This window comes from Muntiacus reevesi, chromosome 12 (assembly GCF_963930625.1).
Source record: "Muntiacus reevesi chromosome 12, mMunRee1.1, whole genome shotgun sequence".
NCBI lineage: Eukaryota > Metazoa > Chordata > Mammalia > Artiodactyla > Cervidae > Muntiacus > Muntiacus reevesi.
In genome coordinates, this window is record NC_089260.1 from 2,652,277 (window position 1) to 2,724,365 (window position 72,089).

A 72,089-nucleotide genomic window follows, 5' to 3' on the forward strand; every position below is an offset into this window, starting at 1 on the left:
CTAACAGAAATATTTTTGTTTCAATTCATATTTGATTTAATTACACTCTCAAAATGTGATTTTCTCAGATGAAACATAAGCTGAAATCATTTTCAGTCCAAATGAGTAACAGTGAGTAAAGCAGGTTTTTCTGGCTTTTGCTTTTTGAAGAGAGAGATGGTCGCTGCTTTGTTTCAAATAGAAGGCTAAAAGGATGATTTTTTTAATGACTGAATGCTCCAAGAAAGTTGAGTAATTTTGCATTACTAAAGCTAAAAACAATCTAGAAAATTATTACCACTAATATACTTACAATTCTGTTTTTCTATACAAACAATATTTGCTATAATATTAATGTGATAGTATTTTACATAAATCCTTGTTTTTCTATCACCACAAGATAGTTATCATGAAATAAAAAAGCATGACGTGTAATAAAATCCTGTCATGCAGAATTCATTAACTATAGATTCATTTTTAAAATCTAAACAAATTTGAAACAGAGATTTAAAATTTCTTAATAATGCAGAATTATAGAAAATATTGAATAAGAAGGGGTCTATATATCTTCAGCCAAAAATAACTTTTTATATAATTTGTAAAAATATTGAATGTTTTGAAAAGACAAAAACAAGAATTATTCTTAAGGATATATTGAATGTCCTCTTTCAGTTGAGAGTTAGCTCTATTACTTAATCTAGAGCTTATTCTGCTTCTTATATACACATATCCTTATTTATATACATAAGTATATGCATGTACATATGTGATGGCATCTCAGGTTTGAGCATATCAAGCATGAGAAAAATAGAACGAGAAACCACAGATTTGGGTAAAAGTCATGAATCTAATAATGAACAATTACAATACAGTATGTATTGATAAATTTTATACAGTTGGAAAGTATGGATCCTTCTGAAGACTGAGGAAAGACAAGCTTTCCTCATCATAAAATAAACAAGAAGCATAAACATAACATCATAAAATAAATAAGAAACGCTGCTTGGAAAAGACATAGAGACAGATAAGATTAGCTATATAAACAGAGGTGAGTCATTCTACTTTGAGCAGCAGAAAATGGTGAAGCTCAAAGCTGAAAAAGAGTGGGAACTGTAGGTGAAGAGGTTCCCACTCTGTAGGTGAAGAGGTCCTTGGGCTTCAAGTATTTACCACTTAGAGTTTGACAAGAATGTATTTTTGAGCAAACCAAAATTCCCAGATGAAAACCTCTTCTTGTGGTAGACACTGTAGATTAGTTCTCTCTGTTGCTGGAATTCACATAAATGAAATCATAATGCATATACCTTTTAGTATCTGCATACTTTTAGTTTGGAATTTATCCATGATGTTGTATGTAACATTGCTAATTTATATTGCCGTATAGTATTCTATTGGGTGTACACACTAGTTTATTTATCTGTTCTAATGTTGATAGACAGTTGGTTTATTTTCATATTTGAGCAAATATAAATAACGGTGATATAATCATTCCTGTATATTTACAGTGAGAACATGTTGCAGCTTTTTAAAGAAGATTTACATTGTCAGGTATAAAATAAGGAAAGTGCCTGAAGCTAATTGTGGTTTTATATTATGACCCTGGTGAACCACACCTACTTTGTGAACCTACTGTCAAAAACCTTTTTTCTCAGTGAGTGATATTGAGACTTCAAGCATGGCACACAATTTATTTCATAACACTCAAGTTGTAAGTTCTAATCTAGTGAATATGACTTAGGCACTAAACTAAGTGGGAAGATTTTCAAAACAAGAGAATAGATGAAAATAAGATCAAAATCATAAAGACCTCTGTTCACTGCATGAAGGGTTTGGGCTACACCATCAGTGACTTGTGGCATATCTTTGAACAGTGCGATACACAACTATGCTTTTTAAAACTATTGTTCAATGGGTTTATCAATGGGAAGATAAATTGAAGAATATCCAGTGAAGGACATTAGGAAATGTGTCAATGACTCTGGAGAGAACTGAGTGAAGACTGGTGGAGAAGCGGATAGCTGTCAGTGGTTCAGAGAATTTGTAGATTTCTGAATAATTTGAACATTTGATGACACAATAAACTCTCATCCAGGAACCTAATCATAGCGATACAGATACATTGTACATAATGTCAAGGGGATCATATATGTTAGGATGTTCACCAGCAAACCCTAGATTCAGAACCTCTGGATTGTGCCAGTATAAATTAATGTTAGTTGTACTTACAGGGAAGTCGGAGAGTGGGGAGCGTCAATACGCTGTTTGGTTTTTTAGCAACAATAGTTACTCACACATCTTTCTCTTCTCTGGGTTTAAAACTAATAGAGAAGGAAAACAAGAAGCATTGAAATGCCAAATATTGAAATGTCAAGCATTTGCAAATAAACCTGTTTGGAAAATGAAGCCTCGATAAGAGGTCACACTTAGACCCAATACTGTCATTACATTAAGCTTAACTACTTGGTCACAGACATTCTAAGGATAGATGACACAATTTTATGTCATTCTGCAATAAAGAAATTCATATGCCTTAATAACAATTACCTCTAGAAAAATTCCATTTTTAGAACGAACTCAGCTGAAAAATGCTTAGTTGTTCCTTTTGAAGTTGAAAATCAGGAATCTCCTTGGGGCTATGGTGATGCTATTCTTCCTAGTACTCAGACAAGAAGGATACTTTTGATTTATATGCCCAGGTAAAAAATCACTATTAGAAAAATAATGCACCCTGTCAAAAGCCTCCATCAGTTTCCCTAAAGAGGCTACTGGGAAAGGACAGTCAAAAGAAGAATCACTTCTGAGAAAAATGGTAAAGAAAAAATAAGTCTAATTTTAAGTTTAGTTTTAATTAAAGTTGCTAGATTTAACATATAAAAATCCATGATACCCAATCAAATTTTCAGTTCAAACAACAAAGCAGTTATTTACTGCAAGCATATTGTAAGCAACATTTGGTACATATCTATTGAAAAAGTAGATTTTTTTTTAAATTCAGGTTTAATTCACATACTTTTTTATCTGGCAAACCTAGTTTAAGAGGTAGATAGTTATAGAAAAACTGGCCACTTGACAGAAAACAACATGATGTTTTATTGGCATCAGACTGAATGCTTAATTTGACCTAAAGCCCTCTGCGACGGGTAGATTTTCTATTTTGGACCATTCTTCAGAATAGCATGTCTGCTTGCCAGGCGCATCTATCAAGAGGGCCTTGCCTGCAAACCTTAAAGCTTAGCTTCTAGGGAGTCGCCTGTCCTTAGAAAAGGAAGCATAAGCACTCCCAGCATAGGTCCACATAGAAGCTTAAAGGTAGTACATCGACTCTAATGAAAAAGAGTTTCAGTATAGTGCCTGTGGCTAGAGTGGATAACATCTAAAATCTTCTTTCATTCCCAGTTCTATGATGCAAAATTAGAGATAATTCCACCAAACTGTTCACTTTAGAATGGTTAATTTCATCTTATGTGACTATCTCCTCAACAAGTTATTAAATAGAGAAATTGAAAGCCTTTTTCAGTCTTCATTGTGTGAGTGTGACCACTATGAAATTTTCCTCAAATCCCCTTTCCCCAAGGATATCCAAAATATTTTATTTTTTTTTTTAACTTTATGATTTTTTAATTTAATCTTTATTACCATGTGCTTCTATTTCTATTCCTTATGTCTTGGGGTTTCCTATTATTCATCCTTAGGATGTTCAGTCCCTCATTTTTATGTTCTGTGCTTGGGAAATATTTGTTCATTCTATTTGAATTTTTTTAAATTTATTTTATGAAAATATTGAACCTGAAATAATTTAACTCGGTATGCAATTACTTATAAAATATTTTTCTTTTTTATTAGAGGATAATTGCTTTAGAGTGCTGTAGTTGTCTCTGCCACAATTAAGCTCAGTTCAGTTGCTCAGTCATGTCTGACTCTGTGTGACCCCATGGACTGCAGCACTCCAGGCCTCTCTGTCCATCACCAGCTCCCTGAGTTTACTCAAACCCATGTCCATTGAGTCGGTGATGCCACCTAACCATCTCATCCTCTGTCATCCCCTTTTCCTACCGCCTTCAATCTTTCCCAGCATCAGGGTCTTTTCAAAAGAGTCAGTTCTTCACATCAGGTAGCCAAAGTATTGGAGTTTCAGCTTCAGCATCAGTCCTTCCAATGAACAACCAGGACTGATTTCCTTTAGGATGGCCTGGTTGGATCTCCTTGCAGTCCAAGGGACTCTCAAGAGTCTTCTCCAACACCACAGTTCAAAACATCAATTCTTTAGCGCTCAGTTTTCTTTACAGTTCAAATTTCACATCCATACATGACCACTGGAAAAAACATAGCCTTGACTAGAGGGACTTTGTTGGCAAAGTAATGTCTTTGCTTTTTAATATGCTGTCTAGGTGGGTCATAACTTTTCTTCCAAAGAACAAGCATCTTTTAATTTCATGGCTTCAGTCACCATCTGCAGTATTTTTGTAGCCCAAGAAAATAAAGTCTGTCACTGTCTCTTCCATACATCTACACAAATCAGCCATAATTATGTGTGTGTGTGTGTGTGTGTGTGTGTGTGTGTGTGTGTGTGTACCCTCCGTCTTGAGACTCCCCCCCTCATCCCACCCATCTAAATCTTTACAGAATGCCTAGGGCTCCCTGTGTTTTACACTAGCTTCCTGCTAGTTCTCTATTTTACACATGATAGCATATATATATGTTAATCCTGCTTTCTCAATTTGTTCTACTCTCAGACCACCTGACCTGCCTCTTGAGGAACCTATATGCAGATCAGGAAGCAACAGTTAGAACTGGACATGGAACAACAGACTGGTTCCAAATAGGAAAAGGAGTACATCAAGGCTGTGTATTGTCACCCGGCTTATTTAACTTGTATGCAGAGTACACCATGAGAAACACTGGGCTGGAAGAAGCACAAGCTGGAATCAAGATTGCTCGGGGAAATATCAAGAACCTCAGATATGCAGATGACACCAACCTTATGGCAGAAATTGAAGAGGAACTAAAAAGCCTCTTGATGAAAGTGAAAGAGGAGAGTGAAAATGTTGGCTTAAAGCTCAACATTCAGAAAACTAAGATCATGGCATCCAGTCCCATCACTTCATGGGAAATAGATGGGGAAACATTGGAAACAGTGACTGACTTTATTTTTCTGGTCTCCAAATCACTGCAGATGGTGATTGCAGCCATGAAATTAAAAGACACTTGCTCCTTGGAACGAAGGTCGTGGCCAACCTATATAGCATATTGAAGAGCAGAGATATACTTTGCCAACAAAGGTCCATCTAGTCAAGGCTATGGTTTTTCCAGTGGTCATGTATGGATGTGAGAGTTGTACTCTGAAGAAAGCTGAGCGCCGAAGAATTGATGCTTTTGAACTGCGGTGTTGGAGAAGACTCTTGAGAGTCCCTTGGACTGCAAGGAGATTCAACCAGTCCATCCTAAAGGAGATCAGTCCTGGGAGTTCATTGGAAGGACTGATGCTGAAGCTGACAGTCCAATACTTTGGCCACCAGATGCAAAGAGCTGATTCACTGGAAAAGACCCTGATGCTGGGAGGGATTGGGGGCAGGAGGAGAAGGGGACGACAGAGGATGAGATGACTGGATGGCATCACTGACTCAATGGACAATAGTTTGAGTAAACTCCAGAAGTTGGTGATGGACAGGGAGGCCTGAAGTGCTGTGATTCGTTGGGTCACAAAGAGTTGGACATGACTGAGCGACTGAACTGAACTGAACTAATAAATGTGTCGTGGTAATTATCAGCTCTCTTAAGAAGATAAGAAAAAGGAAGCAGTGTCAGCCTGTGTACGGAGTTTTGTGGAAATCTCTATGTAATCAACTGATAGTTATGTTGATTATATTAACACAGAGGCACTGAATATATTTTGATTTGAAAATATTTCATTCAGAGTTAACTCTTACAGTAATGTCTAGCTATAATTGCTTTAAAACAAAACATTTGCACACTTTGTTTTCACAATGCTTTAAAACAAAATATTTGTAGACTTCATTTTCATAATTATAATATAGCATTTGTGACAATATTATAGTACAGCAGTTTGGTCTTAAAACAGTAAAAACTATGCTCTCTATTTCTGTTGGAATAACTTGGAGGAAAAGGGCCAGTGGAACTGAGGCATTGTGATAAATGTAACACTGACCTGGAAGGACCATAGGCAATGTTGCAGTAGGAATATCACACTCATCCTAATTTCATAATGCACTGAGAGACTCAAAAGTACTCTTCAAGCTCTCCTGGAAAATAAAGTTGAAAGCATTTTCAGTGATTCACAGCAATCATTAATACTGTGTAGGGCATCAATCATTAACATCCAGGTAGAAAGAATGTCAACTTCTAGGGTTGAGGTGAATGGATAGGGTGATTTGCATCACTTTCCTTTTTGTCTGCAGATCGCCAACAGTACCTTTTTACATGTTCTTGGTGATAAATGCTTGGTTTCTTTAAAATATTGTGACTGTGTGAATATTAAAATCTCCCTTTCTCCAAAAATTCTGCTCTTTAAATTGGAAGACATTTCTGAACAGGCTCACAGCCATTTGTCCTAAGGTTTTCTTTCCAGGTATATCTTGTTTTTACTCATAAACATTGAACCCTAGGCAAACTGTTCTGTTTTATTCTTTAGGGGAAAACCTCTCCAGCTTTGGCTGTCAGCACCCCTTCCTCTCCTGTTCCAATTTCAACCCTTCCTTAAGACTCTTCAATGCTCTTCATTCAGGTAACCGAATTCAGAGAACCCTAGTCTGCAGTGATCTTTTTTGGTCAGAAACTCTATAAGAATACAGCAGATACATTTCTGAGATACTTCATCATAAGCTTCAATGTGGTCGTTCTTTGGAAATTTTCTTGAGAAAAGTGTTTATTTGCGTCTGCCTTTAAATGGGGAAAGAAGATTTTGGTGTCACGATGTTGAGACTGCTTTGCACCAAGCTTTTATACGATGGATATTATTTTTAGTGGTTGCCAAGGCTGATTACAAAAGGCGTTTGAAATTCTGCTCAAATACTTCCCGCTGTGTCACAGGTTAAAGTATCTGAAGTGGTAGTGAGGATGTCTCAGGCTCTGCCTGCTCCTTGTCCTCGTTTCCTTGACCGTTCCTGCATCAGGAGGCTTCCTCATCATACTTGTTTCTTTCTGACTATTTCCATCTTGATCCAAGCATCTGTTCAGAGACAAACTCTCTGACCACTTTTAAGTAGTTTCTCAATCGCCTTGATCGCCTGGCGTCATCTTCTCCACAGAGTTTACCCTCCCCTCCCTCCCTTCCTTTTCCATCTGCCCCCCTCTCTTTCCTTCTTTTCTGGTTTACATCCATGGACGGGGAGCACGCTGCACATGGGACTCTATCCTAGTCATCATTTTACCCTCAGCTTCTAGAACAGTGTCTAGTGCCTGATCAATGTTTTTAAAGTATTAAGTGGATTGTTGGTAGAGTGACTGACTGGCTACGTGATTCAGAGGTAAAAATCAGACATTGAGAAGCAAAATTGTTTCCTGATAAAATGGTTTTGGGAAGAACATTCCGGTGAAGCACAAGCCTTTCTTTGTAGATTTGTTCAGGGAAGGAATTGAAGTCTGGCAGCCCTGTAATAGGACTGAGGCAGAAGTGTCATGGGAAAGAAATGCATCGCAGAATATATTATCTGTAGAGGTGATACTTTGAAAATTAACCCCTTTGACTCTTCCTATGGTGTATACTTTAGGCTTGCCAGGAGCATATACCACAAAATAGACAGGATCCAAGTGTTCACCACTAATAATGCTCAAGCTACTTTATAGGCAAATGAATCCCCTTTGATTTGCATTTTGTCTTCATACATGTGTGTGTTTATGATGTTTTAGGACTCTAAAAGTAACTAGCAACTTGGATACATATAAAAACAGGCTACAAATTAGATTAAGCACAAGAGTCATACTCTGTTGACCTCTAATCTAGCGGTTTCAGTTTTTGAAATGGGACTATTTCATTGATACCTGATTCTAATTTGAGTTTATGAACTCTCTGGTACACCAATATACTTTGGATTACTCATTCTGTTTTTGTTTTTTTTTTAATTCTAGAATTTTTTTCTGTTCAACAACTTGCCTCTTTCTTTTATTATTTTCTCATTCTCTGTGTTTTAGAAAATAAATATTAAAAGTTGAAAGAGTGAACAGTGTTTCTCAAAATTCAAAGCCTTGTTGACAACCTTTTCTAAGATTCTGCTACCTACAGAAATATTCTGAATCCCAATGACTGGGCATTAATCAGCAATGAGGGCATGTTGATTATCCATGCTAGACCCAAGAGAAACCTGTGTTTGTACTAAACTTACTCTTTACTTACTTATGATTTTGCTACCATATCCTGGCTCCCAAACTTGACTTCTTTCAAATACATGTCAATGAATCTGTCACGTCATTCTTGCTTTCTCACTGTTGGTGGGTTTAGTTCCAGATAGTGTTTCCTTATTGTCTAACCATCTCATTTTATCCCACAGTGTCTTGACATATAATTCTTATTTTATTTTTTTTTTACTTTTAATAGAATGATCTCTTTTCGTTTCCAAGGGAATCCATTCAATATCACAGTAATCCAAGTCTATGCCCCAACCTCTAATGCTGAAGAAGCTGAAATTGAACGGTTCTATGAAGACCTTTAAGACCTTCCAGAAGTAACAACAAAAAAGAAGTCTTTTTCATCACAGGGGACTGAAATGCATAAGTAGGATGTCAAGAAATACCCTGATTAACAAGCAAGTTTGCCCTCGGAGTACAAAATGAAGCAGAGAAAAGGCTAACAGAGTTTTGCCAAGAGAGAGCGCTGGTCATAGCAAACACCCTCTTCCAACAACACAAGACATAACTACACATGACATCACCAGAGGGTCAACACCAAAGTCAGATTGACTATATTCTTTGCAGCTGAAGATGGAGAAGCCCTATACAGTCAGCAAAAACAAGACCAGGAGCTCACTGTGGCTCAGATCATGAACTCCTTATTGCCAAATTCAGCCTTAAATTGAAGAAAGTAGGGAACACCACTAGACCATTCAGGTATGACCTGAATCAAATCCCTTACAATTACACAGTGGAAGTGACAAATAGATTGAAGGGATTAGATTTGATAGAGTGCCTGAAGGACTATGGATGGAGGTTCATAATGTTCTACAGGAGACAGTGATCAAAACCATCCCAAGAAAAAGAAGTGTAAAAAGGCAAAATGGTTGTCTGAGGAGGTCTTACAAATAGCTAAGAAAAGAATAGAAGTGAAAGGCAAAGGAGAAAAGGACATATAAACCCATCTGAATGAAGAGTTCCAAACAACAGAAAGGAGTGATAAGAAAGCCTTCCTCAGTGATCAATGCAAAGAAATAGAGGAAAACAATAGAATGGGAGAGAGTAGAGATCTTTTTCAAGAAAATCAGAGATACCAAAGGAACGTTTCCCAGTAATCAGTATGGATGTGAGACTTGGAACCATAAAGAAGGCTGAGTGCCCAAGAATTGATGCTTTTGAACTGTGGTGTTGGAGAAGATTCCTGAGAGTCCTTTGGACAGCAAGGAGATCAAACCAATCAATCCAAGGTAAATCCACCCTGGATTCTCATTGGAAGGACTGAAGCTGAATCTCCAAGTATGTTGGCTACCTGATGCAAAGACCTGACTCATTAGAAAAGTCCCTGATGCTGGGAAAGATTGAAGACAGAAGGAGAAGAAGATGACAGAGGACAAAATGGTTGGATAACATCATCAACTCAATGGACGCGAGTTTTAGCAAGCTCTGGGACATGGTGATGGACAGCCTGGTGTGCTGTAGTCCATGGTGTTACAAAGAGTTGGACACAACTGAGCGACTGAACATCAACACTGATATGCTCTTGACCTGGAACTGTATTCCTTCCTTGACTTTAAATTTATTTTCTCCTGTCTTTATTCTCATGACTATGACCTTTCCTTTCATTTCTTTTTACAAAATTAGTCAGGGTCTTCTTTATTCAAATGAAATAATATTTCTTCCCTTTACAAAGCTATGCCCTCAAGTTCCCAATAATTATCTTTCATGTCTATCCAAAGTTGTCAATATTATTGATGAGTTCAAGTTAATTTCTGCCCTTCCATTCTATTCAGTGATTCATTAACTTTGTCAAAATAAAAATTGCATGCTATCTCTCATCCTACATAGCCCTCTCCAAAACAAACAAACAAACAAACAAAAATTTAAATAATAAAATGCTCTTTGGAATTTCCAAATTATTAGATACTGATCAAATTATTTAGATATTGTCATTAAAATATTTTCAAGAGCTTAAAATCATATCCATAATATATTTACAACAATATTCAAAAACAAACCATGTTTTGTTATCAAACATATTTGCGATATAGACTATTTTCTTTTAATGAAAGCATATATATATACACTCAAAAGTTTCTGCCAAAAGACTTATAGATAGCATTCTCTAAATGTTTTGTTAAATCTTGTGTGATACACAATTCCATTCAGTTAACAAATATTAACCTAATACTACCATGTTATAAAAGCATATTATATGCATATGGACTCTTACACTACTAACATATGCTAATCTTAAATATCTATACAAAAAGTGATGAACATACTGATTTTTCCTTGGTGGCAATCCTTCCCAAGCAATATTTTAATTGATTTGAATTATTTTTGGATGCCCAAATGTGTTTATAAAATATTTTCATGCTACATTGCATTTTAGTTTAACATTTTATGATGATGAATGAAAATGAAAGACAATAAGCTCTATAAATCTCATTATATTTGAAAAATTAAGACAGTGGTGGGTCATCCTATGTGCCAAAAATCAGTGAAGATTTTAGACCCAAGCAGATGGTCATTTGGCCAGTATTATTTCCTTGTGTTCTATTTTGTGATAAAATGAAATTATTTAGTACCATGTCCAAAATTTTGTAAATATACTATTGAATATTTTTAACACTTCTTCTCTGTGTGTGTTTTATTATTTTTATAAATTAATGTATCCATTTTAATTGGAGGCTAATTAATTTACAATATTGTAGTAGTTTTTGCCATATGTTGACATGAATCAGCCATGGGTATACAAGTGCCCCCATCCTGAAATCCTTTTCCACCTCCCTCCCCATAAAATGTGAAAATGGAGTATGAAGATCAGTGTTACAAATTTTATAAAATGTCACTTTTAACTTGTTGTATAAGAAAGTATGTCTGAACTTTCAATATTATATTCATAATTAATAAGTTACTGTATACCACATTAGCACTTTTCTTTAAAATAGATTACTTTTGTTTTCTAACAAACATGCTTCATGCAAGTGAAAATCAAATTGCTCTAGTACACATTTTATAATAATTTTATAAAGCAAGTTATTTGGAATTATTATATAACATAATCAGAAATATTTGAATATAAGGATTGATCTAGTGGTAAAGAACCTGCCTGCCAATGCAGGAAAACTAAGAGATTCTGGTTTGATCTCAGGGTTGGGAAGATCCCCTGGAGGAGAAAATGGCAACCCATTCCAGTTCTCTTGCCTGGAAAACCCCGTGGACAGAGGAGCCTGGTGGGTTATAGCCCATGGAGGTCACAAAGGGTTGGACACGACTAAAGTGACTTAGCGCAGCGCGGCACAGCATTGGTGTTTACTATTCTTCTAATAAGGAAATGAAATTGATTTTGTTTTATACCTCAAGATTTAATACACAGCAATTTTAACTTAATTAGCAACTACCTTGTTTTGATGATTGACAACTTCAGGATAAATAGTTTTAATGAACTCACATTGAAAAATTGCCATATTTTTGGAGATACAGGGAAGAATTTATTCTCCCTCAATTTCTTGAAATTCTAGTTTGGATTATCTCAAAACATAATCTGAAACTAATCAAGACGTTGTAAGATTTTACCAATAAATTCCTAAAGTGGGAAGAAATTATATCAATGTGGATATTTCATCAAATGTTCTTTTGTTTGCAAAAGAATCAGATCCACAAGTAGGGATAGAACCTAAATATCAGATTATCTTTATAGATTTATAGACTAAGAATGAAATTTTCAAGTAATACATATTGATTATACATATGTACAGATCAAACTTATTCACATACAAAACAGAACAGAAAAGAGTGATTTTATATTTGCACAGATTTTTTGAGAAACATAAATGAAGCAATATTTGAGAAGTTGCTTTGTAAAATATATGATGTAGTAAGTAAAAAAACATTATTAGTAAACTGTGGGAATAAATACATACAGCAGGATTCCTAGAAAGACTTTTCTTATAACTGAAAATTGTATAAAAGGCATTTAACTATTATTATACTAATTTACTTTTAAAATTTTAACATGTTATGATTTAAAATCTGTGTCTTCTAAACAATTTGGTATCATGCCATTAATGGTAAAAATCTACATATATATAACTACATATAGACAACATTAGAAAATATATATTATGAACTCTTTTTGAAGAAAATTATTTAAAAGATAAAATCTAAGTCACAGAACTTTTCATTCAAATCTCTTTTAGTTTATATGGCAATAGTTTTTTGTGCAAATTCTACTTGCACATATAAAAATATGCAGAAATGCCTTTACTTAACTGAAGTCTATGTAAAAGTAGCTATTTATACCTTCATAGTTAAGGTTAAGTATCTAATTACATTTAAAAATATCTCACTATTCAGCCAAGTAAGACATATCTATACAGTAGAGTCTAATCACAATTTATAATTTTATGATAAAACACAGCTACCATTGTTATTAATAAGGAGGAAAGCATGAGTTGGGTTTAGGTTTCATGATAATATAATTAAAAGAAATATGCTCACTTATTGCTTGGTATTTATACTGATCTTTTAGAGCTTCAGGCTATTTACCATATTTTTTTTCATAATTTTCAAAGATTAATTCTCATAGCAAATTATACATTAAAGCAAAGTTATAACCTCAAGTCTAATAGCACCAAAATTAACTTTGAATTCCCTGAATCGCCACACTTTCTTACTGTAAAATGTTTTTACACAAACACACACCCACACAAAACACACAAATCAGTGAGAGATTTAAAGTACAATAACTTCTTTGTATTTAAAAAAAAAACCAAAACACTTTTTAAATTTGTTCCCCTTCTTATAAACTATACCAACATATTGTCTATTTAATTACATCTTGTTTTCTTATAATAAATATACAATTTGTGATTCACTGATTATTAAAACTCTCTAGTAACACAAAAACATTTGGTAATATCTAACCAAGCTGTGTAAGCACTGAATCTTTGACCTACTAACCCTATTCTGATGAATTTGCCCTGAAAGTATAGCTTTCGTTGTTCAGTTGCTAAACTGGGGTCATCTCTTTCCAACCCTGGGACCGAGGCACACCAGGCTGCCCCGCCCTTCAGCGTCTCCCAGGGTTTGCCCAAATTGATGCTGAGTCAGTGATGCTGTCTAACCGTCTTGTCCTCTGCCGACCCCTTTTGCCTTCAATTTTTCCCAGGATTAGGGTCTTTTGCAATGAGTCAGCTCCTTGCATCAGGTGGTCAAAATATTGGAAAGACCCTGGTGCTGGGAAAGATTGAAGGCGGGAGGAGAAGGGGACGACAGAGGATGAGCTGGTTGGACGGCGTGAGTCTGTTCCGTTCAGTCCCTCAGTCGTGTCTGACTCCTTGCGACCCCATGGACTGCAGCACGCCAGGCCACATGACTTAGCAACTGATCAATAACATAGCTATATTTATACCCATATATATATATATATTTAACATTAATATTTAAAGCTTATCCAAAAAATAAATTCAACATAAAATTTCTCTATTGCCATGGCAGCTTGCTCAGCCTGTAGCTGGGAATCACCAGAGCTGGGGGAACAGAAGCGCTTTCTGAGTCCACAGCATCCTCCTAGCCCTGGGCCCGACTGTCCCCCCAAAGCCGGCTCATCGCCGCCCTCTGGGGTCTTGCCGCCTGCCTGGTCTCGTTTTCTCTTCTTCCTCACTGAGACTCCAGAGGTTAGCTCTCTGATATGTCCCCTAGACCTGGCCCAGGCTCTGCTTTTAGAACTCAAGCCTAGGCCATTTTGACAAAACACCAAGAATTTCTAGTAATTTATATTAGAAATGATGCTCTTATAGTAAGCCATCGCTACGGGAAGTAGATAGCTATAAATGAAACGCTGATGTGAGACGCCTACCTAAAACCAAAGTCAAATCCTACAGCAGTAAACATTCTTGCAGAATTTCTCAATGCAAAATTTAAGTGTTCGTGCTTCTTGTCCAGCTAGGGAGTTTTGTCATGCATACGAACGAGGAACTCAAGGTTTATAAACATAGGCTCATGTCAAGTGCCGATGGCATTGTAATTAATACATTAAAACTGATTCCTGTGTAAACTTTTATTCTCCACAGTAGCAGTTTAATTATTTCTATATCAAGTTATCCACTTCAATTCCCCACCATATTTTTTCTTAAATATAGTTTGTTTATTGATCCTACATTTTCTCTAGTACTAAGCCATATAGAAGTTTTCTAAGCAAATATTTTGTTAGTAAAAATGTTATTTATATTAAAAATAAAAAATTGCCACTAGTAGGATTGTTGCTAATTTTTTAAAAAATTTTTCCAAAAGCTTACTCATCAATGTTTTCAGATATTTACTTTCATTATGACATGCATGTAAAAGAAAGAAACTTTTAAACAAAAAAGGTGGGCAAATTTTAATCAATAGAGCAGGGGAAGAAATAAAAAATATTAACAGCGCTTCACTTTGGTATGAAAATTTTGGCTTATTTTATACATGAATTACAGAAAGGAGAAAAGGCTGATGTATAGGTTTAAGTTAAAGTGATGCCCATATTGACATAAAATATTTGTTCTAATTTAACTCCGAATTTATTATATTTTTTTCCTTTAATAAAAGTGTATACATCCAAATGTTTAAATTTACTTTTTTCAGTCCATTATAATACATACAAATCTGAAGGTGGGAGAAAGTTTTCTCTTTGGCAAAATCATGTGTTTAAAATTGGGGAAAACTTTCTAATTTAAAATTCTTCCTTCAAGATAAAGTGGGGGAGAAAAATTAAAAACCTTGAGTTAAAAATTAAGTTTTCCACAAAACTACATGACTGTTGCCAAGAATGAAGAATTATTGGTGAAAAATCTGAGATTAACAATATAAATTGCTATTTAAGGGAAATGAAAATTCAATAGTACAATAATCAAAATGATACTATGCGAAGAAAATATTACCACTTTATTTTGTTCTTCTTTCACATATTCGTTAATTTACATAAATAACTTGTTATGCAAGATATTGTAGCTTTCATTTCATTGAATGTTCCTTTCATTTTAAATCTAAGTTGTAAGTAAAGTTCTAATTAGTATGCTTGAGATTTTACAGTACACTCTGACAAGCTCTATTTATATTACAGGAAAAACAGAAATTGTGTTTTTAAGAGCTACATACCCTATAAAAGCTATAACTTCTCAGAGCTTCTTTATATTTTCTCCAATGATTAAAATTAAATGTGTACAAATAAGAGAAATACTGCATATCTTATAAATGACAGTAGAATACATCAGATATTACAAAGCTATTTTTTACACCAAAAATTAACGATCTATATTTTGAGTAGGTGATTATTTTTGTAAAGTTGAATCACATTAAGTTCAAAACAAATCTGAAGAATTATACTTCCAGGAATATAGAATGAAATATATAAAAATGAATACCCATCTTACACCCTTACTCAGATTTCACTGGTCTCCCATCATCCATTTTTTAAACACCCTGGTGATGTTAAAGTTGTAGACAGTTTGCTGGGTCATTTGGCAGTTCTATTTCCAGTTTTTTAAGAAATCTCCACACTGTTCTCCATAGTGGCTGTACTAGTTTGCATTCTGGGAAGACCCAGAGGGATCGGGTAAAGAGGGAGGTGGGAGGGGGGATTGGGATGGGGAATATATGTAAATCCATGGCTGATTCATGTCAATGTATGACAAAAACCACTACAAATCTGTAAAGCAATTAGCTTCCAACTAATAAAAATAAATGGAAAAAAAAAGAAGTCTGAAAAAATAAAAAAGTTGTAGACGGAGAAATTAAATGACTAAAATTTGGAATTCCACATAAAGACACAACTACTTTATTGAAATCATTAGAAATATTTAAAATGCGGCCAAAATTTATATTTTCATATAATCACAAATTTTCTTCCAAATGCAGAAAAGGACCACCATAAACCACCAGGCAAGAGGAGACAAATAGTTATTTCTTATAGTGCTGCCGGAGACAGTAGCAGTAGAGAAGGATTTCAGTTAATACTTTACCTCTTCAGTGCAGCCTGAATCCTGTCTGCTGCCCACTTACAATATGATTTCACAGTATAGAAAGAAGCATGGAAAATTAAGGAGGAAACCTACCACCATTCTTCAACTCGACATGTAGGTGGGGACGGAAAACAGCGGCTCAGAGACCAGTGAGTTTGAAAAATATACTTAGCCATGACTGAGAACTGATATTATGATGATAAAGAGGAAAGAATGGAGAGATAAATGGGACTTGGTAGAAAGGATACTAAAGGATATTTAGTCACTTAAAGAAAGAATAATTTCCTCAGATTTCAAAGCCATAAAAATATGTCTGAGCCAAGAAAAATGAAAAAATTCAATATTTTTTTCAGTAGTCTAATTTTTCATGGGTCACATGTCATCTTCTCCATACACGACTATCATTTGTAAGTTTTTCCTCAACTTTTAAAATAATTGTTTAAAATACATTTTTCTGTACTACCTTTAAATTTTCTTATGTTGAGATTAAATTTGTTATATTAAAAGCAAAGAACCATTGTTATATTCCCAATTTGTAATATTTGAAAATAAAATTTTCCATTGTCCTGAACTCAAAATTTTAAAAGGCATTTTAATAACTGTTATACCCTTTTGCCTCATGAGTTTTTAAGGCAATTACCTACATTTAAAATCTATTATTTTCCACCCTGTATTTACTCTCAGTTCAGTCCAGTTCAGTCGCTCAGTCGTGTCCAACTCTGCGACCCCATGGACTGCAGCACGCCAGGCCTCCCTGTCAATCACCAACTCCCAGAGCTTACCCAAACTCATGCCCTTTGAGTCAGTGATGCCATCCAACCATCTCATCCTCTGTCGTCCCCTTCTCCTCCTGCCCTCAATCCCTCCCAGCATCAGGGTCTTTCCCAATGAGTCAGCTCATCATATCAGGTGACCAAAGTATTGGAGTTTCAGCTTCAGCACCAGTTTTTCCAATGAATATTCAGGACTGATCTCCTTTACTCTGTCAACACGTGCACGTGGCCTGTCTATTCCATACTCTGCGCAAGGATAGGCACTGTTGGTATATTTTCTGCTGGAGGGAGACTTCTGCTCTAGCTTGGGAATGGGGCAGTGACGCAGCCGCAGCTGTCAGGAATGCCCCGACCCCACCTCAGTGTAGCCTCTGTCAGGAACCCCGACTTCCTCTGCCTGCCCCTCCTCCATCTCCCCTCCTGTCTCTCCTAGTTCTCATTCCCTTCTCCTTGTGTTCCTCCTCTCCTCCCATTTGTTCTCCTGTCTCCTCGTCTTCTCCCTTTACTTCCATTCATATTTTACACTAGAATCAAGCTCAATAAATTAGGGACCATTTTTTCCCCAATGCAGTTAGACAAACTTTTGAGATTTATGTAGAGCCAGATATTGATTGGGAAGATCCCCTGAAGGAGGGAACGGCAATCACCCCAGTATTCTTGCCTGGAAAATACCATGGACAGAGGAGTCTGGTGGGCTACAGAACCTAGGGTCCAAAGAGTCAGACAGGACTGAAGCAACTTGGCACACACAGCACACGCACACAGATATTGATTACTGATGCATAAAAATCAAAATAATTGGTAGTCATTTTAACAACTTTCTGATTTATGTACCAGCCAAGTTGTTATTCAGTCACTAAGTCATGCCTGGCGTTTTGGGACCTCAAGGATTGCAGCACACCAGGTTTCCTTGTCCTTCACTATCTCCCAGAATTGGCTCAAATTAATGTCCACTGAGTCAGTGATGCTATCTAACCATCTCATCCTCTGTCACCCACTCCTCGTCCTCCTCTCAATCTATCCCAGCATCAGGGTCTTTTTCAATGAGTCATCTCTTTGCATCAGGTGGCCAAAGTATTGGAGCTTCAGCATCGGTCCTTCCAATGAGTATTCAGGGCTGATTTCCTTTAGAATGAACTGGTTTTATCTCCATGCAGTCCAAGGTACTACTCTCAAGAGTCTTCTCCAACATCAAACTTTGAAAGCATCATCTTTGGTGCTCAGCCTTCTTTATGATCCAACTGTCACATCTTCACACGACCACTGGAAAAACCATATCTTTGGATATTTGGACTTTTGTCTTCAAAGTGATGTCTTTGTTTTTTTACTACACTGTCTAGGTATGGCATAGCTTTCCTTCCAAAGAGCAAGCATCTTTTAATTTCGTGGCTGCAGTCACCATCTCAGAGACCCTGAGACACAGTCCCACATTAAGGATGCCGAGTGAAGACAGAGGCAGAGAACGGAAGGACACGTCCTCAAGCTTAGGAAGGCCAGTGACGGCCTGCAACGTCGGGAGCTAAGAGGCAAGCAGAGAATACTTTTTCTCTTAGAGCCTTAGGAGAGCCCTAGGCCCTGCTTTCAGATTTCCACCCTCTAGAATTCTGAGAGAATGGATTTCTGTTGCTTTAGCCCCCCTAATTTGTGGTGTATTTTTTACATCAGCTCTAGGAAACGAGTACCGCAGGGCTCCAATAGTTCAGTTAACTAAAATGGAGTAAAACGTGAGTGTTCTGGACTCTCAGTTGTGTTCAAATCTTTGTGACCCCACGGACTGTACCCACCAGGCTCCTCTGTCCATGACATCCTCCAAGGACGAATACTGGAGTGGGGAGCCATTCCCTTCTCCAAGACACCTGCCTGATCCAGGGATCAAACCTGGCAGATTTTTTACCATCTGAGCCACCAGGGAAGCCCAACAAAAATAGACTGAAAACCTCTAAACAGAAAATCAAGATGCCCTTCTATGCATATGCTTAATCTAAAATGTGTGAGCGTGTAAAAAAGATGTAGAAAACTTGATACTGCTATTCTTATAAAGGACTATTACCAGATTGTTCTTCATCTAGCATTTGGGAACTTGATTCTTGGAGCATTACCAGGCAACAATTAACTAAAAAATATTGATGAACATGGCTCAGTCTGCCTATTCAGTTTGTGTAAATAATATGGATAATGGAGAACATTTGATTTATTCCAGATGCCTGCTTTCCTCTGAAATCTGGAATTTTGGTACCTGCTTGACAGAGGGTACCTATATGATCAGGCCTCAGTGAAAATCTTCTCAGCGGAATCTCCAATGGTCTTCCGTGAACAGAGCTATTGTACATCTTGTTGTTCAGTCACACAGTTGTGTCTGACTCTGTGGCCCGAGGACTACAGCGTGCCAGGCTTCCCTGCCTTTCACTGTCTCCCTGTTCAAACCCATGTCCGTCGTGTCAGTGATGCCATCCAACCATGTCATCCTCTGTCATCCCCTTCTCCTCCTGCCCTCAATCTTTCCCAACATCAGCGTCTTTTCCAATTAGTCGGCTCTTTGCATCAGGTGGCCAAAGTATTGGAGCTTCAACATCAATCCTTCCAATGAATATTCAGGGTTAATTTCTTTTAGCATTGACCGATTTGATCTCCTTGCACTCCAAGGGAATTTCAAGAGTCTTCTCCAGCGCTAGATTGAAAGCATCAATTCTTTGGCACTCGGCCTTCTTTATTGTCCAACTCACATCCATATGTGACTATTGGAAAAACCATATGTTGGCTATTGGACCTTTATATGCAAAGTAGTGTCTCTGTCTTTTAACATGCTCTCTAGGTTTGTCATAGCTGTTCTTCCAAGGAGCAAGCATCTTTGAATTTCATGGCTGCAGTCACCATCTACAGTGATTTTGGAGTCCAAGAAAATAAAGTCTGTCAATGTTTCCATTTTTCCTCATCTGTCTGCCATAAAGTGATGATACCAGATGCCATGATCTTAGTTTTTGGAATGTTGAGTTTTAAGCCAGCTTTTTCACTCTCTTTCACTTTCATCCAGGGGCCCTTCAGTTCCTCTTTCCTTTCTGCCTTTAGGGTGGTACAATTTACATATTTGTGTTTACTGTTCCTAGCAATCTTGATTCCAGCTTGTGACTCATCCAGCCCTGTGTTTCCAATGATATGCTCTGCAAATAAGTGAAATAAGCAGGGTGACAATATATAGCGTTGACATACTTCTTTCCCTTTTTTGGACCAGTCTGCTATCCCATGTTCTGATGTCCGTTTCTAACTGTTGCTTCCTGACCTGCATATAGGTTCCTCAGGAAGCAGGTCAGGTGGTCTGATATTCCTTCCTATCTCTTTAAGAATTTTCCACAAATTGTTGTGATCCACACAAAGATTTTACCATAGTCAATGAAGTAGAAGTAGATGTTTTTCTGAAATCCTTTCATTTTGCTATGATGCAATGGATGTTGGCAATTTGATCTCTGGTTCCTCTTCCTTTTCTGAATCCAGCTTGTACATCTGGAACTTCTTGGATTACATATTGTTGAGGCCTAGCTTGAAGGATTTTAAGCATTACCTTGTTAGCATGTGAAAAGAGAGCAGTTGTATAGTAGTTTGAACCTTCTTTAGCATTGCCCTTCTTTGGGGTTGGAATGAAAACTGACCTTTTCCAGGCCTGTGGTCATTGCTGAGTTTTCCAAATTCGCTGGCCTATTAAGTGCAGCAGTCTCACAGCATCATCTTTTAGGATTTGAAATAGTTCAGCTGGATTTTCATCACCTCCACTAGCTTTTTTTTTTGTCATTGAAAGAAAAATATACTCATGTGACTTCTCGTGGGAGGCAGGAAGCATAAAGAAGCCTTCACATAGATTTCTCTAGATTTCACTCTTGTTTTTTCTCTTATGATCCAGCTATCTGTCCTTAAAATATCCTTATAATAAATCTCAGTCACACATATAGCTATATGCTAAATCTTTTGAATTATTATATCAAATTTCTAAACACAGGGATACTGTTGGGACCCTAGAGGCAATGACACATGTAAAATTTTGTAAATATACTCTTCTATTTTATCTCAAGAAACACCCATTTAACTTTCAATCACATATACCCTGAAATATATAGTTATGTGCCTGCACACTTGAATGAGTATTTAGAGTTTCATTAAAACTACAAGCCCCTTTCAGTTAAATTCTGCTATATATCTTCTAGTTGCCTGTGCAGTATATTTATTCTCTAATTTTAATGTCATCTGAATAATGCTTAATTTAAAAAATACTACTTTTAAAATTTGACTGCTAATGAAAACATTTTAAAAGTCCTTTAATGTATAATTAGTCAGCAACAGCAAAAATGAGCATTTATGTGGAAAATAAAGTTACATTTAAAGGAAAATCTTAATAAAACTCATGTAAAATGTGTTTCTTTTAAATCCCCACAGTTTAAAGACAGTTGCAGACTAGTGCACTGATATCCTATTAGATTACAAAGTCACCCGTGACCCATTCATTTCATGACCATCAGTTTTATATATGATACCATTGTGCTTCAGTGACCTTGAATGCTTCTGGGATATAAAGATGTCCTCTTAGGAGCAGTCAAGGCTTCATCTGTTATTTTGGTCCTTTCTTCTCTCCTATCCTCATCCCATTCTCGATATGCCACAAGCAACATGCCCCATGTTGTACTAAGCTTGAGTTGGCCTGGAAGACTGCCTGTGGTCTGCCACTGAAGACTTTTCCTGTTTTTTCTTTGTATTTAAGACCGAAGTTAGTATCTGTTTGTTGGCTTGACAATATAACATTTTCTACTCTCTGTTAAATTAACTCAAAATTAATACAAAAAATATCAATCAAATTCCACTTAATTCCTTGTGATAATTAACTTTAATTTTGTAAGTGTTAAGATTTTCATTTAAAAATATTTCTTTAATTAAAACTCTTTTTGTTGTCGCAGGTTCCTTTGTAACTTGACGGAGGGGCGTTTCGGTTGTTGTTTGTGTGTTTGTTTTGTTTTCCTTTTATATTTTTCCAAAATTAAAATTATATAAATTAGTAAACAAGAACTAACAAGTAGAAAAATAGTACATTTTTTTCAAACAGCATTTCCACAGACACACATCACCATTTCCTCTTGATTAGTTCAGTCATGGTTACTGTAAGTATAGATAGGATAATAGTAGGTAAAGAAGAGAAAATATTTTAATGAATAAGGTAATAAAGGGCATATTTGAGGAAGAAATAATTTCCTTATTTGAGAAATAGAAATAAATTAATGACAGTATTATGATTAGATGAACTAGCCAATATGAGATAAGATACTCAGAAATCAATTATTTTATAATAAAATGCACTAAATGAGAAGAAAAGAGGAATCTTTAAATAGTTTAAATGGAAGTTCTCTGATGAGTTGGCCTGTAAATTTAGGAAAAGCCTAAAGCAAACCCTTCCCTGATGTTTGCCCTTACATGTTAATTCTTTCCCAAACATTTTACTGTCAGCACCATCTGGCTTTGTCAGTGTGATAAAATTTGAAAAACTAAGTCTGTGTCACTAGCTGAACACTGAATTATGTATTTTTTGGGGTCTGGTTAGCACTTAGTTTGCAGTTCGCAACAGCACTACACAGTTGAGCAAATTTATGTGGTATAAAGATAAAATTGAATTTATGTTTTTATTTTTATGTTTGATTGTCAGAATAGAGATTGTCATGAAACAATTACAGCTAAAAATCTTGTGAAATTCTACCTGAAGACTTTATTCATTTGTTTTGGGTGTGGTTCGGTCTCTTCTCTTTTACCTGGGATGATCTCCTTGATAAAAGGAAGCAGGGTAAGTAGACACCTCAGTTTGGTTCAGACTGGTCCAGATCATCGGTATGATCGTTTATAGCCCTGGAAAATTTGCAACATTCAAGGGACAAGTGTTTAGCATTGATCAAGTTCAAAAGAAGCAGAAAAGCTTATGGAATGAACTGGAAGAATGTGAAAAAAGTAGAAAGAAAATCAAGAAGTGACATTTTGGTTTCCAAGAGATTTCTTTCAGAGAGAATGGAGGGTTATAGTGTAGAAAGCTACATAAAAGTGACATCAGAACTATACTGCAACACTGATCATCATTGACAAAAGACTTTCAAACAGAGAGTCTTGTCTGAAAACCATGGTTTTTGGTGAATGAGTCAGAAAAGAAAGGCTTCCATCATAAGAGAGACAGCTGTGACTGGAGAGAGACTACTAATGCATTAAGTAGGTGTGTGGACAGGCTAGAGGATCCTTCTATTGCTTAAACTTAGCAGGACAAAGCCTTAGGTATGTTTACAGATTTGAAAATATATAGAAATAAGGTTTTCTGTGGCTGAATAAATAAATCTGGAAAGTTAATAAAGGCAACATTTCTGTGCTGGATAAAGGAGATAAGGTCAGAACTTATATAAGGATCTATTCTTCTACTCAAAGAACAGTGATATTTATATCTCTGAAAATATGAAAATTCTATAAAACAGACATGGGAAGGAATTTCCAAAGAGTGTCAAATCTGGTCTGATTTTGAAAGTGAGAGCGCAAGTATTAGTCACTCAGTCCTGTCTGACTCATCGTGACCCCAAGGACTGTAGCCCACCAGTTTCCTCTGTTCAAGGAATTCTCCAGGCAAGCAATTTGGAGTGGGTTGCCATTTCCTCCTCCAGGGGATCTTCCCAACTCAGGGATTGAACCCAGGTCTCCTGTTTTACAAGTGGATTCTACTATCTCAGCCACCTGGTCTGATCTTATTCCTCAATATTTTGCTTAGAATAGTTGCTATGAACATTAGAAGTATTCTTCCTTTGTAAGCATAATGCTGGCACATAGTAGTGGTTAAGCTCATGGCTCTTGTCATGAGCCATTTTTAGAGAAATAGAATGTGATGGTGAGAATTTCTGGGTCTTTTGGGTACACTAATAATGTGTATACCTCTTTCCTTGGTTCAGTGGTCTGTTGGTTCTGTCTTTCCACTTTCTACCTTGCTCAAATATAAGGAATGCTCATTTATCTTCATCACCAGGGTAGGTTTAAATGTTCTTAAAAGGATCAAGGCATCATTCTTTGTACCCAATTTATAATTTATTGAAAAACAATACTTTGCTTTAAATAAATTCTAGACAACCTTTTCCTCATCCATTTCTTTTTAGTGTTATAAGGTTCTCCACTAGAGATAATTCAGAAATTCCCTATCCCACACCTGACTGCATCATATTCCCAATTTTGTCAGTACTAATAAATTATAGCAAAATATTAATAAAGTTAAACTAAAATAATAAAACATACATTGGATTTTAATATTCAGCTTCCAATATACTTACTCAGAGACATTACTTTGTCAACAAAGGTCCGTCTAGTCAAGGCTATGGTTTTTCCAGTAGTCATGTATGGATGTGAGAGTTGGACTATAAAGAAAGCTGAGCACAGAAAAATTGAATTTTTGAACTGTGGTGTTGGAGAAGACTCTTGAGAGTCCCTTGGACTGTGAGGAGTTCCACCCAGTCCATCCTAAAGGAGACCAGTCCTGGTGTTCATTGGAAGGACTGATGCTGAAGCTGAAACTCCAATATTTTGGTCACCTGATGCAAACAGCTAACTCATTTGAAAAGACCCTGATGCTGGGAAAGATTGAGGGCAGGAGGAGAAGGGGATGACAGAGGATGAGATGACTGGATGACATCACCGACTCAATGGACATGAGTTTGAGTAAACTCTGGGAGTTGGTGATGGACAGGGAGGCCTGGTGTGATGCGGTTCATGGGGTCACAAAGAGTCGGACACGACTGAGTGACTGAACTTAATACTTATTCATGGGCTTCCCTGGTGGCTCAGATGGTAAAGAATCTGCCTGTAATGCAGGAAGCCAGAGTCCAGGGTCAGGAAGATCCACTGAAGAAGAGAATGGCAACCCATATTAGCATTCTTGCTAGAGAAATCCATGGACAGAGGAGCCTGGTGGGTTGCAGATAATTGGACATGGGATTGCAAAGAGTTGGACACAACTGAGAGATTAATATACATACACTTTCTCTAATTTAAACTATTTTGATTTCTAATTTTACTGTTTTAAAATGATTTGCTCTTTTGAAAATTTTTTCCAAGTGGTTTTAATTCTTGTCAAAAATTAGAATTTTCCCAAATCAATTTCCTAATTTCAATATGCTTCTAAGCATTTACTAACATTTTTTGATAGTTGTACATATTAATATAATTTTATAGCATATCTAACCATCCTTGAAAAAATACTTGTTTTTGTTTTACATATCATATCTTCTACTAGATAATAACCTACTAGTCTGTGACTGTCTATTCATATTTGTTAATCCAGGTCATAGTCAAATGCCAAGAATATAATGAGCACTTAATTAAGTTTGTTAAATCAAGCACTAGATTTATTATTTTTGTAACATTTTTTGTTAACTGCTTTTCCCAATAAATATTATCTAAATTACCTTCCTTCTGTCTCTCATATATCTTATGTACCAAAGAAGCATTATTATTATTTTTCTTTTTTGTTGATTTCACCTGCTTTTTTATCACAATGATTTATATATATGTGTGTGTGTGTGTTGTATGTATATATATATTATATATATACATATATATATAATATGTATATATATAAAACTAAAGGTAGAACAAAGAAAGCTTTTTTAAAATGGGAGAACTATAAAGACAAAATCAAGAGTAGAGGGAAAGAATAGGCAAAGGGCATTATTACTAGACTAGTGATTGTCTGGGTGTCCCCGATGGGTCAATGGTGAACAATCTGCCTGCAATGCAGGACACGTGAGCTTGATCCCTGTGTCAGGAAGATCCCCTGGAGGGGGAAATGGCAACCCAGCGCAAGTCAGTATTCTTGCCTGGAAAATTCCATGAGCAGAGGAGCCTACAGTCTACAGTGGCTCTAGTCCACAGAGTTGCAAAGAGTTGGGCGTGACTGAGCAGACACACAGAAATGACTACCTAAAAGATGTGTTAATTGCTATTCAACTTGTGCCTTTTAAAGTTCATTTCACATGAATTTTTTTCTAAACTTAGCTCAGTAAAATGCATTAAAATGACAGAAGAAGTACAGTGGCTTGTACGGAAGTTTAACTTCTAATTGTGTAGAACACTTTTTTGGAAACTCTTCTTTAAGGAATACAATAGTGATCATTAATGACTGTATAGAAGCTGTCAAACATTCAGAGCTGTGATGAAAAGACAGCTGTGTTTCACATTTGGGGAGACAAATTCTATTCAAATACCTTGATGGCCTGAGCAAATTTATCCTCTCTGAAGTCTAGTTTCCTATTGCTAAAACAACAAAATAATAATAATAATAAGGGCTAGTTTTTAAGGTCAAATAAGATAATATTTGTGCTTTTTTTAAACCTGTGACTACATATGTCTATATACTTATATCTACATCTGATTTGAAAATATGATGACTTTATGCTCTAACTACCTCCACCTAGTTACAAGATAGAAACAAGAGTATTTTCAGTTGTCTTGATGCTACAAAAGAGAAGGAATAAATATAGACCTTTTGTTTCACTTGTTCCTCTGTTCCACAAGTTCCTATAGACACAGAGGTTTGCTCTCTCTTGTTGAAAAATTAGATGCCTAGAGCTCCCCAAGTTATCACTCCTCAGGCCTCATATAAAATAAGCACCCACCTTGCATAAGGGCCCATATCAGTGCCTTACATCATCTGCTTTCATTCCAGAAATGTCTGTAATCTAACAGAGGGATGTACATGCTTGTGTGCTAAATTGCTTCAGTTTTGTCCTACTCTTTGAGACCCTGTGGACCGTAGCCCACCAGGCTTCTGTCCATGGGATTCTCCAGGCAAGAATACTGAAGTTGGTTACCATGCACTCCTCCAGAGAATCTTCCTGACCCAGGGATCGAACCTGCATCTCTTATGTTTCCTGCATTGGCAGACAGGTTCTTTATCACTAGTGCCATCTGTAAAGCCCCTAACAGAGGGATGTATCTGCCTTTAAAGTTATTACTTGCATTGCTAGTGATTGTTTATAGATTGAATGCGTAGCTCCCAGAGGCTTATTTGGACCAACTCTCCAGTGCAGAAACTCTTATTGTCTCATGGTTTCAGAGTCTGCAAAACAAAATTTTGCAAACAGAAAAACAAAGCAAAAAGTGGTTGGCATATGGAAAGACTCTTTGACATTACAGAGTGATCTGATTGTTGCAATTTAGAAACGGATATCATGTTGAGGTTTGAGAGAAAACAACAAAATTCTGTAAAGCAGTTATCCTTCAATTAAAAATACTTTAATTAAAAAATGGTTGTGATTAGAAACATTAGGTTTAACTTTAGCAAAGCTTCTACTATAAACCAGCAGTGAAATCATTAAAGGAGCTTGAATGTTAACAGAAAAATTCATCTTTACTGCTAACTGGTAACATACTTCTGAGAAATCAAGAAAGTTGACTCATTCTGAATAGCAACCTTCTCATCTTAATGCTATAAAACTGCTTTCAACAGCTTAAGTCAACAAAACTCTCTTATCAGTACTTTTCAAATAATATCATCTTTCAAAAAGTCAACAATAGTATACAATGTACCTTTCATAAATGTGCAAAATGTTAAGTTAAATCTAAAATGATAAGGGATATAAGAACATGTTTATAAAATGAACAAAAAAAAGAAGGGGGTGTATGCTAACAATTTTGACCTTAGTTTTAAGGAATGTCAGTGGCTAATCTGAATAGCTAGACATATTTCCATATGGATGACAAGCCCTACACACTTAAAATAACATTGATTTTATTTTGTGACCAGGCTTAGTATTTATTAAACAGTTTAGTTTTTATTATGGCATATAATTTAACTTTAAATTACTTTCTTTATCTGTTCTAGCATTAAGCTTTCAGAAAATATGGTCTATGCATTATTACGAATTTCATGACAGTGTTTGTGTTACCTTAAACTTTTATCTACATAAAATTGTGTCTCACTGAAGTGATGCCCAAAAGGCAACAGAATTTAACTTTGTAATCTTTGGAGCATGGTATGAAATCTATCTTTCCAGTTCAAAAGACCATAAGTCAGTACATTTCTTAACTGTGGTGTTTTATTGCTCTTTGGAGTTTCAGTTGTTTTGCAATATTTCAAAATATATTTATATTCTCAGAGACTTAATCGCTTGCAATGCAATCTGTATAAGTCCTCAGAGGTAATTTTGGGAAGAAAATCTGAAAGGCGTTGCTGCCAGTAAGAGGGAGAAATCTCCATCCAGAGAAAAACACCAAGGGTAATACGTTTTCTTTACAGATCCAATAACATTTTATGAGACAACTTTGTGAAAGCAGATATTGTCTGATTTTTTTTAAACAGTCATTTGAATAAACAGAATGTCCTTACTGAAATGTAAATTTATAATTAGAGTTTCATGTGTAATGACTATATTAATTCTTATTTAATAGCTTCTGAACAGAGTATAAATATTCATTTAGTGAATGCACTTATGAAATCTTTTCAATTAGACATTTTCAAGACAGGTTGCAGTCTTCACTTTGGCCACACGGAAGAGATTAGCAAGCATCAGTGGATACTCCCTCGTAGTTCCAGAGGAAGTTTAAAATCAATTTGCCGTTTGCATAACCTGGCCAGAAACTGCCTAGCTATAGACCAGGACAAGTGCTCTGGCATGCATGGGAAAGTTAGGTAAAACTACACTAAATAGTAGGATAGTATCTAGCTCGTGCAGTTAAGAGACTGCGTCAAAGAAAAGAAAATTCTTTGAATTTTGCTGTCTTAAAATTATGTTACTGGAGAATTTTTAAAAATTTATTTTAATTGCTGAATACCTACTGTATACCTTCTGTAAAAGCAGAAGACATACCGATTTACCTTTATCTTCCCTTGAATCTCACACACACACACACACACACCCATTCCTATACAAACCTGAGGAGTGTATGCACTACGTGTGTTCACTAAACAACTGTTAGCATATGCACACCCACTTCCTCTGTATGCCTTCATGTAACGAGATGCGCTGATACACCGATGCACTGATACAAACCGATATACAGAGTAAGTGCATGCGCTCGGCTTACTCGCTCGGGCGCGTGGCCCTCTTTGTGGAACCACGGGGTGTAGTCTGCCATGCTCCTCAGTTCATGGGATTTTCCAGCCGGGACTATTGAAGTGGACTGCCCTGACCGACTCCAGGGGGTCTTCCCAACCCAGGAATCAAACCCTGGCGATTGCAGGTGGATCCTTTACTGTCTGAGCCACCAGGAAAGCCCAAGAATGCTGGAGTGGATAGCCTATCCCTTCTCCAGGAAGTCTTCCTGATCCACTAAGTGAACCCGGGTCTCCTGAATTGTAGGTGGATTCTTTACCAGCCAAGTTACCAGGGAAGCCAGACTAAGTGGATATGCAGTTGTTTAGTGAACATACTACATACACACTAAATAAAAATATATGCATATGCGTGTGTGTGAAAGTCACTCAGCCATGCCTAACTTGTTGTGATCCCACGAACTGTAGTCTGCCAGGCTCCATTGTCCATGGAATTCCCCAGGCAAGAATACTGGAGTGGGTAGCCAATCCCTTCTATAGGGAATGTTCCCCACCCAGGGATTGAGCCCAGGTCTCCTGCATTGCAGGCAGATTCTTTATCATCTGAGTAACCAGAAAAGCCCATATGCATATATATTACATATATAAAGTAGTGTGTGTGTGTATACATATACTAAATAACAAGTTGCTTAATGAATACACATACATACACTATAACACACAATATTTAAGTATAGTATACATACCATATGGTATATATGTAGTGTACTATAGATATTGTATAAATAAAAATTTGAATAGCTAATAATACTCACATCTTTTGAGCTCTCACACTTGATAAATCTACTATTCATGCCTATTCTTAATTATATATCTACTTCTGAATTTCAGAATCAAACCATGGTTTGATGATAATAACCTCCCTTGTGCATCTGGTGTTTGGAATGCACTGTGCTAAGGATCAAACACAAATTTATTGAGTTGTCAAAATAGAATGCATGACCGACATTGTTATTGTAGTATTATTTGATTACTTCAGAAAAAATGTTCTAAAGTGTTATAGAAATTTAGCAAATTTATTCACCTAGGAATTATTGGAGACACAATTCAACCCAAAGTTTATATGATGACAGATGATATCTTGTTTTCATTAAACCATTCCTTCACAGAAATTTTCCAAAAGTCAAGCCAATACAAAGTTGGAAAAAATTTTCGATTTTGCTCAGTAACATATATTCTTGGTGCAAGAATTTAAAGTTTGCTTATTTTTCCAGAATCTCAATTTCTTAACATATAACAGAAATATCATTAATTTATTTTATATGGTAGTTGCATACTAATTATTAAGAATTAGTTATAAGGATTTTTAATAGTGGCAATTTTTAATAACTATTACAGAGTTTTACTGTATTAAAATTCTATTTGTGTAAACTTTGCTTAGATTATGTGGTGAATAATTAAACATTGAAAGAAAGGGTAGAAAAGAGTCACAAAAGAATAAGGAGAGAATGGCTCCAACGGTTCTGAAAGAAAAAGTCAAATAAATACCCGTTTTGTCAATTTCACTGAAATTCTTTTACTTGTTTATTTATTTTTTGCCTTATTAGCATTCTTCTGTAACAGGGTAGAAACAGATTTCAAAGGGAGAAGAATTACAATAATCCAATCTTTGGTATTTGAAACATCCTTTTCATGTAAATCATGTAGTGAGTCCAAAGTTTCCCATTTCCTTTTGCAGTATTTTCTTACTCACCTATTTCAACTATTGGAATCTTTGATGTTGAAGATTTTGACGTCAGAATAGTAGTGAAGGTTTTACAACCTGTGGGCTTCCCGGGTGGTGTGGTGGTCCAACTCAGGAGACATGAGACTCAGATTTGACCCCTGGGGCGGAAGATCCCCTGGAGGAGGGCATGGCAGCCCACTCCAGTGTTCCAGCCCGAAGCATCCCAAGGACAGAGGGGCCTGGCGGGTACAGTCCGCAGGTCACGGAGTCAGACACGACTGAGGCGACTTAGCACACTCACACATCCAGTCTATGCCCTCACACCTTCTTCTGGAAGCAGGAATGCCCCCGGGTCTGTCTTTGCAATCTGATTTGATCTCTGCATATTCTCTTGTGGCTCATCTGGTAAAGAATCTGGCTGCAATGCGAGAGATCTGGGTTCGATCCCTGGGTTGCTAAGATCCCCTGGAGAAGGAGAAGGTTACCCACTCCAGTATTCTAGCGTGGAGAAACCCACGGACCGTATAGTCTGTGGGGTCAAAAGTAGTCTGACAGGACTGAACGACTTTCACTTTCACATCATAAGTAACTAAATATCAGTGACTAATATGTATAGAGACTCATTTTTATCTAACTTAATATAATGCTATATAGCTACTTTAACTTTATGTTTCTTGCTGAATGACAATGTTTTACATTTTAAATATATTTATGTTATTAATCATTAACATGCAATCCATGGTTAGATGTTCTTTTATGCATTTTGCATTAATTATGAAAAAACACATTTCTGTAGACAGCAGAAAGAAAAAACTATCTAAGATTGTTTTCACTATGGGATAATGGCATCCTTTAATTGAGTAAAAATTTAGGACACTTAAAAATGAAAATATTTTATTTCTTATTTGCAAAGTTTCTTCTATATGTACCACACTACCCAGAATACATGACAAATAATTTATATAATAGGTTAAATAATTTAAATGTATGTAATAACATAATGTCATCATTATGATTGTAGAGAATTATAGTCTAGCAAAATTCCTTACTGTATTAAAGTGGTATCTGCATTGCTCACAGGCTAAATATCTATATTCCTGTAGAATTTTCTACAGTTTCACGACATTGCTCCTTGCTGCCCATGCCTAATTGTGACTTGTTAAGGGGAGAGAAGGGAGAGCGTCAGAATCCTTACCTTGGTGGCTAGAGGATGGAAAAGAAGGTTCGGAGAATGGGGATCTTGGAGAATAGGGACGAGTTATTTGCTGTTTCCAAAATTTTATTTAGTATTATATTTTAGAAAATAAAACAATTTCAAAGATTTTTCTACAGTAGGAAAGAAACTTCGTGTTCTCTTACAAGTTAATCACTAAAGGGATGCTGTCTTTAAGTCTAAATTATACGTAATGGCCCATCTCTGGGAACCCTGCCTCCCAGGTAATGAGCATGAAATTAGAAATACATTTGTTTAGCCCACTGGAAACATCCTGACCAGGCCAATCTCCGAAGGAAGGAAGAAATTAATATCCTCGCTGGAGTCTGGCTGAACCGGACTTTTACCTCCTCCACTTTTGGTATAAAAGAAGCCCAAATTCTCACTCAGGGAAGATGATTCTTTAGGACATTAGTCCACCATCTTCTCTGTATGCTGGATTTTCAAATAAAGTCACAGTTTCTTGCCCCAGCAACTAATTTTTTGGTTTATTGGCCTGTTGTATAGCAAGCAGTATGAGCTTAGACTCAGGAACGCTTTTTTCTTGAAGTACACAGAAGCATAATAGGTAATGTTGACAGGCCCCTGTCGTCAATAACCATAATGTAGCAAAAAGAGTTGTGTATAGAGTAACAGTGCTGATAGAAATTAAAACAAAACAAAACAAAATATGTGAAGAGCCACTTATATGGGCTCTACTCAGCAAGTCTGGTCTAACCATTGCTGCGATTGAATGTCCAACCTTCTTGCAGCAGAGATCAATGCTCTAGCCGTTCAGGTTTCCCACAGTGCAGGCAGATTCCTTACCATCTGAACCGCCAGGGAAGCCCACCAGTATGGCACCATCCCTCAAAGACACTAGCTACTTCTCGGCGAGTTTATGAAAAAGGGTCCTCTTTTATCTTGAAAGAGACAGTAATTCATCCTGACTAGAACTGGCACGTTTTGCAAGTATGGACTTCCCTTTCTTTCAGTGTATTCACAAGAACCACTGTCCGAGTGCTTACAGAGTGTTTGGCGTCTCAATAAAAAAATTGTGCAATCACTCCTGTGAGCAAGAAAACTAGAATATGCAAAAGGAGGTGTGGTCATAGATCCAGGAGTGTGGAAGCCACGGTTAATATCACATACTGCATCACCAAAAGTTTGCCAACCCAATAGATGATGAAACAACTTTTTGAAAGCAGACCTGAAGCATCAGCCAAAAAAAAAGATACATTGTAAGAAGTGGATGAGATATAGATGATAGGTAGGTAGACAGATTGATAGACGGATAGAACACATGGATACGTGGCTCTGGGGAATCAGAGGAGAGAGGAGTGACTGTGTCTACTGCTTTCTTTTAAAATTACCCAGAGGAAAGTTCTATCCAGAATCTTTGCAGAAGGTCTCTGCCTACTGAGAATAACTTAAAAGAAGTAAGTGGATCTAGCGGTGTACAAGATAGACTGTGATATACACCAAGGCACTGTGCTTAGATCCTCTCTTTCAAGGCCAGCGTGTATACACCCTATGCTCTGGGAATATTACAACAACTTCTCTTACTAGGAATTCCTCCCAGTCACAAGGAACTGCTTCAGAAAAATCATATGTTCTGCTAGGGAGTGTCCTGTGGCAATGACTGGTGCAAAGATGCAGTTGGAGACGAGTCTACAAGACCATCTAGCTCTCCATATAAGACTAGTTGAAGCTCCATCTGTCATGATATTGAGAGTCAGCTTCTCTCTCTTTCCAATCTTGTCTTCCTTACTTCCTCACAGGACTGTATTTCAAAGCCCTCCCCAGTAAATATTCAGCATGCAACTATCTCTCTTGAGTCTGTTTCCAGGGAAATCATGCTGAGACAATATACTTGAAAAATTCTGTCATAGCCAATCTTCTTGCTGCCATTATTTAAAAAGAAAGCATTGCTCTTCCGCCCTCTGTAACATCCGAAACCAAGTGAAGGTGTCTATTCTACACCCATGAGCTCTTCCTATGTGCTCCTACACACATTCCAGTGACCCTTTTGAACTTGCGGTTCTTCATTTGCTGGCAAAAATGCCAGCTTTATTAAAAACAATTAGCTTCTTAAAATCAAGGATACTTTCCTCTAGAAATTTTCTAAGGCTTAGCAAATTCTTAGTGCTAAGTAGTACATAGTTAAAAATATTCATTAACCAGATGAAGAATTTACTGAAATATGTATTATTTACCAGGAAAGAGGTAGTGGCTCTAATAAGCTTGTTCTTAAAACATTCAAAAAGAAAATATCATGACGGAATTTAGGACGGCTCACTTTAGCACCATTTACTCTTCAGTGATGAAAATATATCTATCCATCTGAAATTAAGGGATAAAAAGGAAAAGACCAATTAAGCTGGGGAATATATAAACTATATATATATGTATATATATATACACACACACATACACACACACACCTACATACACACACACATATATATAATATAAACACAAATATAAAGTGTCTAAAAAGTCTTTAAAAGTGTCTGATTAAAAGACACTTTTACAAAAAAATGAAGGAATTGTAAATTCAGAAGAGCCACCTATACACATACCTACATTTACTTCTCTTAAGTGAAAACTGACAGGGCACATTTCAATATTTTGATGAATTGGAGATTCCTAACGTATGGGTCTTTCATGTTATTTTGTAAGTACAAAAATGGATTTCACTGCCTTAGTAGTAAATTCTTTTAAATTATCCATAGAGTCACACCACCGACCAATCCTCTCAGCCTTTCATTTATTCTTAGAATATTTAGTTTCAACCTTTTACTATTATTTCAGGAATGTTACAGATGTCAGGACTATAATTTTAAAACAACATAGTATCTCGCTTTAGAAACTGGAACCAATCAAAATTGTTAAAAGAAATTTGAGAAAAATATGGTGAGATTATAGAAGCATAATCATTTACAACTTTTGTTCTGGAATTACCTATTATAGATATATCTTGCTTTAGATAAACAAAGAAAATGATCTGTTATCATTGGAGGAATTATGCAGTTAGAAATGTGCACTTCATTTTCTTCTATGATTTTATACTTGAGGAAAAACTCTATTTAACCATTGTATTAACTGATGGGGCTTCCCTGGTGGCCCAGATGGTAAAGATTCTGCCTGCAATGCAGGAGACTTGGATCAGTCGCTGGGTTGGGAAGATCCCTGGAACAGGGGAATGGCTACCACCCCAGTATTCTTGTCTGAAGAAATCCACGGACAGGGGAGCCTGATGGGCTACAGTCCATGAGGTGGCAAAGAGTCAGACATGACCGAGTGACTAACACTGTACTGTACTAAGAAGCTAATTTTTAAGATTTTGGTGATTCTCAAAAGAGTTTAGTTGATGCATAAAAGGGTCCTTTAGCTCTTTGCAATGGAAATTGGTAAGAAGTTCATATTTTAAATGATTTTATTGGCTATCTTCCCCATTAGACTAAAACATGCCTTGTTATAGTTGCCTAACATACAATAGATTTTCATTAGAGGATGAATAATAGAATAGATTTTAGAAAGGATTAAAGCAATAATCCAGAAAAAAAGAATTTATGAATCTTCTTGACTCTCTCTTGGAGAGTCAAAGAATTATTATTCTTATAGTCATTTCTTGGAATTCTAAAGGAAAATAATATGCAAATTTTTCTGTACTTGGAATATACACACATTTTCTTCCCTAATATTTTAGAACAAATGGGCTCTAATTCAATTTTAAGTGATAAAATCCATTTACTAGCATTGCCACTAATTTACATTTTATAAACATTAATACATTTATGTTAAGGATTTCCTGTGTATGCTTCCTTAGAAGCACATATACAGCTATAATGAAATTTTATGCAGTGAGAATATTTTTCTATCATCCAAATATTTTACAGATATGAATATTTTCAGCAACTTGACATTCATCCCTTTACATATTTAATGTTTTTGTTTTTTAGTCACTAAGATGAGTCTGACACTTTTGCAACTCCATGGATTGTAGCCCACCAGGCTTCTCTCTCCATAGAATTTCCCAGGCAGGAATACTGGAGTGGGTTGCATTTCCTTCTCCAGGGAATATATTTACAAACTAAATTTAATTACTTTTTTATAAAACATTTCAGCATCAAATTATGCATCTTATCTGTGCACTCTTTTATTTGCCTGCTCATACTACTTTATAGAAGTAATTTACTTTACTCTTTTCTGAATTTCCTCTTCCTCTACTTCTCAGAAATATTTCTAATATTAGTTTATTGTTTTTCATGGACAAGTATCACAGACCCACTTTTGGCCTAAAAGCTGTTCTTCCCTTCTCTGATTTTGGAGCAGTATTATTTTCTAGCCTCCTCTGTAGCAAGGGTTTGCTATGAACACAATTCTGAATAATCAGATATAAATATCAATTACTTAGTTTGGCTCTCAAGAAAGTGCTTAAAAGAGGGCAGATCCAGAAGTTTATGGTAAAACGTTCACTGGCTTGCAAGAATGGATTTTGCCCATCTCTTCACAATTCCATGTTTACTGACCTCATGCCAGTATCTTAAAAGTTAAGTTATAGTAGGTGTATTTATATTAGCAAATCAGCAAATGCTACAAATCAAGGACATCCCTACCGCATACCCTTTCCAACTGTACCTACATGTAGCATCTGAATATATCACTGGGGCAGATGCTTACCAATTGCCTCTAGCCCTTCCTATTCTTTCTTCGTAAAATTCAAATAATGATGTAGAGGAGCAAAAAAACAAAAAACACTTGTGTCTATCTAATGGCATAATGGAACTGCCATAATAACCCAGGATTGCCTACTTCCAAAATTTTTGTTACATGAGAAAATTAAAAACTCCACTTTATATAAACCACTGTCACTGTGCACTTGGCTGCAATTAGGTCTAATTCTAAGAAATACAAAAATAATTATTTTTGCAAGTGATCTATGTTTTTTATCAAACACATTTTCATTTCAAATTTTAGAGAACTATTATCTCACACATAAGTTAACAGTTAAAAGACACATCAACAAAGAACTGGTGAGTTTTGATAATTAGAACTCACTCTGATGATGATCACTTGAAAGCTCTGGTGAAAATCACTGGTGAGTGCTGATTTCACATGGACGTTTTGAGGATGTAGGATTCACCCAAAGTACCTTAGGACACAAATAACTTCATAATAGAAATATGGAATGAAATGGCTATTCCACCATACAATTCTATCTGAACTCCTTTCAGGTTGAGAGTACAACTCCTCTCAACCTCACACAGTATTTACAAAGAGCCAAAAATACCTTAAAAGTGCAGCCTACTCTACTTTGACTAGCAATGAACCTATTGCAGAAACATGGAGGACATCTCCATTATTCATAAGAGCAGTGCATTTATAATGTGAAGCGGATTAGCAGCTCTTGCAGGCTATACTGGTAAAAGTAGAGTGAAGCGATTCATCTAAAAGACAGTATAAACAACCTACACCCTTCTTGTATTGTGTGGTTAGGAACACAACCTTGTACTATTCTGAAAACTAGTGTTGTAAACAAAAGTAAGATAGATTAAAATTTAGTAATATGGTAGTTATTTAGTAAGTTAACTAATATAAAAATACTCCAAGTTTGGTTTAGGAAAGTTTTGTGCTGTAGATAAATGCATTTAGTCATTTGATTTATAAATCTACATTGCTTGTATGTGTGGTCACCACTTCATTGTACTGTTTTTCTTTATATATAAAATATTCAGTGCTTTCTTTGTAGTCTATACTGCCTTGTTAAAGATTTGTCTTTTTTATTACTTTTCAGAAAATTATATTATAAGCAAAAATAATAAAAAATGCTTTCAGGGAATTATATTACTAATCATAAAAAGTTGATTCTTCCAAAACATTTATTATCTGAAATAGAGAAAATATTTTCTTTCAGATTATGAGAAACTAGCCCAGAGGTACATAAAGATCAAGGGTACACAATATTATAAAAATGAACTGTTTAGAGGAATAAAAACTCAGTTTCTGTAGAGTTTCTACATATTTACATATTTCCCAGTGCTTTATCTATATGAGAATTAAACTTTAACATGCCTAAGATGTGAAATAATGCCCTGACGAATTTGTCATTAACTCATATTCTACTCTCCCTATCAAGGCACTACTGATTCTGATGGTAGTGTGGGTCAGTAATGTTAAATTTTTCACAGCATCTCAGATGCATCTGTTGCACGTGAGCCTCAACTCATGGATCTTAAAAGGCTAAATTAAAGGCACAGTTAACACTCTAAGAAAATGTTGTTGAATTTCTAGCTGTTTTGGGTGAGGGAAGACTATCTCAACTTTTTTACAGCATTAATATGAATGAGGTAGGATTCATTTCATCAGTAAAAGAACATCACTTGTCTGAATCCGGAGGGAAAATGAGAAATTTTGAAAACACTTCTCAAAAGATTTTGATATGGCCACCAAAGTGTTTAGCACATGGCTAGGTCTAGATGGAAAAGTGCGTGATTCACGACGCATAGTTAAGCAAGGAAGCAACAATAGCAACAAAGGTGTTGCATTGACCTGCTTGGGCTGCCACAGCAAAATAACACAAACTAGGCAACTTAAGGAACAGAAATTTATTTCTCCCAACTCCAGAGGCTGTAGAGTCCAGATCAAGGTGCGGGAATGGTAGGTTTTATCCTGAGGCCTCTTCTCTTGGTGTCTAAGCAGCTGCCATCTTGATATGTGCTCATGTGAACCTTTTATTTGTGCCAGAGAATACGAGCCCATTCTCTGATGTGGACATAATCTTATAAGGACATAATCCTATAGAACCAAGGCCTTAATTTTATGAAATAACTTAACCTTAATTGCTTCCTTACAGCTCCCGCTTCCAAATACAGCCACACTAGAAGTTAGGGTTTTAGTATTGAGATTTGGAGAAAACATTTAGCATGTGAATTTGCAGGAACATTGGAGGAAACAGAAGCATTCAGTTTGTAACAGCTAAACCTTAGTTTTCTGAGTCATCAGTTACTACAGTATCTACATATTACAAGAAAATAACAAACAAATTCAGAAAATTATTTCTAAGTCTAAATCATTTTTAACATCACTCCAGAGTGGTTTACATCTTTAAAATAGTGACAAAAAGAAATTTGAAAAAATATAAAAATCCAAGAGAATAAATGGTAAATCTATTTTTAAAAGAGTTTATAGTACAGAATAAGGAAAATACAGAAACAGAAATTAGATGTATAACACAGTCTCATTTATGTTAGGCAAATTAAATATACATGTATAAAAACATTTTATAACTTCTAAGGATGTCAACAAAAGATTAGAAAAAAAGAATGGAGAATGACATTAGAATGAATGAAAATTAAAATTTTAAACAACAAAGACATCAACTGGACTGATAACAATGTTTCATCATCTGAAGTAGGTGATTAACTTGATTAACTCGGGAACTAATAGTTCTTGAGAACTATTAACAAAAGAATAAAAAGTCACATGAGCAAGTAATTTACTTAAACCTTTGCTAGAAAACTTGTGTAAACATTCTTTAATTCTTTAAAAAATGATGAGATCAAATGTCTGTTTATAGGATCGAAAATTTTATTTAATGTCTGCTTGTTTATTGTTACATGAGTAATTATACAAGGCAATGGGAATTATTCTAAAATAAATTTTCCATCTATATTGTCTTAATAAACTTTACTACCAATAGCTCCTATTCTAAACATGAGTTAAGAAAACATAAATCTTTGAAAAAATAAGTAGAAAAATTTCCACCTCAAAAACTAATATCAATATCAAAATAAAAAAAATAGATATACTTGGTGGTGTATGTGTCTTTTGTATCTATGTTCGTATGCTCCTACATGAATATATATCAGGGATGAATGAAACTATTGATCACAAGAGGCAAGTGAGAGGAATTAGTACTATTTTATTATAAGATATTCACACTACCCATGAAGTGATGCAGTGATATTTGAAAGTAGATTTGGATTAATTATAAATATTACAATTTCCAGGGCAGTCATAAAAAAGGGGAAAAAAAGTTAAAAAACAGCATAAGTAATACACAGAGATAAGTGGAATCATACAAAATGCTAAAATATAAAAACAAAAGACAGAAAAATAAATGTGGAAAGTCAAAAATAGGGACAAAGAATTAGAGCAATAACCAGAAAACAGTAACAAATATGGTAGATATTAATCCAACTCTATTAGTAATCATTGTGCTTGTTAATGGCCTAAAGAAATAAATGACAAAAGTTGTTTAAGTGAACCCCAAACCAAGAAACTCACTTAAAATATAAGACATGTATGAATTAAAAGTAAATGTTTAGAGAAAACTATGCCATATTAACACTAATCAATAAAAGGCAAGAAGAGCTTTATTAATTTCAGATAAAACAGATTTTAAAGGAAGACAAGCTGTCAAACATAAAGAAGGGCGATGCATAATGATAAAGGGCTCAGTTCTTCAGGAAAACACAACAATCCTAACATGTAAGTGCCTGAAATAGAGCAGCAAGCTATGTGAGGCAAAAAGCCATGAGAGCTGCAAGGAGAAATAGATGAACCCATTATCATAGCTGGAGACATCAACATCCTTCTTCTCAGAAATGGGCAGATCCAGCAAACAGAAAATCAGCAAGAGCAGTTAAACTCAACACCACCATCAATGGATATAAAGATAGCTGTAGACTACTTCTTCAGACAACAGCAGAATACACATTCTTCTCAAGCTCATACGGGAAGTTCACCTAAAGGCACCATATTCTGGGCCATAAAGCGCACTTTAATAAGCTTTAAAAAGTAGAAATCATACAGCATTTGCTCTCAGACCACAATGGAATTAACCTAGAAATCCATAACAGAGAGATAACAGGAAAATAGAAAATACACAGAAAGCAAGCACTGTGGATAAGAGAAGAAATCTTCAGAATAGTTAAAAATATTTTTAACAAAATGAAAATGTCAACTGTAATAAATGAAGCACTCTAGTGGACATATTAGAAATGGGGGAAGATATGCATGTGTGGGGACAAGGATTCAGTGGAAAGTTGCTTTACTGTCCCCTCAAATTTGCTGTGAACTCTTCGCTGTTAAAAAAAAAAAAAACAAAAAAAACAAAACAAAACAAAAAAAAAACCCACTAAACTATTAAAAAAAGAAAAAAATCCTGTGGAATTTTCTAGGTGGACCAAACAATCAAAATGAAGTTCTGAACAAAGAAGCAGTGTTCATAAAACATATTTCCAGAGAAAGTTAAAGGAAAAAGGGATCTGGTAATATATGAAAGAAATCTGGCTATTGATTGCCATAAAAACTAAATATGGTACAAATATGTAATGGAATACTACTCATCCATAAAATATGACTGGACCTGGAGATTATAGTATTTTTCTTAAAGACTAACCTTTGGGACATTTATTGCTGCTTCCCTATGTCATCTCCTTTAATCCTTACACTTTGGATGGGAAACAGTGGGAACATGGCTGACTTTATTTTTCTGGGCTCGAAAATCACTGCAGATAGTGGTTGCAGCCATGAAATTAAAAGACGCTTACTCCTTGGAAGAAAAGTTATGACCAAACTAGACAGCATATTAAAAAGCAGAGACATTACTTTGCCAACAAAGGTCCGTCTAGTCAAGGCTATGGTTTTTCCAGTGGTCATGTCTGGATGTGAGAATTGGACTGTGAAGAAAGCTGAGCACCGAAGAATTGATGCTTTTGAACTGTGGTGTTGGAGAAGACTTTTGAGAGTCCCTTGGACTGCAAGAAGATCCAACCAGTCCATCCTAGAGGAAATCAGTCCTGGGTGTTCATTGGAAGGACTGATGCTGAAGCTGAAACTCCAATACTTTGGCCACCTGATGGGAAGAGTTGACTCATTTGAAAAGACCCTGATGCTGAGAGGGATTGGGGGCAGGAGGAGAAGGGGGTGACAGAGGATGAGATGGCTGGATGGCATCACTGACTCGATGGGCATGATTTTGAGTAAACTCTGGGAGTTGGTGATGGACAGGGAGGCCTGGCGTGCTGCGGTTCATGGGGTCGCAAAGAGTCAGACATGACTGAGTGACAACTGAACTGACCTGATCTTGCCAGGAAGTAGTTTTCCATCTTAATCTGGCTACTCTAAGAATAGAAGTGTGCAGGTTTGTCTCTGTCAGAGGAAGCACTTGGAGTATGTTTACAGTTCACAGAGTGATGTCTGAAATAGATTCCTGCAGAATTCCTAGTCTCTGTAAGTTCCACTAATATAAACTGAAATATCTATGAATAGGACAACTTTCTTTTGAAGAATTGACCAGAAGATTCTCATTCAGTCCCATTTTCAAACATTTTATTGATGATAAAAATTATTTAAGGTGTAATGAGAAAAGTGCAATATTAATTAAACATAATAAACATACAGAAAGAAAAAGACAAATACTGTATGATGTCATTTATATGCAGAATCCAAGATATGAAATAGATGAATGTATCTATGAAATAGAAAGATACTCACAGACATAGAGAAGGCCCATGTGGTTGCCAAGAAAGTGGGGCAGGGTGGAGAAAAGGATTGGGATCTTGGGAATAGCAGGTGCAAACCACTCTATACAGGAGTGATAAACAGCAAGATCCTACGTGCAGCATAGGGAACTGTATTCAATGTCCTCTGATAAACCATAATGGACAAGAAGATGAAAAAGAATGTGCATTTTGCTGTATAGTAGACATTAACAGAACATGCTAAGTCAACTATACTTCAATACATTTTTAAATTAAATATTTCTTTTCAATACTATGTAAGGCTCCATGTAATACAGTTGGCATTGTCAAATGAAATAACATGGGGTACTGAATCCTGTCAACATCTTGGGGGTTTGTATGACTCTGGGAAGATGACTGAAGATGTAAGATCCTCATGTTCTTCAGAAGTAACGTTGGGGCTAGAACACCTCAGTTCAGTCGCTCAGTCATGTCTGACTCTTTGCGACCCCATGAATTGCAGCACGCCAGGCCTCCCTGTCCATCACCAACTCCCGGAGTTTACTCAAACTCATGTCCATCGAGTCAGTGATGCCATCCAGCCATCTCATCCTCTGTCGTCCTCTTCTTCTCCTGCCCCCAATCCCTCCCAGCATCAGGGTCTTTTCCAGTGAGTTAACTCTTCCCATCAGGTGGCGAAAGTATTGGAGTTTCAGCTTCAGCATCAGTCCTTCCAATGAACACCTAGGACTGGTCTCCTTTAGGATGGACTGGTTGGATCTCCTTGCAGTCCAAGGGACTCTCAAGAGTCTTCTCCAACACCACAATTCAAAAGCATCAATTCTTTGGCACTCAGCTTTCTTCACAGTCCAACTCTCACATCTAGACATGACCACTGGAAAAACCATAGTCTTGAGTAGACAGACCTTTGTTGACAAAGTAATGTCTCTGCCTTTTAATATGCTGTATAGGTTGGTCATAGCTTTTCTTCCAAGGAGTAAGTGTCTTTTAATTTCATGGCTGCAACCATCATCTGCAGTAATTTTGGAGCCCAGAAAAATAAAGTCAGGCACTCTTTCCTCTGTTTCCCACCCAAATTGTAAGGATTAGAGGAGATGACATAGGGAAGCAGCAGTAAATGTCCCACAGTTAGTCTTTAAAACCCATATTTCTGCTAAGTTCTTCCATTTAACAATTCTTATAGCATATTTTTAGTTCTTTTAAAATATTGATCTTAGAAATCTCTTTCGGATGCTGAGTAGGTGAAGTCTCACTTAAATAGTCACCATTCATTTCACTATTTGCCAGGAAATGCCATGGAATTAAAGTCTATTAAAAAATTTTAAAACATGTATTATAAAAGTCATTGATAGATAACACTTTTATGGACTGGGATATACCTTCAAATGTATTTTGCAACATTTATAATACAACATCGATATTCTTTGCACGTAAATATGCTCTATCTTGCTCTTTGCAGTTCCGTAGAAAAATCAGATAGCTAACGCAGTAATAGAAATAGATTGCCAACACATAAAATGTTTCTTTTCACTTTAATTGCTGCATGACATTTCAGTTTACAGGTAATACATATCGTTAATCTGAATAGCACAGCCTTTAACTTGCTTCAGTTAAATGTTCAAAAAATGAACGGTCTTACATTTACTAAAATCTAAACTTGGGAGAGACGCTCAAAGCTGAAGTATTCATCTTGATAATAGCCAAGAAGTCAATTGAATGTCTTTTCCAAAGAAGAACTGAGTCATACTGAGCTATTTTCAGTACATTTTATGTTTGCCCATTCAAGTCAAGGTCTCAAAGGGAATTGTTTGTACATCGTAAACATTCAGCTAAAAACATTTAGTGGAGAGAGTATCAGAATGACTCTGCGTTTTTATATGGCATAGGAATCTTTAAGGAAAATAGTTTTATACTTAAATTTTTTTTTCCAGCATGGATTAGATATCCACTTACATCACAATAAAATCTATTTCTGTTATCTTGCTCTTGTTTATACATTTAAAGGTGATTAATATCTACAATTTGCCATGCTAGTTTAGTCTATTTTTCTATAAATTTAAAAGTGTATATATGTGTGTGTGTGTGTGTGTGTGTGTGTGTGTGTGTGTGTGTTTCAAAGAGTGGTGTGATGTTTTGATTGGGTCTTATTCAGGCAAAGGCTAACTTTAAAGTCAGATATAGTGAGTATCAGGTGGCCCATTCCCTAAAAGAGGCCATCTTCGAAGTTGTAATCATGAAACAGATGTAACAAGACTCAGCAGAGTAGCAGTGTCTTCTTTGATTTGTTTCATTTGGAAAGCTTAAATTACTGAACAACTGTGACTCCCTCTGCTTAATCCTTTCATAAGTTACAAGTTTCACAAGAGCTCTAGGTGAGGAAGGGATAGTAAAAGAACAGGTCGTCAAGCTGCTGGACCTGAGCGCCGTGCATGCAGCACACCGGTGTTTGGTGGTCATTCTTATTCATGACAGCGTACAACGTGGTTTGTATTTGGTCCTTCAGAGCATATGTGCTGTCCTGCGCCCAGCTACTCAGCCGTGTCCTACTTTTTGAGACTCCGTGGACCGCAGTCTGCCGGGCTTCTCTGTCCATGAAATCTTCAAGGCAAGAATACTGGAGTGGGTATCCACTCCCTATTCCAGGGATCTTACTGACCCAGCATCAAATCCAGGTTTCTTGCATTGCAGCTGGATGTTTTACCGTCTGAGCTACCAGGGAAGCCCAATGAACTAAATATAAGATAGAAATTATAAAACAAATGGGACCTACTTAAACTTAAAAAACTTTTGCACCGCAAAAGAAACTATAAACAAAGTGAAAACACAATCCTTAGAATAAAAGAAAATAATAGCAACCAAAACCACTGCCAAAGGATTAATCTCCAAAATATATAAGCAGCTTGTCCAGGTCAGTACCAGAAAAACATATAACCCAGTCAAAACATGGGCAGAGACCTAAACATACATTTCCCCAAAGAAGATATACAAGTGGCTAAAAAACACATGAAAAAGTGCTCAGCATCGCTCATTATTCAGTTCAGTTCAGTCGCTCAGTCGTGTCTGACTCTTTGCGATCCCATGGAGTGCAACACCCCAAGATTTCCTGTCTATCATCAACTCCCGGAGCTTACTCAAACTCATGTCCATTGATTTGGTAACGCCATCCAACCATCTCATCCTCTGTCGTCCCCTTCTCCTCCTGCCCTCAATCTTTCCCAGCATCAGGGTCTTTTCCAAAGAGTCAGCTCTTCACATCAGGTGGCCAAAGTATTAGAGTTTCAGCTTCAGCATCAATCCTTCCAATGAATATTCAGGACTGATTTCCTTCAGGATTGACTGGTTGGATCTCGTCTGCTGTCCAAGGGACTCTCAAGAGTCTTCTCCAACACCACAGTTCAGAAGCATCCATTGCTCATTATTAGAGAGCTGCAAATGGAAACTATAATGAGGTATCACCACACACCACGCAGAAGAGCCATTATCAAGAATATCCACAAACAACAAATGTTGGAAAGAGTGTGGAAAAAGGGGGGTCCCCTTGCACTGTTGATGGGAATGTAAGTTGAAACAGCCATTATGGAGAAAAGTATGGAGATTCCCTAAAATAACTAGGAATAAATCAACCGCATGACCCAATCATCCCACTACTGGGCATGTCCCTGAGGAAACTGTAAGTGACAGAGATACGTGTGCCGCAGTGCTCTGTTTACAACAGCTAGGACACGGAAACCCCTCGTTGGCAGGCGGATGGGTGACGGAGCTGTGCTGTTAGTACATGCGCAGGGCGGGGTAATACTCACCATGAAAAGGAACGGATTGACGCAGCCCTAGTAAGGTGGTGGGCCTGGAGCTGAGCATACATAGTGAAGTCAGTCAGAAAAGCAGCTGCCTAAATGCATGCGCGTGTTTGACGTCTAGGAAGATGGCAGTGCTAAAGCTCGGCACTACCTGAGGGGCACGTGCAGAGCTGCAAACACAGACGCTTGTGCTCACAGGGAGGGAGGGGGGCGGGGCGCTGGGAGAGCAGCCCCGATGCGGGGGCGCCGAGAGAGCAGCCCCGATGCGGGGGCGCCGGGAGAGCAGCCCCGATGCGGGGGCGCCGAGAGAGCAGCCCCGATGCGGGGGCGCCGGGAGAGCAGCCCCGATGCGGGGGCGCCGGGAGAGCAGCCCCGATGCGGGGGCGCCGAGGGAGCAGCCCCGATGCGGGGGCGCCGGGAGAGCAGCCCCGATGCGGGGGCGCTGAGGGAGCAGCCCCGATGCAGGGGCGCTGAGAGAGCAGCCCCGATGCGGGGGCGCTGGGAGAGCAGCCCCGATGCGGGGGCGCCGAGAGAGCAGCCCCGATGCGGGGGCGCTGGGAGAGCAGCCCCGATGCGGGGGCGCTGAGGGAGCAGCCCCGATGCGGGGGCGCTGAGAGAGCAGCCCCGATGCGGGGGCGCTGAGAGAGCAGCCCCGATGCGGGGGCGCTGGGAGAGCAGCCCCGATGCGGGGGCGCTGAGGGAGCAGCCCCGATGCGGGGGCGCCGGGAGAGCAGCCCCGATGCGGGGGCGCCGAGAGAGCAGCCCCGATGCGGGGGCGCTGGGAGAGCAGCCCCGATGCGGGGGCGCTGAGGGAGCAGCCCCGATGCGGGGGCGCTGAGAGAGCAGCCCCGATGCGGGGGCGCCGGGAGAGCAGCCCCGATGCGGGGGCGCCGGGAGAGCAGCCCCGATGCGGGGGCGCCGGGAGAGCAGCCCCGATGCGGGGGCGCCGGGAGAGCAGCCCCGATGCGGGGGCGCCGAGGGAGCAGCCCCGATGCGGGGGCGCCGGGAGAGCAGCCCCGATGCGGGGGCGCTGAGGGAGCAGCCCCGATGCAGGGGCGCTGAGAGAGCAGCCCCGATGCGGGGGCGCTGGGAGAGCAGCCCCGATGCGGGGGCGCATCGAGGGCGCGCTGAGCCGCCTCGGTCTGTCCGACTCTGCGACCCCGCGGGCTGTAGCCCACCGGCCCCTCTCTCCATGGGCTTCTCCAGGCAAGCACACCGGAGTGGGCTGTCCTGCCCTCCGCCAGCGGATCTTCCTGCAACGCATACATATGTAAAATTAGATAGCTAGGGGGATCTGTACGATGCGGGAGCTCAAACCTAGCGCTTTGGGACAACTTAAAGGGTGGTGCGCAGTGGGACGTGGAAGCGAGGTTGAAGAGGGAGGGGGCATATGCATGCCTACGGCTGGTTCCTGTAGATCTATGGCAGAAACCAACACGATATTGTAAAGCGAGTTTCCTCCAATTAAGCATAATACATTTTTAAGGAAGACCAAAACCCCATAATGTTTGATTGGCTCAGTCATGTCCAGCCCTGTGTGATCCCATGGACTGTAGCCTGCCAGGCTCTTCTGCCTGTGGAATTTTCCAGGCAAGAATACTGGAGTTGGTTGCCATTTCCTACTCCAGAGGATCTTCCTGACCCAGGTTTTAAACCTGAGTCTCTTGTATCTCCCACATTAGCAAGCAGATTATCTACCATACTTCCACCTGGGAATAATTAACTCTAGGCCATGTGTGTCTTTGGTGCTGAGACATTTTAAAAGCAACAAGCAATGTGATCAAGTGTCTTGATTGTGTCCCATAAAATCTATATAAGATTAAAATTGCCAGGCTTCCAAAAATATCAAGAATGCATAGAAGCAGTAATATATCACTGCAATGAAGATAAAAATGTATCAATTGAAACTGACTTCCTGTTTTCTATACTGATCACTAGATACTGTATTTTAAAGATGTCTCTCTGCTGCTATCTTGCATATATTCTGTTGCTTCTAACTGTTGTATAACACTTCCCAACTCTGATCTGCCGTGTTATGTCTGCTATTTCTCTCAGTGGTGCAAAACAGCTCATTGTCAAATCACAATTGTGCAATGAATATCATTGTGTATATTGGTGCCTTTACCTGTTTCATGTTTGCTCCTTGGTTCTTAGTCATCTATTCTTACAAGCAAACCATTGTTTAGGTGTACTTCTTCCATGCATTCATTTTATATTCTTTATTCTAGAGACCTTGTTCACCCAGTGTCTCAAAACTCTCTTAAATGCCTGGAACCGCTTATGATAATATGAGATTTTGAAAATTTCTCTCATTGAAAATAGAAGGTTACTATACATGCCAAATACGATTGTCTCCAACAGTCCAAAATCAAAAGAAAGACAGGAGTCTAAAAGTAACTCATGTCAAATAAAATCGAAATGTGTCATTTAGAAAGAGGATAGTAAATTCAACCAAATCTTTTAAAAACACCTAATCTTTAAAGTTCTTAAATAAACTATCAGGAAAAGCTGACACTGAAAATTGTCCTTGTGAGGGGTTCTTAAAGTCCTTATGTTCTAAAGTTAAACTTAAGTTTGTGTTATGCTTTTATTTTTAATATCTTTCATGATAAAATTTACAGAAAAGTATTCCCAGTCATCAGAGAAACTGTTGTCTTTTCTCCATTTTGTAAATGTTTCTTATAATTATGGAAATTGCCTTCAAAATTCATTTAATATTCATATTGGAATAAAGCATCTGTTGTGGCAGATGGGGCAAACGACATCAAGTTCAACTGTTTAAATAACCCTTAAGGATCAATGTGTAGTTTACAAAAATAATTTGTAATTCATTTCGGATTAATTAATTTGAATTTATTGTGTTCCATAAAGGCACACTGCAGCTGCTCCCAGCATTGCATTGATTGTTTTCAACTGTTTATTTCTACTAAAATACGCATTTTGACAGTAAGCAGACAATACTTCTATTATTCACTCTTTATCTTTGCCAGTGAGCGCAATCTTCAAAACAATCTGAAAATATAGCATACCTGAACATGATGACTTATTTGCATAATTAACTAGAGATTTACATTTCTATACTGTGAAATTTCAATTCAAATGTGGCAGAAATAGATACAGATACAAGTGAGTTTATTCAAATATCTCTGAATACATGTTTTGTTTTGCATTCTTTTCTTTTCCCATTGACCTCTACCCCTCTGCAAGACGTGGAGAAAAATAAGTGTGTATTTTGCACTCACAATAAAAAACATAGGGCAATTTAATTCTATTCTTGGATGAGGATTAAGAGAAATGATAGCTATAATTTAGCTCAAGACTTATAGATACAAATGCAATCATTTTAAAAAAGACACTCTGTTGGCTCTTGTGAGAATTCATTAACTATTAGAGCCATTTCTCAATCTTCATTGTCAGAGCTTAAAGTTCTCAAAAAAAATAGCTAAAAAATATTCTAACATGATAATTTAACTATTATCTCTTAAAAAAGAGTTCTACTGAATAAAATAATTTCATTTTGATTGAATGCTTATAATAATTACTAACTGGATTCTACAATATATCCATATTTTATTACACAATTTTTTATAATTTTGGCTTTTATTTTCTTCCCCTCTGTACTTTGTACTTCTACTTAAAAAATAGAAATGCTTTTGTTAGATCAATTCCAAACAGGGTAAATATTTGAATAAAATGAGAAAAAAAATATGTTTCAATTTCTAGTAGTACTAAACTTTGCCCCTGATGATTGTCCGAATATTCTCAGAATATTGCAAGCAAACCCTAGTCATAAGTGCAGAAAAGGATGTTAGCTGGTGTCTTATCCAATAGCACAAGGCTTCTTATTTAGGGGTTAAACGCTCGTCATTGTCACTGTTGTTCAGTCACTAATTTTGCCCAAACCTGTGACCCCAGGGACTGCAAAGCATCAGGCTCCTCTGTCATTCACTGCCTCCTGGAGTTTGCTCAAACTCATGCCTACTGAGGAAGGCACGCTATTGATCGTCTCATCCTCATCACCCCCTTCTCCTCTGTCTTCAGGCTTTCCCAAGATCAGGGTCTTTCCCATGAGTCAACTCTTTGCATCAGGTGAGCAAAGCATAAGAGCTTTAGCTCCAGCATCAGTCCTTGCAGTCAATATTCACGGCTGATTTCCCTTAGGATTGACTGACCTGATCTACTTGCAGTTCGAGGGACTCTCAAGAGTCTTGTCCAGCACCACAATTTGAAAGCTTCAATTCTTGGGAGCTCAGCCTTCTTTATGGCCCAACTCTCACATCCATACATGACTACTGAAAAAACCATACCTTTGACTAGACGGACCTTTGCCGGCAAAGTGATATTTCTGCTTTTTAATATGCTGTCTGTGTTTGTCATAACTTTCCTTCCAAAGAACAATAGATTTTTAATTTCATGGCTGCAATCACCATGTACAGTGATTTTACAGCCCAAGAAAACAAGATGTGTCACGCTTCTACTTTCTCCTCTTCTGTTTGCCATGAAGTGCTAGAACTAGATACCATGATTTTCATTTGCTTTTTTAAATATTGATTTTCAAGCCAGCTTTTTTACTCTCCTCTCTCAACCTCATCAAAAGGCTTTTTAGTTCCTCTTTACTTTCTGCCATTAGAGTGGTATCATCTGCATATATGATACTGTTTCACATTGAGATGATTCCTGCTGTGGGTCCAATCACAATTACTTGGGTGTGATTTCTTCCATGTGACTTTCATTTACAGCAACTCAATAAAATGTCTAAATTAGTAAGACAAAATGGGCAAAGACTATGAGCAGGCAAATTAAAAAGAGGGGTCACAAATGCCTAAGAATCTGATACAAGTGTTTTCAATTTCCATGGTCACCTGAAACATTAAAAAAAAAAAAATGTTTCCACCCATAAATCTGGTAGAAATTTAAAAGAAAAATATATCAATGACATTCAAGGCTGGTGAGAATGTGAAAAGACATGTGATTTTATACACTCTGGTAGAGGCAAATTTTTATGTAGCCTTTTAAAATATAATTTGGCAGTGACTATTGCTTATATCCTTTAACTCGGCAATTCAATCATGAATCCTCTTTCTACAGAAATAGATACCTAGGTACACAATAACCATCTACAAAAATGCTCATGACAGGCTTGTGAATATTAATAATTAACTGCAAATAACTTTATCACCAATATAAGGATTATTAATTCCATGTTATGGAATATTATACCGTGATTAAAAAGTACTATACAAACATCAAGAAATGATCTCCATGGCATATTTTTAAATGAAAAGAAAGTTTTGGAATGATACATGCAATTTGAAAAATAATACAGACACATAATTGGATACAAATATATTTTTATATTATTATGTACCTGTTTTTACTACACGTATACAGATAGATGATAGCTAAATATACACATTGAAAGAAAAAAACCTGGAAAGATGAACAGAGGTCTGACAATGTTGATTATCCTTGGGAAAGGAAGGCTGTAAAATTGGTTAACAGGAGAAAAGAGATAGTGGCTCAGAAAAGGGTACAAATTTAAAAGCAATTTAAAAACAAGCAAAAAGGAGAATGGGGCACTGACTCAGAAAAAAGATTGTTTAAAAATGAGACAGAGAAAGACAAAGACATTGATTATTTCCTTGGAGCGCCTTACTCATTGGACAATTCTTGTGCTTAAAAAGAGTGACATCGTCCTGATCTCTTTTGGCAGAAGACCTGAGTCCACTGAATGGCAATGAGAGCTCCCGGGAACGGGAAGACATGTGCATGTGACTGTCATGGCCCCTCCTCTCTCCTGTTAGTATCCAGAGAAACAGTCCTTCCCTTGCACAGACACGTGACTGAGCACTGTTTTGAAAGGCAAACTTCTAAACCTGAAGAAGTTATAAAATTGGCATATATTAAATAGGATAAAGGATTAGTTTTCTTGTTTTAAATAAAATGACCAGGTAGAATAAATCTGCATCAGAAATAATAAGCTATAAATTTGCTACCAACTAGGGTTTTTGGACTCTTTAATCAATAGAAATTGACAAGGCTAGATGAGAGATTTACACAAGGCTTTATCAAGACTCATGCTGCAGCAAGAGAGAAACAAACAGAGCACAAATACCCTTGCTCGCTCCCCGGGGTTCCTTAGATAGGGTGAGGATGGGGTGGTGTGGAGAGAGGGGAAATTAGCCAAGATGGCATGTTCAGACTCTCTTGCCCCACATTTTGTAAATAATGCTATGAAATCACTTAATAGCAAATCGATGGATAAACAATGGAAACAGTGAAAGACTATTTCTGGGGGCTCCAAAATCACTGCAGATGGTGACTGCAGCCATTAAATTAAAAGATGCTCCTTGCAAGAAAAGCTATGACCAACATAGACAGCTTATTAAAAATCAGAGACATTACTTTGCTGACAAAGGTCTGTCTAGTGAAAGCTATGGTTTTTCCAGTAGTCATGTATGGATGTGAGAGTTGGACCATAGAGAAAGCTGAGTGCTGAAGAATTGATGCTTTTTCTAAGGGATTCTTGCCCACAGTAGTAGATGTTACGGTTATCTGAATTAAATTTGCCCATTCCAGTTCATTTTAGTTCACTGATTCCTAAAATTTCAGTGTTCACTCTTGCCATCTCCTGTTTGACCACTTCCAATTTGCCTTGATTCATGGACCTAACAATCCAGGTTCCTATGCAATATTGCTGTTTACAGCATTGGACTGACTTTACTTTCACCACCAGTCACATCCACAACTGGGTGTTGTTTCTGCTTTGGCTCAGCCTCTTCATTCCTTCTGGAGTTATTTCTCTACTGATCTCCAGTAGCATATTGGACACCCACCGACCTGGGGAGTTCATCTTTCAGTGTCCCATCTTTTTGCCTTTTTACACTACTAATTGGGTTCTAAAGGCAAGAATGCTGAAGTGCATTGCCATGCCCTTCTCCAGTGGACCACATTTTGTCAGAACTCTCCACCATGACCCGTCCACCTTGGGTGACCCTACACGGCCTGGCTCGTAGTTTCATTGAGTTAGACGAGGTTGTGATCCACGTGATCAGTTTGGTTAGTTTTCTGTAATTGTGGTTTTCGTTCTGTCTGCCCTCTGATGGATGGGGATAAGAGGCTTGTGGAAGCCTCCTGTTGGGAGGGACTGGCTGTAGGAAAAACAAGGTTTTGCTCTGGGGGGAAGGCCATGCTCAGTAAATCTTAAATCCAATTTCCTGCTGATGGTGGGGCTGTGTTCCCTCCCTGAGGATTGGCTTCCATTCACAGGACTTAGGCCAGCGTGCCCTGACTCCCAGGATTGCTGCGGTTAGTGCCCCTGAGCCCGCGGCAGGCCTTCAAAGTCGCGTTTGTCTGTAGTAGTTTCTCTGTATTTTGCTGTCTGAGGATTCACTTGTTCAGTCGCAAGCACTGCAGCAAAGGGTCCGAGGTCCCAACCTGTCTGTCTCCTGACAAAACACCAGCTCCAAACACAGAACTTCTGCCTCTCATATCCTTTTCTTGCCATTTCCAAGTGCAGCTACGGGTCAACTGTGATTATTCTAAAAACAGGGGGGTTGATTGGGCAGGTTCAAATATTTTATCAGGAGCCCATTAAGAATCTTTGATTTCACATGTGGCATCTGTATTCTATCTCTGGGCTGAGAGATGTCTATTTCTTATGTAAATTCTGCTGGTTGGGATGGTTGTTTTTGCCAGAACTCTATACAAAAAGAAACAACCTCCGAGGTCTGAAGTAGAGGGATGAGGTCAAATATTGAAACCAAATCTTGACCCTTATGAAAACGTAGAAATTAGGAAGTTCTTACAGTTGTGATTTACTTAGTTTCTGAAAGAATTCTGTATTTAACTCCACCTCTTAACCACATTAGCTGACAAGAGTCCCTTGCCTTTTATGCTAAAAGGAAAAAAAACAAAAAAGCAAAATCAAATCACAAACCACACTGTTTCAAAAGATCAGACATAACAAAGTATACATAGTCTCCAAACAGCACAATCAATGCTGTGAACTTTAGTATACCTAAAACAACATTTTTGAAGCTATAGAATTAAAAATGATTTATTCAGTCCAAGACTCCTCAGTCATATTGATTGCAAAGTAACTCTATTTTTCAAGACTGATTCTTCAACAAGCACCTGTGTTGCTACAGGATAGTATTCTCCAGCCAATTATTCTGATAATCTTTAACCGTGCATCTCCTAGCATTGTCATCTGTTATAATTTGACACTAGTGTCCTCTTTAGGTAGCAACCATCATTTAATCCTAGTTTTGCTTCTCTGGATTTGAATGTGCTGAGGGAAACCATGATAACCTACACTTCAACCCTTCTTTCAAGAAAATAAACACTACTTGGAATGCATTTCCCACTTCAAACTCTTCCACCTACAGAAAGTTTTCTTTTTAATGCACTTTTCATGTAGATATCACTTATCCTAGACATTGAAATCAACATTTCAAACTTAGGTAAAAATCTCTCAAGGGAAAGTCATTTCTTTAGGACTCTCCAAGTTCTTTAGGATGAGTAACTGCTAAATTTCCTTAATTATACTCCCGTATGGATAACAGAATGTCATTTCTGATCATCTGCTTTGAAGGTTCAGACAGGCACACATATTCTCCATTTATTGGTGCCTCTTGATGAAAGTGAAAGAGGAGAGTGAGAAAGTTGGCTTAAAGTTCAACATTCAGAAAACCAAGATCATGGCATCTGGTCCCATCACTTCATGGCAAATAGATGGGGAAACAGTGGAAAGTGTCAGACTTTATTTTTCTGGGCTCCAAAATCACTGCAGATGGTGATTGCAGTCATGAAATTAAAAGACACTTCTTCTTGGAAGAAAAGTTATGAACAACCTAGACAGCACATTAAAAAGCAGAGACATTAATTTGCCAACAAATGTCCATCTGGTCAAGTCTATGGTTTTTCCAGGGGTCATGTCTGGATGTGAGAGTTGCACTAAACGAAAGCTGAGTGCTGAAGAATTGATGCTTTTGAACTATGGTGTTGGAAAAGACTGTTGAGAGGCCTTTGGACTGCAAGGAGATGCAACAAGTCCATCCTGAAGGAGATCAGTCCTGGGTGTTCATTGGGAGGACTGATGCTGAAGCTGAAGCTCCAATACTTCGGCCACCTGATGAGGAGAGTTGTCTCATTGGAAAAGACCCTGATGCTGGGAAAGATTGAGGGCAGGAGGAGAAGGGGACGACAGAGGATGAGATGGTTGGATGGCGTCACCAACTCGATGGATATGAGTTTGGGTAAACTCCGGAAGTTGGTGATGGACAGGGAGGCCTGGCGTGCTGCGACTCATGGGGTCGCAAAGAGTCGGACACGACTGAGCGACTGAACTGACTAACTTAACAACTTTGATCTTTTTTTAGCATTTTAAAGTTAATTCAAAAAATGTTTTTTAAATAGATTTCAACTTTGTTGTATATTCTCAGAAATTAACATAATTCATTATCCATTTATAACACATAGCCCAGGTTGGGGTTTTTACCTAGTATTTGTTCTCTAATGATTGTAAGGAAATGAATAAAACCAAAAGTTACAGTATTAACATGGTATAAGAGGATGAAGTTTTGAATATATTCATTGGTCTTACTACTTCAACAATCTTAAAATTACCACCCCATAGTTGTCTCTGTTACTTGGTAGAAAATATTCCTAGTTTGTTTTGGGTATGTCCTTTTCACCTGAAAAACTCTAATTGCCTAATGTCTGTATATTTTAATTTGTAATTGTTTAATGGAATCTCTACCCCTCAATTTAATAAACTAATATTTGATTATTAACTTATTAGTACTCTGTTGTTACATGGGTATTAATTTATTATAGAGTGTGGTTGTTGTTTTAGTTGCTAAGTTGTGTCAGACTCGTGCAACCTCATGAACTGTAGCCCACCAGGCTCCTTGTCCATGGGATTCTCGAGGCAAGAATACTAGAATGGGTTGGCGTTTCCTTCTCCAGGGATCTTCCAGACCCGAGAATCGAACCCAGATCTCTTGCATTGCAGGCAGATGCTTTACCGACTAAGCTACGGGGGAAACCTTCCTATTATGAAGTGTACATGTTATATAATATTTGTTCTTGTATAGATATTGCCTTTTTTAATTTTGAAGGAGGTATTTACTTTCTTGGTATAACCTTATTTTGACATACTCTCAGTTGCACACCCAATTTGTGGGAAATAAACTGGGACAGAATTTTTTTCCATTTAAGTTGTTTCTTTTGGCTCCTTAGCTGTTCTTAAGCTTCTTTGAGGTTTCTACCATCAATAATCTTTTAACATGCTGACACAGGAAGCTATCAAGAGACATTTTTATCTATCCTTATATGACTTCATTTATTATGTTCTGTGATACAGCTGCAGTAATATGCCTGTGCACCATCTCAACTTTGTACTGAATTAAAAAAAAAAAAAAAAAACAGAGATTCAAAACCCATAGAAATATTTCTATATTCCATTTCATTACCTAGTGAAGACATTAAATGTAAAAGTTCTACATTGCTTTAAGTTATTGATGGGCCATGATACACAGATGGAACGGAATACAATTTCAGTCTAATAAGATCTTCATGTGAAAAATGTGCCGATTCCTTTCAGCACATTTAAGTTATACTGCAGAAACTGAATTTTAATAAATATTTAAGAAGAAATTTCAAGACTCATACAAATATATTTTAATGACATTCTAAAACCAGATTTTATAATTTTGAATTTTCATCTTATAAGTACTCATCATTATATTTTAAAAATACATACAAAAATAAGTACCTATGATCATTAGCTGTAAGTGTTGAAAAGTGGTATGTATACCTGAACTACAAAGAAAAAAATGTTAATATGTTTAAATCAATGGCTTATTTATTGAGTAATATTTTAGTTGAGAACAGCCCCACATATACCTTCTGATTATATAAATTTTACTGTTGAGTGCTGAAGAATTGAGGCTTTCAAATTGTGGTGCTGGAGAAGAGCCTTGAGAGTCCCTTGGACTGCAAGGAAATCCACCCAGTCCATCCTTAAGGAAATAAATCCTGAATATTCATTGGAAGGGCTGACGTTTAACCTGAGGTTTCAATGCTTTGGCCACCTGATGCAAAGAGCCGACTATTGGAAAAGACCCTGATGCTGGGAAAGATTGAAGGCAGGAGGAGATGGAAGGCAACGGAGGATGAGATGGTCAGTAGCATCTCCGACTCGATGGACACGAGTTTGAGCAAACTCTGGGAGACGGTGAAGGACAGAGGAGCCTGGCGTGCTGCCGTCCATGGGGTCACAATGAGTCTGACACAACTTGGTGACTGAACAAGGTTCTCCTCTTTGATTCAGAGTTGTGCAATCTGCACTAAGATTCAACAATTCCAAGAGAAGTTCCAAGATGAAAATGTGATATTAGGCAAAGGACACTGAAAAGGTCCAGAAATGTTTTTCAGCATAACAAAAAATATGTTATTATTATATATTGCATACCATTAAAATTACATATTTACCTGACCCTCAATAAGCTTATTCCTTGGTAGGAAAAACACAGTACACATATGCACATTATTTTGCTAATTGTTTTATCAGTAAAAATTGTTCTATTCTTACTAAAACAATAAAAATCATAAATATATTTATGTATTCATATGTAATAAATGAGAAAACGGGACTACAAAATGTTGAAGGACTATCTCTCATCAAAAATCTGTTCGTTTTGAGCACAGAGCATCACTGAACATCTAAGTAAATAACAATTATCAACTTAAGGGAACAGCAAATGCATGCTCCATAACACATCACTCTTGGGGGGAAGAAAAGAAAGGATAAACACATGAATTCACTCATGGAAGAGCTACTCCTCTCCCGAAGGGGTACCAATCACCAGGGTAACGGCAGAACCTGCGGAACAGACACATATCTGAGCTGATTTTCAAATGTACACGACTGGTTCTAGATCATAGGTTTAACTTCCATGAGATGCTGCCTATTCGAGCTGTAGATTCTTCATTTGTTGCTGGAAATGAAATAATAGTTTCGACCTCTCCAGGTTTAGAGTGAACATTCAGTAATATTCTCTCCCTTGCAGAGTGTTAATCACATTGAAATAAAGGAATGTTAAGCCAACTCTCATTTTATTGTTAAAATAAGCATTACATTTTTGAGACACTTTATGCATATTCTTCAGTGCAAGAGAGTAAGTCCTCATTATTATGTAGGTTTCTTTCAAGCTGCTGAGCTGCAAAAAAGGCTTATTGCTCTCTGCTCCCCAAAATATCACTGACACAGTATCTTAACTGTAGCCAAATGCGTTTATATAGATTCCCACCACTAAATCTGTTTAGTTATTAAACTCCGTGTGACTTCTCTGCCCTCACTCATGCACACATAACATTCTAACGTGTGTTTTTATGCCTTTAGTAAATTACTTATTTTGTAAAATCCACTTATCCTTCTACACAGTAATTGAATCTGAACACTTTTCATAAATATATTCCCTTGCATTTTTAATTGCCTGTAATCACTTTGAAAACAGGATTAATATATCATAGATTGTATTAATTCTTACAGCATGTAGAACTGTGTCAGAAACATAATAGATGCCAAAATATTTTACATAAGGAACAAATGAGTACCGGAAAAAAAATTGATGGGAGATGTTGGTTTGCAATAGCATCATGTGGTATTATGTAAATTACTTACTTAAAAATCATTTAAAACTATAACATTTAAAAAATAACCAGACATCAATTTTATATAGAACACAACATGAGAAGTTCTTTGTTATCTTGAATATATTTGGAATTAAATCAGTTCATTAACTTTATATCATTTTGTACTTACTGGAAATGAACATTGTTTAAACTGCATATGTTGTAAACATATGGACATTTACAATATTATAAAATTATGAAAGAGATTAAGCCATCTGGTTCACTAATTCATGTGTTCACAAGACAAGTCAATCGATATCCAGGGTCATCAATAATAGATATCTATCAATAAAGACCTACCAATGCAGCATTCTTTTCAAAAGAAAATGTTCTAAAAGTCAAAAAGCACAACTTTGTTAGTAACAAAGATGCATTGGTCAAAATGAACCAAAAATACACTGTAGTAATGTAATTACTCAAATCTGAGCGTATGAATAAAAAAAATAAGAAGTGGTAAAAATCAAGCTATAAACTATGATAAATAATACCATCTTCTATACAATATTAACATCCCATAAACACACCTGTCATGAAAATGATTATTTTATTATTGCAATATACGTTTCTCCTAACTAACCATGTGTTTAATTTTTTTGGTTTGCTTTTATAAAGACACTTATAATCTTTTTTAGCCGGAATTTAGCACACTCATTATGTCTTTTGTTTGAAAATAACAGATAAATGAGTGAATGGTTAAGAAATACATTTAAAAAGCAATGCTCTTCATATCCGTGAGTGTATTTATGTTTTGTTATATTCATTCATTTTATTTTTCAGGTTCCACAAATAAGTGAAAACATAGTGTTTGTCTTTATGTGTAAATCAACTATATTTCAATGATAACAAATAAAAACTAAAAGTAATGTGGATTTTTGAGGTTCATCAAGCCCATATAATTATAGTCAACTTCTGACAGAAACAACTCTCAAAAAAAAAAAAACCCTAAAAAGTCAGCTCTTTGATGACTCCGAAAACTAAAGCTCATGGATTGCTTGCAGCGAGGGGAAACTTGGGTTAGTGAAAGCGTGCTGGCCGATTTTCTCGGCAGCCGTTGCCGTTTGCTCTCTCTGCGCCGACCTGAGCGTGAGCCCAGGGCAGGTGAGCGCCCGCTGTGACGCCAGCGTCTGGCGCTGGGCCACCCCGGGGGCCGCGGCCCGCCAGGCTCCCCTGCCCGCGGGTTCTCCAGGCAAGAGCACTGGAGTGGGTTGTCATTTCCTTCTCCAGGGGTCTTCCCGAACCAGGGGCTGAACCCAGGTCGCCTGTATTGCAGACAGATTCGTTACTGTCTGGGCCGCCAGGAAGCCCCCTAAGACGGGCTTTAAATGTCCCTACAGCTGATAGAGTTCCTAGCCCCTACGGGAAAGCATCGACTGTTAGCTTCAGGCCATAGCGGGAATTCTTATTACTATTACTCTAATTCAGAGGCTATTTTTAGCCAGTTAAAAGTATAAGAAATTGAGCGGGGAGCACAGAGCTCTGTCTATGCTCCGCACTCGCAGCCCTCCCCCTCCCGAGCTCTCTTCTGTTACTATCATCCTGCACTTGTGGACGACTGTCTTTATAACTGATGACTCAACATTGATGCATTATTATTGGCTAGTAATAACAAAATCACATTTCTGTTGATTGTCCATGTTGCACATTATATAGGTTTTGACACATTTTAATGACATGTTTCAATATTATACAAAATAATTTCGCTGCCTGAAATATATCCTGTGTTCCACATCAGTTCAGTTCAGTTCAGTTGCCCAGTCGTGTCCCACTCTTTGCGACCCCAGGAACCGCAGCACGCCAGGCCTCCCTGTCCATCACCAACTCCTGGAGTTTACTCAAACTCATGCCCATCGAGTCGGTGATGCCACTCAGCCATCTCATCCTCTGTCGTCCCCTTGTCCTGCCCCCAATCCCTCCCAGCATCAGGGTCTTTTCCAATGAGTCAATGCTTCGCATGAGGTGGCCAAAGTACTGGAGTTTCAGCTTCAGCATCAGTCCTTCCAATGATCACCCAGGACTGATCTCCTTTAGGATGGACTGGTAGGATCTCCTTGCAGTCCAAGGGACTCTCAAGAGTCTTCTCCAACACCACAGCTCAAAAGCATCAATTCTTCAGCGTTCACCTTTCTTCACAGTTCAACTCTCACATCCAGACATGACCACTGGAAAAACCACAGCCTTGACTAGTGAACCTTTGTTGGCAAAGTAATGTCTCTGCTTTTTAATGTGCTGTCTAGGTTAGTCATAAATTTCCGTCCAAGGAGTAAGCGTCTTTTAATTTCATGGCTGCAATCACCATCTGCAGTAATTTTGGAGCCCAGAAAAGTAAAGTCTGACACTGTTTCCACTGTTTCCCCATCTATTTGCCATGAAGTGATGGGACCAGATGCCATGATCTTAGTTTTCTGAATGTTGAGCTTTAAGCCAACTTTCTCACTCTCCTCTTTCACTTTCATCAAGAGGCTTTTTAGTTCCTCTTCACTTTCTGCCATAAGGGTGGTGTCATCTGCATATCTGAGGTTATTGATATTTCTCCCAGAAATTTTGATTCTGGTTTGTGCTTCATCTAGCCCAGCGTTTCTCATGATGTACTCTGCATATAAGTTACATAAGCAGGGTGACAATATACAGCCTTGACGTACTCCTTTTCCTATTTGGAACCAGTCTGTTGCTGCATCTCCAGTTTTAAATGCATACAGGTTTCTCAAGACGCAGGTCAGGTGGTCTGGTATTCCCAACTCTTTCAGAAAGTGTTCCACATACTCATCACTTTTTCCATCCCCAACCCCAGTTCCTGGCAACCACTGGCTATTTCTTCAAATCTCCATAAGTTTTCACTTTTACAGAATATTATTTATTTGCACTAATTCAATAAGTAGCCTTTTCAGACTGGCTTCTTTCACCTAACAATATGAATCTTAAGTTCCTCCACATTTTATTGTGACTTGGCGGCTTATGCCTTTTTATGACTGAATAATATTCCACAATGTAATATTCCTTGGTTTATACATTCCTCTACCAAAGGGCATTTCATTTGCTTCCAAGTTTAAGCAATTATAAATAACGCTTCTAGAAACATATGTTGGGGGAGATTTTTGGGTGTATATGTTTTCAACTTATTTGTGTAAATATCAAGAAGTGTGATTGCTAGATACTATTAAAAGAGCTTGCTAGTTTTGCAAGATATTGCAAAGCTGTCTTCCAGAGTGACTGTAGCATTTGCACTCCCTAAAGAAATGACTAGTTTGTCTTTTTGCTTCACATCCATGTCAGTTTTTGGTATTGTCAGTGTTTTGGATTTTAGACTTTGTAATAAGTGAATTGTGATATATCATTTTTGTTTTAAACCACAGCCCTGGATGACATATAATGTTGGGTACATTTGCACATGCTTATTATTTTCCCTCTGTATATTTTATCTGGATAAATGTCTATTCAGATTTTTTGTTGTTGTTGTTGTTGCCCCTTTTTATACTGCAGTGTTTGCTCTCTTATTGTCAACCTTTAAGGATCTTTGACTATTTTCAGTATCAGCCTTTAACTAGATAAACACTTTGCAAAGATCTTCCCCCACTCTTTTTATTATCTTAAGAGTGTCTGCTTCAATTTTAATTATTTTTTCTCTTGATTATGTTGTCCTGACCCTTCCTGACCACAGAGGCAAACCCTAGTCATGCATTGCATCCCATTTTAATCATGAGAGAAACCCCAAGATTTAAGCTGGTAAACTGGAATGGAGGCCCCCTATGAGCAGGATATTATGTGGTTATTCACAGAAAAGAAAAAACAGAGATGTGACAGAACCAAAACAGCAGAGCAAAGCAGAGAAATTCAAACTACAAAAAACTCCATTTCGGCAAATCACAGATTAAACTATGAGTGGCATATATCAGGCGAAAACTCATAACATCATAAAGGTATCATTGAAATCACATCTCCCAGATGAAATCAAAATTATATTTTCAACCTAAATGGAATAATTGCATACTAAAAAAAGCAAGCAAGAAAAAAAATCATTGTTTTTCAGATTTTAACAGAGCCCAGTATCTCAAAGCTTAATACTAAATTTGTTCATGAAAAAATCCAAAGCATCATTTAAAGAAACAAGAGACAAGGCAATAAGCATGCCAACACTCCAGTGAGTCAGATATGGGGATTACTGGACACATACTTTAAAGCAGCTCCTATTGCACTACTCAGGGTTTCCCAGGTGATGCTTGTGGTAAAGAACGTGTCTGCCAATGCAGGAGACGTAAGAAATGTGTGTTCAGTCCCTGGGGTGTGAAGATCCCCTGGAGGAAGGCATGGCAACCCATTCCAATGCTCTTGCCTGGAGAATCCCATGGACTGAGGACCCGGGTGGGCTGTAAAGGTCGGGTAAGGTCGCAAAGAGTCAGAGGCAACTGAAACAATTTTGCATGTGAGTAACACTGCTCAAGGAGGTGAGAGCAAAGTATCTCAGAACAAATAAAACACAGGCATTCTATGCCCATGTAGAAGTAGGAATTATACGAAGAAAAAGAACCAAATACAAGTTTGAAACTGAATTACATAATATTTAAAATAACACACTTACGCAGTGGGCTAAATAGTAGAATGGAGATAAACAGGAAAAAAAACAAATGGAAGGGAAAGTAAGAGAGTCCATTAAATAAAGGAGGGTATATAAATGGTAATTAGCCAAAAGAACAGAGACAAACAATTGAAAAATTAACAAGAAATTATGGGAAAATATTAGAAGATCTAATACTTATTTACTTGAGGACCAGAAAGATAATATGAAAAGACAACTAGGAAGGCAATGGTGGAATAAGTAATCATTGAAATTTGCATTTTTTATAATATTAAGATTCAAGAAACTCAGTAAACCCTAAATAAGGTCAACTCAAATATTCAATACACTCACAGATATACCACAATAAAATTTCTGAAAACACAAAATAAGCAAAAAATTTTGAAAGCATCCAGAGAATAATGACATCTTACATAGAAGTGAGCAATATTTTGAATGAGTGCAGATTCCAGTGGCAATGAATAGCAAATTTAAAGTGGTGACAAATAAAACTATCAATGAATAATTCTGTATAAAATGATAATATCACTTAGAAATGAAATTGAAATATATTATCAAACAAAAGAAAACTAAGGGAATTATCCTCCAGAAGTATTCTTTCTTTCTTCAAACACACACAGACTCTACTTTTCAGACCAAAAAAATCAAATAAAATCATAAAGAAAGTTGGAACTTTAAGCAAGATATAGTAAATATCTGTACAAATATAAAACACTGATTTTCTGAAGTCTAAAATAAGAACAACTATGTAAGCAAAACTGAAACAGATAAAGACTCAATGTATATAAATATAATAAATATGACAATTACAGTCCAATAATTTTAAGCATTGATATTTTACTTATATTGGTAAAATATGAACTAAGAAATCTATGAATGGTTAGGTATTTATATTGTGAGGCTTTCAACAACCACCAAAAACACACAGCATTACTGATTTACTCCAATAGAAAAATTTCAATGATAAAAATATCCATATAATCCTAAAGTAGGTAGGAAGGAGGAACCAGAATAAAAACCAAAAGGAACAAACAAGTTTAAAACAGTGAAATGGTAGACTCAAATCATATATATATCAATAAACTACAAGATGCATTCATTGCAATTGGTTGATTATAATATTTAAATGCAACTTACCTAAACATACCAAATAAAAGAGAAAAATTAGCAAATTGCATTAAAAATATCAACTATAGGCTGTCTATAATAAACTACTTTATATATAAAGCTCTTCATTAAAATCCCAAACATGGAAGAAGATGTAAACACTGGTTAAAAGTAAGGTGTATTGAGCATACTAGTATTATACAATTTTTTTTCAAAACAAAGAATGTTTTCAAGGATAAAGAAGAATATTACAGATTGATAAGGGCAAATTTATCATTGAGGTATAAAATTTTTAAGCCATTTCCCCCTAACTACATAGCTTTACAATTTATCAAGAAGCGATTGATAGAAATAAGAGAGATTGTTGTTGTTGTTAGTTGCTAAGTCATCTCTGACTCTTTTGTGACCCCGTGGACTGTAGCTCACTCGATGGCCATGCGTTTGAGCAAGCTCCAGGAGTTGGTGATGGACAGGGAGGCCTGGCGTGCTACAGGCCATGGGGTCGCAAGCAGTTGGACACATCTGAGTGACTGAGCTGAACTGGACTGTAGTCTGCCAGGTTTCTCTGTCCAGGGGATTTCCCAGGCAAGAATACTGGAGTGGGTTGCCATTTCCTTCTCCAGAGGATCTTTTAACCCTGAGATTGAACCTTTATCTCCTTCACTGGCAGGGGGATTCTTTACCACAGAGCCAGCAAGGACGCCCAAAAAATAAGTAGAAATACTGAAATTAGAAGGCCTGGATAACACTATGCACCAACGTGAGACATATGAAAATTATATAACACACCATACAAAAACAGAATATGTATTCTTTTCCAGTTCCATATAACCATATTCTGTACATTAAAATTTATAGCAAGCTTGTATTCTTCTGTGCATATATTAAAACTGAAGTGAGTTCTCAAATCAATGATATAAGCTTTTAGTGGAATAAACTGAAAAGTAAGATCAAATTAAATCCAAAACAATAAAATGATGGTTATAAGAGCAAATTTCAATGACAGTGAGAAGAGAAAGCAATAGAGGCAAACATTGAAATTAAAAAGAAATGCTTTTTGAAAGAATAACACACTTAATAAACCACTATTCAGAGTTATCAGGGAAAAAAGATACTATCAAAATCATTAATAAAGACCGGAAATATGTACAGACCATACAAGTAATAAAAAGATAAAATATGAATAAGATATTGGAAATGTCCATCAATAGATGAAGGAATAAAGATGTGTTGTGTTACAATGGAGCGCTACTCAGGCAAAAATTTGAATGAAATCTTGTCATTTGCAACATCATGGATGGACCCACATCCATGAATTATGTTAAGTCAAGTAAATCAGGCAGAGAAAGACAAATACCATTCCATTTGCATGTGAAATCTAAATAAAAGCAAATAAATCTAAAAGCAAATTAATAAGCATAACAAAACAGAATCAAGCATACAAAGAAAAACCAGTGGGTTACTTAGGAGAAAAGTGCAGAGGGATGAGAGAAATAGGTGAGGGAGATTTAGGGGGACACACTTCAAGTTGCAAAATAAATGAGTCAAGGGTATGAAGTGCAAAAAAACTATTTTACCCTGGTTATATAATTTATTTTCAAATATAGCTAATAATAATCTCTTATGATTCCTGTTATTTCTATAAGCTAGTAGCAGAGTTTCTTCTTTCCTTCTGTATTTTATTAATTTGAGTATTCTTGTCTCTTTTGGGGTCAAACTAAATTTTGGTCAATTCTATGTATCTTTACAAAGGAACCACTTGAACTTTTTTGACAGTCTCTGTATTTTTTAAATTACTTATTTTGTTTATTTCTGTTCTTATATTTGTTATTTCTGCTTTCCTTTTATTTAATTAGCTTTTTTTCCAAGATTTATAAGGTGAATTTTTAGTTACTGATTAAAAATATCTCTTCCTTTTTAAGATGTTTTCAGCTACAAACTTTCATACAAGCACAGCTGTAGCTGAATTCCGTAAGTTCTCAGATGTTTTCTTTTCATTTTCATCTAGCTCAACACTTTCAGTATTTAACTTTTTTAAATTTCATTTTGAAAATTAATAGTTTTGAGACATATCACTTAATGTCGATATATTCCCAGATATTCTGCCTTTTCAAATTTATTTTTATTATTTATTTTAGCTAATAATATTGTAGGTGAAGGAAAGCTGGCTTAAAACTGCACATTCAAAAACTGAATATCATGGCATTCAGTCCCATCACTTCATGGCAAATAGACGGGAAAACAATGGAAACAGTGACAGACTTTATTTTCTTGGGCTCAAAATCACTGCAAATCGTGACTGCAGCCATGAAATTAAAAGATCACCCTGGAAGAAAATCTATGACCAACCTAGACAACATATTAAAAACCAGAGACATTACTGACACAGGTCTGTATACTCAAAGCCATGGTTTTTCCAGTGATCTTGTATGGGTATGAGAGTTGGACTATGAAGAAAGCCGAGCATCATAGAATTGATACTTTTGAACGTCAAAAACTCTGTGCTGTTGGAGAAGACTCTTGAGAGTCCTTTGGACTGCAAGAAAATCAAACCAGTCAATCCAAAGTAAATGAACCCTGAATACTCATTGGAAGCATCAATTCTTTCACGTTCAACTTTCCTTATGGTCCAACTCTCACATCCATACATGACTACTGGAAAAATCATTGACTAGATGGCCTGGATTCCATGATCTTAGTTTTTTGAAAGTTGAGTTTTAAACCAGCTTTTTCACTCTCCTCTTCCACTTTCATCACGAGGAGGTTCTTGAGTTCTTCACTTTCTGCCATAAGGGTGGTGTCATCTGTATACCTCAGGTTATTGATATTTCTCCCGGCAATCTTGATTCCAGCTTGGGCTTCTTCCAGCCCAGCATTTCTCATGATGTACTCTGCATATAAGTTAAATAAGCAGGGTGACAATATACAGCCTTGACGTAATCCTTTTCTTATTTGGAACCAGTCTGTCATTCCATGTCCACTTCTAACTGTTGCTTCCTGACCTGTATACATATTTCTCAAAAGGCCAGGTCAGGTGGTCTGGTATTGCCATCCCTTTCAGTATTTTCCACAGTTTGTTGTGATCCACACAGTCGAAGGCTTTGGTGTAGTCAATAAAGCAGAAGTAGATGTTTTTCTGGAACTCTTTTGTGTTGTTGATGATCCAACAGATGCTGGCAATTTGATCTCTGGTTCCTCTTCCTTTTCTAAATCCAGCTTGAATATCTGGAATTTCTTGATTCACATACTACTGAAGCCTCACTTGGAGAATTTTGAGTACTACTTTGCTTGCATGTGAGATGAGTGCAATTGTGTGGTAGTTTGAACATTCTTTGTCATATTGGGCATGGTTGGTTTACTGTGTTGTTCAAGTTCAGTTTCTTTTTTGATTTCCTGCCAGTTGTTTTATTCATTATTGAAAATAATTTATTGGTATCCTTAGCTAATATTACCAAATTTTTCTTAGCTTCCTTTCATTCTAATAGTTTTGCTATTTTCTTTTTTATTACTATGTCTTTTTATTGCTATTTTCTATTTGGTGAGACATTTTTCTCCTACTTCCATACTGTGGACATGCTTTCCTTTAGCTCTCTAACCATGCATATGACAGTTGATTTAAATCTTCATCTCAACAAGTGTGTCATCTGGTCTTTCTGAAGAGCAGTTCCTATCGATTGCTTTTTTGCCCATGTATCATTCATGCTTTCTTATTTCTTTAATTTTCTCTTGAATTTTTGTTAGTAACAGAATATTAAAAATAATACGCGATGACTCTGGGAATGAGCTTTTTCTTGTGCTCATGGCTTGCATTTGTTTGTTGCTACTGTTACTATTTATTTGTTCAAAGACTTTACTAGAAAACTTCCATAAAGTGTGTTATTTCTCAGTGTGATCTCTGCAGTCTCTACTCAGTTAGCACAGTCAGTACTAAACAGCAATTTTCTTAAAATTTTTGACTTATTAAACCTCCCGTCTTTTGAGGGGATGGTGGGAGAGGGGCGCTGTGTATGTGCAGGGACACATAGTCATTGTTCCAGCAGGCATTTTACAACTCTGACTTCCGCATCACCTTCTGCTTGTCCATAGTCTTAAACTCAGCCAAAGGTGAGTAATGAGGCTTTTCTCAAGTCCATCCTGGGCATGTGCACAAGCCTGAATATTTTTATGGTCTTATGAATTCAAGGAATATTATAAATATATTCCAAGTTTTCTACAAACATCTTATTCTCCTATACTTATGATTGTTGGCCAGCCTTTTCTTCTTGGCCAGCCTTTTCTTAGCCCCAGGTGATCTCACTGCTTCAGACATTTGTGGTTTTGAACAGTTGTCTTTGATTGTTTTTGAAAAGTAACAAGGAAATAGAGTATTTTTCCTTTTTTTTCCACAGAGATGACTCTAAGTCAAATCAAATAAACACAGGTTCTGAAAACAAAGCTTTTCATGGAGCTGTCAGATCAGTCATATAATGACAATCTGGAAATGCAAATTTGTGTGAATTTCAAACCCATTTATCCTTTCCTTTAGCTGTCAAGTTGTTCTGTTCTCATAGTTATGAATGTTGAAAAGTATTAATTTTCAAGGCTACCATGGATCTGGAGAGGAGGAAATATTAATCTTACAAATTTATAATTGTTCTTAGAGCAATTAAGCCATTTTTCTTAACAAATCAGTCTTAATCTGTGACAATGTTACTTAGTTTGTAGGTTTCTTAAAAAGTTAATGCCAAAAACTGTTGCTTATGCTTTTATTTTTATGCTGCAGCAATTTTAAAGAACATATTCTCACTATCTTGAAAGTGTTTATGCTCAAATAATTTTTAAATAATTTGAAAAAACATAAGTGGAGGCTGTCTGGCCTTTTAAAATTGTGCTGAGTGAATTGGATATCTATATGCATTAAAATTGACCTGTAATTAAATCAAACATCACTTAATTTTATTTTACCAAATATAGATGCACTCACTACATAAACAATTTTGTTATTTGTGAAAATGGTAAATTTTACCTACTCAAACACAAAAGCTATGAGCTTTCTTCTTCAAAGCAAAGTATTATCAAAAGTAGTAACTAAACTGTTGATAATCAGTGAAGGCCTTTCATCCTTGAAGCACCTTGATATGTGTATTGCATGCATTAATTTAATGTTAAATTTTCTAATTATATAGACACCATTAGCTTCCTCACTTTATAAAGTGAGTTTGGAAATGTTATGCAAATAGTCAAAGTTCACACAGCTAATCAGCTACTTTAGTTTGAAATCAAATATCTCATCTTATATCAAGGTTTATTCACTGAAATGGTGTATGTTTCCTCACTAAAATTAATATCAACATATGTGTTCCCAGATTTCACATGTTTGGACAGTTCTTCTATTGTTATTACTTTTCTAAGTGAGATTTGATCAAGAACATATGCATTATCTACTAAAATAAGAATATTTGGCTTTTTTAATTTCTAGAAGTACTTTCTAACCCTATAATTAGGTTCTATTTTTCTGTAAAACAAATTGAGACAACTTTTTATCTAGAGGCTAGTACTAGAAACTTAAATGTGTTATTTGAGGAAACTGGGGATATTAGAGAATTCCATCATTTGCTTGCAAAACATACAAACTTACAGCCTTCTTTTTTAAAGAAAAGGATTTTGAATATATGTCCAAAATTTCAAAACAGCACATATGAAAAGGTTACCTAACTGAGTTTTCATTGCTGCCTTTGCATAGAATCTAATAACTGAACTCATTAAATTGGAAGTGGAATATAAGAAGCAAAGATGTTAGAAATAGGAAAGTATGAGATTTCCTTAGGCCTGATTAGTAGAATGCAATGAATAGGATCAACCTTTTCATCCTTTTCATTTTATGATGGAAAATAAATGTCAACATTAATTGACTAGCTCAATATCATTTTTATTAATCAGGGTCTTATACTGATTATGCTTCTGAAGTGTTCATTTTCTTTAAATCATAACTTTTGTCTTTTAACCTCTATCTACTCATTTATTGTCATTATGAGTACAAGAAATCAATAGGTGACATCTAATGGGATATTATAACATTTTGACTTCACATACAGATCATTAAATTGGCTAACAAGTTTGCTGCATTTTTATGAAGGGGTCAGTTTTAAGGTCATTTGTCTTTCTTAATGTGAAAATCAAATGGAATCTGCCTTTATATAAGTGAGGAAATAGCATAGATAAGCACACTTAATTACAGATTTAATTTGTGTCTTTTTTGTAGTTACCATTTCTTTCATGTTGTTGCCTGCTATTTCAATTCCATGGAACTTTTATTTTCAAATTCCTTGATGCAGTATATTTTGTAACATTTTGTTCTTATGTTATGCATGATGCCTGAGATAATTTAGTATATTATTTTTCTCATCAAGTCAAATTAATTTTACATTTGCATCCTACCTCTTTGAATATTTTAATGACCCCAGTTCTGATTAGCTTTTGCACCTGATTTAAATAAGCTAAAAAAGTTTAATTCAGCTTTTGTACCCTCATGACAAAAGGGTACTCTGTCTAGGTTACGTATGTCTGGTAAGGATAAAGGCAAAGTGCTGGAAAATTATACTTAATTGATAAACAGGAACTGGTTTAATAAATTCAGATTTTAGTGTAATTACAGATATTTGATATTTTTATTATATACTTTTTAAGATTTCAAACATGAGGAAACTTTCATGTGTAATCCATAATTGAATAGAATAAAAATAGCTATTCTCAAGATTGCTGGGAGAAATATCAATAACCTCAGATATGCAGATGATACCATTCTAAGGGCAAAAAGTGAAGAGAAACTAAATAATTTCTTGATGAAGGTGGAAAAAAGAAGAGTGAAAATGCTGGCTTGAAACTCAACATTAAAAAAACAAAACAAAACTAAGATTATGGCATCCAGTCCCACCTTTACATGGCAAATAGAAGGGGAGAAACTGATGGATTTTATTTTCCTGGCTTCAAAGTCACTGCAGACAATGACTACAGCCATAAAATTAAAAGATGCTTGCTCCTTGGAAGGAAAGTTATGACAAATATAGACAGTGTGTTAAAGAGCAATTACTTGACTGACAAAAGTCCATATAGTCAAAGTTATGCTTATTCCAGTAGTCATATATAGATATGAGAGCTGGACCATAAAGAAGGCTGAAACCAAAGATTTGATACCTTCAAATTGTGGTGCTGGAGAAGACTCTTGAGAGTTTCTTGGACTGCAAGGATATCAGGAAGTCAGCTCTGAATATCCATTGAAAGGACTGATGCTGAAGCTCCAGTACTTTGACCATGTAATGCAAACAGCTGACTCATTGGAAAAGACCCTGATGCTGGAAAAGATTGAGGGCAGGAGGAGAAGGGGGCGACAG